Raw genomic sequence first — 71,267 nt, 5'->3', positions numbered from 1 at the left:
TTTATAAAGATGTGGGTCATCCCAGAAGTAATGTCTTAAATCATAGAAAAACTTTTTCTTTTGTTGATATGTGAAACTAGGTGGTATAAATTTAGCAACAATGTAATTAGCATAATCAGCATACCATGGAGCAGTACGAGAAGCATATATGACAGCTAACTGTTCATCAGGAAAGCTATCATCAATAGGTAGTGGGTCATCAACAACATTCTCTAACCTAGACAAGTTATCTGCAACGGAGTTCTCAACTCCTTTTCTATCAATAATATGCTAATCAAATTCTTGTAGCAAGAGAACCCATCTAATAAGTCTAGGTTTAGCATCTTTCTTTTCCATAAGATATTTAATAGCAGCATGATCGGTGTGAATAGTTACTTTAGAATCAACAATATAAGGTCTGAACTTATCACAAGCAAATACAACTGCTAAAAATTCTTTTTCAGTAGTAGCATAATTTCTCTGGGCACCGTCTAGAATTTTACTAACATATTGAATAACATTTAATTTCTTATCAACTCTTTGCCCTAGAACAGCACCTACAGCATAATCGCTAGCATCACACATGATTTCAAAGGGTAAATTCCAATCAGGTGGCCGATGTCTACTACGCAACCTTCTTCTTGCAGACATTGTTGGGCCTCCAAGTGCAGAGGTTTGTAGGACAGTAGCAAATTTCCCTCAAGTGGATGACCTAAGGTTTATCAATCCGTGGGAGGCGTAGGATGAAGATGGTATCTCTCAAGCAACCCTGCAACCAAATAACAAAGAGTCTCTTGTGTCCCCAACACGCCCAATACAATGGTAAATTGTATAGGTGCACTAGTTCGGCGAAGAGATGGTGATACAAGTGCAATATGGATGGTAGATATAGGTTTTTGTAATCTGAAAATATAAAAACAGCAAGGTAACAAGTAATAAAAGTGAGCGTAAACGGTATTGCAATGCTAGGAAACAAGGCCTAGGGTTCATACTTTCACTAGTGCAAGTTCTCTCAACAATAATAACATAATTAGATCATATAACTATCCCTCAACATGCAACAAAGAGTCACTCCAAAGTCACTAATAGCGGAGAACAAACGAAGAGATTATTGTAGGGTACGAAACCACCTCAAAGTTATTCTTTCGGATCAATCTATCATAGAGTTCGTACTAGAATAACACCTTAAGACACAAATCAACCAAAACCCTAATGTCACCTAGATACTCCAATGTCACCTCAAGTATCCGTGGGTATGATTATACGATATGCATCAAACAATCTCAGATTCATCTATTCAACCAACACATAAAACTTCAAAGAGTGCCCCAAAGTTTCTACCGGAGAACCAAGACGAAAACATGTGCCAACCCCTATGCATAGGTTCATGGGCGGAACCCGCAAGTTGATCACCAAAACATACATCAAGTGGATCACGTGATATCCCATTGTCACCATAGATAAGCACGGCAAGACATACATCAAGTGTTCTCAAATCCTTAAAGACTCAATCCGATAAGATTACTTCAAAGGGAAAAACTCAATCCATTACAAGAGAGTAGAGGGGGAGAAACATCATAAGATCCAACTATAATAGCAAAGCTCGCGATACATCAAGATCGTACCACCTCAAGAACACGAGAGAGAGAGAGAGAGAGAGAGAGAGATCAAACACATAGCTACTGGTACATACCTCAGCCCCGAGGGTGAACTACTCACTCCTCATCATGGAGAGTGCCGGGATGATGAAGATGGCCACCGGTGAGGGTTCCCCCCTCCGGCAGGGTGCCGGAACAGGGTCCCGATTGGTTTTTGGTGGCTACAAAGGCTTGCGACGGCGGAACTCCCAATCTATTATGTTCCCCGATGGTTTTAGGGTATATTGGTATATATAGGAGGAAGAAATACGTCAGGGGAGCCACGAGAGGCCCACGAGGGTGGAGGGCGCGCCCAGGGGGTGGGCGCGCCCCCTGCCTCGTGCCTTCCTTATTGCTTCCCTTACGTACACCCCAAGTCTTCTCGATTGCTTCCATTCCAAAAATAACTCTCCCGAAGGTATCATTCCGGTTGGACTCCGTTTGATATTCCTTTTCTGCGAAACACTGAAACAAGGGAAAAACAGAAACTGGCACTGGGCTCTGGGTTAATAGGTTAGTCCCACATATAATATAAATGTGTTTAATAAAGCCCATAAACAACCAAAACAGATAATATAATAGCATGGAACAATCAAAAATTATAGATACGTTGGAGACGTATCAGTGGCTGAACAATAGGTGCATAAATCAAAGCTTTCTTAAGTATTTCAAATGCTTCTACACAATCATCATCAAAGACAAAAGGAATATCTTTTTGTAAGAGGTTAGTCAGAGGCCTAGAAATTTTTGAGAAGTCATTAATGAACCTCCTCTAAAAACCGGCATGACCAAGGAAACTTCTTATACCTTTGATGTCCTTGGGACACGACATCTTTTCAATAGCATCAACTTTAGCTTTATCAACTTCAATACCTCTTTCAAAAATTTTATGCCCCAAGACAATACCTTCATTAACCATAAAGTGGCACTTCTCCCAATTCAAGACAAGATTAGTTTCTTCACATCTCTGCAAAACTCGATCAAGGTTGCTCAAGCAATCATCAAAAGAAGTTCCATAAACGGAGAAATCATCCATGAAAACCTCAACAATCTTTTCACAAAAATCAGAGAATATAGCCATCATGCATCTTTGAAAGGTAGCAGGTGCATTGCATAAACCAAAAGGCATGCGTCTATAAGCAAAGGTACCGAAAGGGCAAGTAAAAGTGGTCTTTTCTTGATCCTCTTTTGACACAGGTATTTGAGAGAAACCAGAATAACCATCTAGAAAGCAAAAATGTGTATGTTTGGATAATCTTTCTGGCATTTGATCAATAAAAGGTAAAGGGTAATGATCCTTTTTAGTAGTTTTATTTAATTTGCGGAAATCAATTACCATCCTATAACCTGTAACAATTCTTTGTGGGATCAATTCATCTTTATCATTAGGAACAACGGTAATACCTCCCTTCTTAGGGACACAATGGACAGGACTTACCCACTGACTATCAGCAACGGGATAGATTATACCTGCCTCCAGAAGCTTTAGTATTTCTTTTCTTACCACTTCTTTCATCTTAGGATTTAACCATCGTTGGTGATCAACAACCGGTTTAGCATCTTTCTCCAATTTTATTTTGTGCTGGCATAGAGTGGGACTAATGCCCTTAAGATCATCAAGAGTATATCCAATAGCAGCACGGTGCTTCTTCAGAGTTTTCAATAATTGCTCTTCTTCCTTCTCTGAAAGGTTAGCACTAATAATAACAGGATATATCTTCTTTTCATCAAGATAAGCATATTTAAGAGTATCAGGTAATGGTTTAAGCTCAAACACGGGATCACCCTTGGGTGGAGGAGGATCCTCTAGGATTTCAACAGGCAAGTTGTGTTTCAAAATGGGTCCCTGTTTAAAGAATACTTCATCTATTTCCCTTCTTTCATTCATAAACATATCATTTTCATGGTCTAGCAAATATTTCTCTAAAGGATCATTAGGAGGCACGGCAATAGAAGCAAGACCAATAATTTCATCTTTACTAGGCAATTCCTCATCATGGGGTTGTCTACGAAATTTAGCAAAATTAAATTCATGAGACATATCATCCAAACCAATAGTAACAACATCCTTTTCGCAGTCTATCCGAGCATTAACAGTATTCAAGAAGGGTCTACCAAATATAATGGGACAAAAGTTATCTTGTGGGGAACCAAGAACAAGAAAATCAGCAGGATATTTAACTTTCCCACACAAGACTTCAACATCTCTAACAATCCCAACTGGTGAAATAGTATCTCTATTGGCAAGCTTAATTGTAACATCAATTTCTTCTATCTCAGCAGGTGCAATATCATGCATAATTTCTTTGTATAAGGAATGAAGTATTGCACTTGCACTAGAACCCATATCACATAAGCCATGATAGCAATGATCTCCAATTTTAACAGAAATAATGGGCATGCCTACAACAGGTCTATGTTTATTTTTAGTATCAGGTCTAGCAATTCTAGCAGCTTCATCACAGAAGTAAATAACATGCCCATCAATATTATCAGCCAAGAGATCTTTAACCATAGCAATACTAGGTTCAACTTTAATTTTCTCAGAGAGTTTGGGTGTCTTAGTATTACTTTTGTTGACCATAGTTGAAGCTTTAGCATGATCCTTTATTCTAACAGGGAAAGGTGGTTTCTCAATATAAGCAGTAGGAACAATAGGATCATTATAAGTGATTGGTTTTTCTTCAACTTTAATAGGTGCAACTACTTTTACTTCAATGGGAGGATTATATTTAAACCACTTCTCCTTAGGGAGATCAACATGAGTAAGATTCACAGAAAGAAGCTACTATCTCAGAGTCAAGTCCATATTTAGTGCTAAATTCACGGAAAACATCGGTATCCATAAAATATTTAACACAATCAAACATAGGTGTTATACCTGACTCCTTACCTCCGTCGAGATCCCAATAATCAGAGTTGCGTTTAATTCTTTCCAATAAATACCATTTGAATTCAATAGTCTTCATCATGAAAGATCCAGTACAAGAAGTATCGAGCATGGAGCGATTATTGAGAGAAAGCCGAGCATAAAAATTTTGAATAATAATTTCTCTTGAGAGCTCATGATTGGGGCATGAATATAACATTGACTTAAGCCTCCCCCAAGCTTGAGCGATGCTTTCTCCTTCACAAGGCCAAAAATTATATATGAAATTACGATCAGGATGAACAAGATGCATAGGGTAAAACTTCTGATGAAATTCCAATTTCAATCGGTTGTAGTTCCATGATCCCATATCATCACATAGCCAAAACCATGTCAATGCCTTTCCCTTCAAAGATAAAGGGAAGACCTTCTTCTTGATAACATCCTCAGGCATACCTGCAAGCTTAAATAATCCACAAACTTCATCCACATAGATTAGGTGCAAATCGGGATGTAATGTTCCATCACCTGTGAAAGGATTAACTAGTAGTTTCTCTATCATACCCGAAGGAATTTCAAAGTAAACATTTTCAGTAGGTTCAGCAGGTTGAGGAGCAACTCTTTGCTCTACTGTTCGGGATGAAGATACCCCGAACAAGCCCCTCAAAGGATTACTTTCCATAGTAACAAGTGACAGTAAATTTCAGCACACTATATAAATTTTTCCTTGCCAACTTCCACTTACCAAAGGCGCTTCACTCCCCGGCAACAGCGCCAGAAAAGAGTCTTGATGACCCACAAGTATAGGGGATCTATCGTAGTCCTTTCGATAAGTAAGAGTGTCGAACCCAACGAGGAGCAGAAGGAAATGACAAGCGGTTTTCAGTAAGGCATTCTCTACAAGCACTGAAATTATCGGTAACATATAGTTTTGTGATAAGGTAATTTGTAACAGGTAACAAGTAACAAAAGTAAATAAGGTGCAGCAAGATGGCCCAATCCTTTTTGTAGCAAAGGACAAGCCTGGACAAACTCTTATATGAAGGAAAACGCTCCCGAGGACACATGGGAATTATCGTCAAGCTAGTTTTCATCACGCTCATATGATTCGCGTTCGTTACTTTGATAATTTGGTATGTGGGTGGACCGGTGCTTGGGTGCTGCCCTTTATTGGACAAGAAACCCACTTATGATTAACCCCTATTGCAAGCATCCGCAACTACAAAAGAAGTATTAAGGTAAACCTAACCATAGCATGAAACATATGGATCCAAATCAGCCCCTTACGAAGCAACGCATAAACTAGGGTTTAAGCTTCTGTCACTCTAGCAACCCATCATCTACTTATTACTTCCCAATGCCTTCCTCTAGGCCCAAACAATGGTGAAGTGTCATGTAGTCGACGTTCACATAACACCACTAGAGGAAAGACAACATACATCTCATCAAAATATCGAACGATTACCAAATTCACATGACTACTTATAGCAAGACTTCTCCCATGTCCTCAGGAACAAACGTAACTACTCACAAATCATATTCATGTTCATAATCAGAGGGGTATTAATATGCATAAAGGATCTGAACATATGATCTTCCACCAAATAAACCAACTAGCATCAACTACAAGGAGTAATCAACACTACTAGCAACCCACGGGTACCAATCTGAGGTTTTGATACAAAGATTGGATACAAGAGATGAACTAGGGTTTGAGAGGAGATGGTGCTGGTGAAGATGTTGATGAAGATTGACCCCCTCCCAATGAGAGGATCGTTGGTGATGATGATGGTGATGATTTCCCCCTCCCGGAGGGATGTTTCCCCGGCAGAACAGCTCCGCCGGAGCCGTAGATTGGTTCCACCAAGGTTCCGCCTCGTGGCGGTGGTGTTTCTTCCCGAAAGCTTGCTTATGATTTTTTTCCAGGGTAAAAGACTTCATATAGCAGAAGATGGACACAGGAGGCCTACCAGGGGGCCCACGAGGCAGGGGGCGTGCCCAGGGGGTAGGGCGGGCCCCCCACCCTCGTGGATGGTGGGTGGCCCCCCTCTGGTACTTTCTCCGCTCAGTATTTTTTGTTAATTTCAACAATAACTTCCGTGGAGTTTCAGGACTTTTGGAGTTGTGCAGAATAGGTCTCTAATATTTGCTCCTTCTCCAGCCCAGAATTCCAGCTGCCGGCATTCTCCCTCTTCGTGTAAACTTTGTAAAATAAGAGAGAATAGGCATAAGTATTGTGACATAATGTGTAATAACAGCCCATAATGCAATAAATGATGCAAAATGGACGTATCAGTGCAACCGGTCTCATGTACGTGGACATGTAAGGTTGGTCTGGGCTGCTTCATCTTACAATACCACCGAATCAAAATAAGACGTTGGTGGTAAGCAATATGACTATCACCGCCCACAACTCTTTGTGTTCTACTCGTGCATATCATCTACGCATAGACCTAGCTCGGATGCCACTGTTGGGAAACGTTGCATCGAAAACAAAAAATTTCTACGCACACGCAATGATCTATCCATGGAGATGCATAGCAACAAGGGGGAGAGTGTGTCTACGTACCCTCGTAGACCGTAAGCGGAAGCGTTTCACAACGCGGTTGATGTAATCAAACTTTCTTCGCGCTCCACCGATCGAGTACCGAACGTACGGCACCTCCGAGTTCTGCACACGTTCAGCTCATTGACGTCCCTCTCCTTCTTGATCCAGCAAGGTGTCGAGGTAGTAGATGACTTCCGTCAGCACGACGGTGCTACCTCTTGAGCACTGCGTTGGTTTTCCCTTGAAGAGGAAAGGGTGATGCGGCAAAGTAGCGTAAGTATTTCCCTCAGTTTTTGAGAACCAAGGTATCAATCCAGTAGGAGGCCACGCACGAGTCCCTCGCACCTACAGAAACAAATAAATCCTCGCAACCAACGCGATAAGGGGTTGTCAATCCCTACACGGTCACTTACGAGAGTGAGATCTGATAAGATAATATCTTTGGTATTTTATGATAAAGATGCAAAGTAAAGAAAACAAAATAAAAACGGCGCTAGAAATAGCTTGTTGTCGGGAGATTAATATGATGGAAAATAGACCCGGGGGCCATAGGTTTCACTAGTGGCTTCTCTCAAGAGCATAAGTATTTACGGTGGGTGAACAAATTACTGTTGAGCAATTGACAGAATTGAGCATAGTTATGAGAATATCTAGGTATGATCATGTATATAGGCATCACATCCGAGACAAGTAGACCGACTCCTGCCTGCATCTACTACTATTACTCCACACTGCCGGTGTCAAAACCGGCGGATCTCGGGTAGGGGGTCCCGAACTGTGCGTCTAAGGCGGATGGTAATAGGAGGCGGGGGAGACAATGTTTACCCAGGTTTGGGCCCTCTCGATGGAGGTAATACCCTACTTCCTGCTTGATTGATCTTGATGATATGAGTATTACAAGAGTTGATCTACCACGAGATCGTAGAGGCTAAACCCTAGAAGCTAGCCTATGGTATGATTGTTGTATATGATGTATCGACTAGCCTGGCCTCGATTTATATAATGCACCAGAGGCCTAGGATAACAAGGGTCCTAGCGGAATACGCCGGTGGGAGGAGTCCTTGTCTTGATCACCAAGTTTTGTGGAATCTTCCTTGTATGCGGCAGCTGTCCGAACTGGCCCATGAGTATACGGCCATGGGGGTCCTCGGCCCAATCCAACTGATCGGGAGACGACATGATGAGTACCCCCTAGTCTAGGACACCGTCAGTAGCCCCCTGAACCGGTCTTCAAGTTGGGGACGCTCCTCGATTCTTCCGAACTGTTCTTCATCTTCGGTTGTCGGTCTTGAAAACTGGTTCAACAAATCACCTCATCTTCGATCTTGAGGATCACCGAAATGCATTCGACGAGTTTACATGTTGGGTATTCGAGGAGCCCCTTTAAGTTTCCGGCCTTTATCAATGCCTTGTTATTTTTATGCCACACCTCGGGTTTGAAGTTGTTCCCGGGCGGCAGTGTCCTCTTGCGTCCAAGCCCCAACGACGGACTGTATTCAAGGTATATTTTGCAGCCGAGCACCAACACCGGGTTGTATCCAAGCCCCAACGCCGGACTATATCCAAGCTCCAACGCCGGACTGTATCCGAGGTGTCATAGACCACCTTGGTTCTAAAAAGTTGAAGGAGTTTAGCCATGCCTAATGCCGGAAATGCCCTCTATGGAGCCAGCCACTAGCGCCCAAGCTTTATGCCGGACTGCTTCCAAGGTGGTGCACCACCCCGACCGCGGGCTGATTTTTTGCGAATATTTTTGATTGGTGCAATTTATTCTCTGCCAAGATATATAGCTAGTATATGTATATCCAGTAGCCCTCAAGGTGTGTATCGGTCTAAAACCCGATATGCACCTGAAGGAAAACATAAAACTGTTGATCCTAGTAGCCCCTGAGACTCAGGTCGATTTGCGAAATCGGCCTGAGGATCAACTCCTAGCTCGGCAGCATACGCAGGAATAGAAACGCAGTGTAATATATAATAAAGATCAGCGGACGGGCCCCTGAGAGAGGGTCGTGAGAAGTCGCCGTGATATATTAGCTTGATGCCAGATAGGTCCAGATGGTACTTATTGTTGTCCGAAGACGCGCTTTCCCATAGTTCGATCAAGCCGAACACTGAGCCCTTTGGATTTTCTGCATTGAATAGGCAATGCAGTAGCCCCCGAGACACTGGTCGGGTGGCAACACCAGATCAGGGGATCGATGTCCCCCTTTAATATTTATAAATAATGGGCACGAAGCCCAGTAGCCCTCGAGCCTTAATGTGGGCACGGGTGGCCGAATTAAGGATCGATATCCAGAGTAAAATCATAGATTATGTGTAATGATTCTATGTATCCAAGTACTTTACATCATTATTTTGACTCCATTGCGACCGTTTATCAGTTGAAAGTGGCCCATCGTCGGCTTCTACCCCTTGGTAGATACTACGCAAGGTGTTTCCGCACTTAACAAAACAACCCTTAGCCGACGTCTCGGTGCCCGGAGGCGGTTGTGTTAGCAGAAATGAGGCAATCAGATATGCGGGCTTTATAACTTTCACTTAGTTATAGGAGCTTAAAGTTGGAAGGCCAGTTACTAGCCTCCGGTTAGTGTTCGGCGACAGTCGAGGTCAAGCCGTAAACACTTCGGCCAATATTATGAACGGCCCGTCATTTAACATAGTCATCGGATCGCTGACCAGTTTACGCTTATTATGACAGTCAGTTTTCGGCTTTCTCCACTGAGGCGCTTAACCATGCTAGCTGGAAGCACAATCGCAGTGGTTCTCCCGTTGCGCACCTAGCCGAACAAAGCGGAACGTAGGAGGCAAGCACAGGAGCCGAGCAACCCAACTATTGACCAAAGACGCAATTCGAAACCGGTGCATATACAGCAATGTCCGAGAATGTTTTTGCCGAATCCCTAAAGGTGTCTGGCACCGCACTACGAGACTAATGCTGGAAACACACAAATAGTTTAAAAGTGCCATAGGCTTGGAAAACCGAAAACTTCAGTAAAAACTGGACGCCCGAACTAGATCAAGTGTTCGGTGCCAAATCGAAAATTGGTCTTGGAAAAAAAAGGTGCTTCTGTCGTGCTTTATCATGACACATCTTATCTCAAGACCTCAAGCGGGTCAGCCTACGGCTTCAACCTCCTATCCTGAAGGCGGAGGACTTCTCGTTAGGCCAGCTTAGCAAACTAAACTCTAGCGGCTTTGAGAGAGAAATTAGGCTCCCCGGCTAGTGACCACACACTCGTGTCGAAAAAAGGAGTGATAAATAATAATAAAAACTTTGCAACGACTAAGAAGAAGAACACTTATTATAAAACGGCTCATATAAATTTAAGAGCCCCCAAGTGACTTGGGTAAAAGAATTTGTGTGTCACAAACAAAGTTATGACAAGGAATTTTTTCACAAACAACTTTTTGTCAAAAAAGTATAATGCTTGGTCGAACCGAACACAAGTTAAAAATTGTAAAACTTTGAGCATGAAAGCGACTTAGCTGGTTAATGTGTTCGGCATTGATGACGCGGTCCGAGCTTGATGCGGGACAAGATTCCATCCCCCAAGCCGGTCCCGAGGTGGCGGAGCGAAGAGCTCGGCACTCCGAAGTGGTGACATAGCGCGACCAATGCAGACCGCCGAAGTCCCCGGCGTGGGTTAATGAGGTGTTGACGAAGCCCCCCGTCCAGCCGAGGTGGCGTGGTATGTCAGTACGCCGAGGTGATAACACTGCCCGACCCGAATCATTTACATGTGCACAAAAAATAGTGCAAACCGGAGATAATAATAATGATAAATTAAAAAATGCATAATAAATAATTTATGCAAAGTGAGTAATAAAAGAAATATGGCCTGGCGCCGAAGTCAATGTCGATGCAGGGCGTCGGCGTGATGCGGTAAAGGTGTGGCAAAGCCTAAATTCACAGGTCGGTCCGAGTTCCGGATGCGGCGTTCGCCGGACTATGTACGGAAACTGACCAAACCACCACGCGACCGTCGTTAATGCGGCCATCATTTGACAGACCTGTGTACAGATGATGGACAAACCAGAGTAATAATTCCTTGGGAAAAATAAACCCAAAAAGTAAAAAATACTAGGATTAATAGCACCTGGTTTATTTGTTGTAGCAATCCAAAGAAAATTGACTCCCAAAATTGGGACTCGATCTGCATTCTCATTGCCTGATGGGCGGTGAAGCGACGGCATGGCGCTGCTGGTAAAGGTTGGCTCGCCGAGGCAAAGCCCCCGGTCCAGCTAACGTGACGAAGCCGGCTGACTGGTGACACCGAAGTCTCCGGGGTAGGTTGATGAAGAGATGGCGAAGCCCCCGGTCCAGCCGAGGTGTTGAAGCCTCGATGTCAGCCGATGAGTCGAAGTAGGTCGGCGTGATGGACATCGGCTTTAAAAAGCAACAGTGCGGCCCTGCCGATGCAGGTCGTGACTCGTGACGTGGTCAATGCCGGCTTGAGGAAGTGACCGTGCGGCGATGCCGGCGTGCCCGCTCCGTGTAATCCATGTTGGAAATATGCCCTAGAGGCAATAATAAATAGGTTATTATTATATTTCCTTGTTCATGATAATCGTTTATTATCCATGCTAGAATTGTATTGATAGGAAACTCAGATACATGTGTGGATACATAGACAACACCATGTCCCTAGTAAGCCTCTAGGAGACTAGCTCGTTGATCAAAAGATGGTTACGGTTTCCTGACCATGGACATTGGATGTCGTTGATAACGGGATCACATCATTAGGAGAATGATTTGATGGACAAGACCCAATCCTAAGCCTAGCACAAGATCGTGTAGTTCGTTTGCTCAGAGCTTTTCTAATGTCAAGTATCACTTCCTTAGACCATGAGATTGTGCAACTCCCGGATACCGTAGGAATGCTTTGGGTGTACCAAACGTCACAACGTAACTGGGTGGCTATAAAGGTGCACTACGGGTATCTCCGAAAGTGTCTGTTGGGTTGGCACGAATCGAGACTGGGATTTGTCACTCCGTGTAAACGGAGAGGTATCTCTGGGCCCACTCGGTAGGACATCATCATAATGTGCACAGTGTGACCAAGGAGTTGATCACGGGATGATGTGAGTTACGGAACGAGTAAAGAGACTTGCCGGTAACGAGATTGAACAAGGTATAGGGATACCGACGATCGAATCTCGGGCAAGTAACATACCGTTAGACAAAGGGAATTGAATACGGGATTGATTGAATCCCCGACATCGTGGTTCATCCGATGAGATCATCGTGGAACATGTGGGAGCCAACATGGGTATCCAGATCCCGCTGTTGGTTATTGACCGGAGAACGTCTCGGTCATGTCTGCATGGTTCCCGAACCCGTAGGGTCTACACGCTTAAGGTTCGATGACGCTAGGGTTATAGGGAAAGCATGTACGTGGTTACCGAATGTTGTTCGGAGTCCCGGATGAGATCCCGGACGTCACGAGGAGTTCCGGAATGGTCCGGAGGTAAAGATTTATATATGGGAAGTCCTGTTTTGGTCACCGGAAAAGTTTCGGGTGAAATCGGTAATGTACCGGGACCATCGGGAGGGTCCCGGGGGTCCACCAAGTGGGGCCACCAGCCCCAGAAGGCTGCGTGGGCCAAGTGTGGGAGGGGACCAGCCCCAGGTGGGCTGGTGCGCCCCCCCACCAAGGCCCAAGGCGCATGGGAGAGTGGGAGGGGGCAAACCCTAGGTCCAGATGGGCCTTAGGGCCCATCTAGTGGGGCGCCTCCCCCTCTCCTCCCCTTGGCCGCCCCCTTGATGGGATCTAGGGCTGGCCGCCTCCTCTTGGGGGTGGAAACCCTAAGGGGGGCGCAGCCCTCTTCCCCCCTATATATACTTGAGGTTTGGGCTGCCATACAGACACGAGAAAGTCTCCTTTTGGTGCTGCCCTACCCCTCTCCCTCCTCCTCCTCTCCCACGGTGCTTGGCGAAGCCCTGCGGGATTGCCACGCTCCTCCACCACCACCATGCCGTCGTGTTGCTGCTGGATGGAGTCTTCCCCAACCTCTCCCTCTCTCCTTGCTGGATCAAGGCGTGGGAGACGTCACCGGGCTGCACGTGTGTTGAACGCGGAGGCACCGTTCTTTCGGTGCTTAGATCGGAATCAACCGCGATCTGAATCGCTACGAGTACGACTCCCTCATCCGCGTTCTTGCAACGCTTCCGCATCGCGATCTACAAGGGTATGTAGATTCACTCCCCTTCCCCTCGTTGCTAGATTACTCCATAGATTGATCTTGGTGATGCGTAGAAAATTTTGAATTTCTGCTACGTTCCCCAACAGTGGCATCATGAGCTAGGTCTATGCGTAGTTTCTATGCACGAGTAGAACACAAAGTAGTTGTGGGCGTCGATGTTGTCAATTCTTCTTGCCGCTACTAGTCTTATCTTGTTTCGGCGGCATTGTGGGATGAAGCGGCCCGGACCGACCTTACACGTACACTTACGTGAGACAGGTTCCACCGACTGACATGCACAAGTTGCATAAGGTGGCTAGCGGGTGTCTGTCTCTCCTACTTTAGTCGGAACAGATTCGATGAAAAGGGTCCTTATGAAGGGTAAATAGAAATTGGCAAATCACGTTGTGGTCATACGTAGGTAAGAAAACGTTCTTGCTAGAAACCTACAAACCACGTAAAAACTTGCAACAACAATTAGAGGACGTCTAACTTGTTTTTGCAGCAAGTGCTATGTGATGTGATATGGCCAGAAGATGTGATGAATGATATATGTGATGTATGAGATTGATCATATTCTTGTAATAGGAATCACGACTTGCATGTCGATGAGAATGACAACCGGCAGGAGCCATAGGAGTTGTCTTTATTTTTTGTATGACCTGCGTGTCATTGAATAACGCCATGTAAGTTACTTTACTTTATTGCTAAGCGCGTTAGCCATAGAAGTAGAAGTAACCGTTGGCGTGACAACTTCAATAAGACACAATGATGGAGATCATGATGATGGAGATCATGGTGTCATGCCGGTGACAAAGATGATCATGGTGCCCCGAAGATGGAGATCAAAGGAGCAAAATGATATTGGCCATATCATGTCACTATTTGATTGCATGTGATGTTTATCATGTTATGCATCTTATTTGCTTAGAACGACGGTAGTAAGTAAGATGATCCCTCACTAAAATTTCAAGAAAGTGTTCACCCTAACTGTGCACCGTTGCGAAGGTTCGTCGTTTCGAAGCACCACGTGATGATCGGGTGTGATAGATTCTTACGTTCGAATACAATGGGTGTTGACGAGCCTAGCATGTACAGACATGGCCTCGGCACACACGCAATACACTTAGGTTGACTTGACGAGCCTAGCATGTACAGACATGGCCTCGGCACACACGCAATACACTTAGGTTGACTTGACGAGCCTAGCATGTACAGACATGGCCTCGGAACACAAGAGACCGAAAGGTCGAACATGAGTCGTATAGCAGATACGATCAACATGGAGATGTTCACCGATGATGACTAGTCCGTCTCACGTGATGATCGGACACGGCCTAGTTTGACTCGGATCATGTATCACTTAGATGACTAGAGGGATGTCTATCTGAGTGGGAGTTCATTAATCAGACGAACTTCATTATCATGAACATAGTCAAAAGGTCTTTGCGAATTATGTCTTGCGCTTTAAGTTCTACTGGTTTAGATATGTTCCTAGAGAAAATTTAGTTGAAAGTTGGTAGTAGCAATTATGCGGACTGGGTCCGTAAACTGAGGATTGTCCTCATTACTACACAGAAGGCTTATGTCCTTAATGCACCGCTCGGTGTGCTGAACCTCAGCGTCGTCTGTAGATGTTGCGAAACATCTGACATACACGTTTTGATAACTACGTGATAGTTCAGTGCGGTTTAGAATTGTGGCACCCAAGACGTTTTTTGAAACGTCGCAGAACATGTGAGATGTTCCAAAGACTGAAATTGGGATTTCAGACTAGTGCCCACGTCAAGAGGTATGAGACCTCTGACAAGTTTCTTAAGCCTGCAAACTAAGGGAGAAAATCTCAATCGTTGAGCGTGTGCTCAGATTGTCTGAATGCCACAATCGCTTGAATCGAGTGGGAGTTAATCTCCCAGGTGAGATAGCGATAGTTCTCCATAGTCACTGCCACCAAGCTAGTAGAGCTTCGTGATGAACTATAACATATCAAGGATAGTTATGATGATCCTTGAGCTATTCGCGATGTTTGACACCGCGAGAGTAGAAATCAAGAAGGAGCATCAATTGTTGATGGTTATTAGAACCACTAGTTTAAGAAGGGCAAGGGCAAAAGGGATACTTCATGAAACAGCAAGTCGTTTGCTGCTCTAGTGAAGAATCCCAAGGTTGAACCCAAACCCGAGACTAAGTGCTTCTGTAATAAGAGGAACGGTCACTGAAGCAGTACTACCCTAGATACTTGGTAGATGAGAAGACAGGCAAGGTCGACAGAAGTATATTGGATATACGTCATATGAATGTGTACTTTACTAGTACTCCCAGCAGCACCAGGGTATTAGATACCGGTTCGGTTGCTAAGTGTTAGTAACTCGAAATAAAAGCTGCGGAATAAACGGAGACTAGCTAAAGGTGAGATGACGATATGTGTTGGAAGTGTTTCCAAGGTTGATGTGATCAAGCATCGCATGCTCCCTCTACTATCGAGATTTGGTGTTTGCGTTGAGCATGATTGGATTATGTTTATCGCAATACGGTTATTCATTTAAGGAGAATAATGGTTACTCTGTTTATTTGAATAATACCTTCAATGGTCTTGCACCTAAAATGAATCTCGATCGTAGTGATACACATGTTCATGCCAAAAAGGATATATGATAGTAATGATAGTTCCACATACTTGTGGCACTGCCATTTGAGTCATATTGGTATAGAACGCATGAAGAAGCTCCATGTGGATGGATCTTTGGACTCACTCATTTTTGAAAAGATTAAGACATGCGAACCATGTCTATTGGTATATATGCATGAAGAAACTCCATACAGATGGATCGTTCAGACTCACTTGATTATGAATCACTTGAGACATGCAAATCATACCACATGGGCAAGATGACTGAAAGTCCTCGTTTTCAATAAGATGGAACAAGAGAGCAACTTATTGGAAGTAATACATTTTGATGTACGCAGTCCAATGAGTGCTGAGGCATGCAGTGGATATCGTTATGTTCTTACTTCACAGATGATTTGAGTAGATGCTGAGTGTATTTACTTGATGAAACACTAGTCTGAATTATTGAAAGGTTCAAGTAATTTCAGAGTGAATTTGAAGATCGTCGTAACAAGAGGATAAAATGTCTGTGATATGATCATAGAGATGAGTATCTGAGATACGAGTTTGGCACACAATTGAGACATTGTGGAAAGTGTTTCACAATTAATACCGCCTGGAACACCATAGTGTGATGGTGTGTCCGAACATCATAACTGCACCCTATTAGATATGGTGCATACCATGATGTTTCTTATCAAATTACCACTATCGTTTATGGGTTAGGCATTAGAGACACCCGCATTCACTTTAAAAGGGGCACCACGCAATTCCGTTGAGACGACACCGTTTAGAGACACCTAAGTTGTCGTTTCTTAAAAGTTTGGGGCTGCGATGCTTATGAGAAAAAGTTTCAGGCTGATAAGCTCGAACCCAAAGCGGATAAATGCATCTTCATAGAAAACCCAAAACAGTTGGGTATACCTCCTATTTCAGATCTGGAAGCAAAAGTAATTGCTTCTAGAAACGAGTCCTTTCTCGAGGAAAAGTTTCTCTCGAAAGAATTGAGTGGGAGGATGGTGGAGACTTGATAAGGTTATTGAACCGTCACTTCAACTAGTGTGTAGCAGGGCACAGGAAGTTGTTCCTGTGGCACCTACACCAGTTGAAGTGGAAGCTTATGATAGTGATCATGAAACTTCGGATCAAGTCACCACCAAACCTCGTAGGACGACGAGGATGCGTGCTACTTCAGAGTGGTACGTGATCCTGTCTGAGATATCATGTTGTTGGACAATACTGAACCTACGAGCTATGGAGAAGCGATGGTGGGCCCATATTCCGACAAATGGTTAGAAGCCATAAAATCCGAGAGGATCCATGTATGAAAACAAAGTATAGACTTTGAGAGCACTACTTGATGGTCGTAAGGCTGTTGAGGTAAATGGATCTTTAAGAAGAATACGGACATGGACGGTAATGTTGCCGTCTATGAAGCTCAACTTGTGGCAAAGAGTATTTCCACAAGTTCAAGGAGTTGACTACGATGAGATTTTCTCATCCGTAGCGGTGCTTAAGTCCGTCGGAATCATGTTAGCATTATCTGCATTTGTGAAATCTAGCAGATGGATGTCAAAACAAGTTTCCTTACCAGTTTTCGTAAGGAAAGGTTGTATGTGATACAATCAGAAAGGTTTTGTCGATCCTAAGGATGCTAAAAGGTATGCTAGCTCCAGCGATCCTTCTAAGGACTGGAGTAAGCATCTCGGAGTTGGAATGTACACTTTGATGAGATGATCAAAGATTTTGGATTTATACAAAGTTTATTAGAAACTTGTATTTACAATAAAGTGAGTGGGAGCGCTACAACATTTCTGATAAGTATATGTGAATGACATATTGTTGATCCGAAATGATGTAAAATTTCTGGAAAGCATAAAGGGTTGTTTGAAAGGAGTTTTTCAAAGGAAGACCTGGATAAAGCTGCTTACACATTGGGCATCAAGATCTATAGAGATAGATCAAGACGCTTGATGATACTTTCAAAGAACGCACACCTTGACATGATTTTGAAAGAGTTCAAATAGATCAGCAAAGAAGGAGTTCTTGGCTGTGTTACAAGGTGTGAGTATTGAGTAGGACTCAAGACCTGACCACAGCAGAAGAAAGAGAAAGGACGAAGGTCGTCCCCTATGCTTCAGACGTAGGCTCTACAGTATGCTATGCTGTGTACCGCACATGAAGTGTGCCTTGCCATGAGTTGGTCAAGGGGTACAATAGTGATCCGGGAATGGATCACATGACAGCGGTCGAACATATCCTTAGTACCTAGTGGACTAAGGAATTTTCTCGATTATGGAGGTGAAAAGGAGTTCGTCGTAAAGGGTTACGTCGATGCGAACTTTGACACTAATCCGGATGACTCTAAGTAGTAAACCGGATTCGTATAGTAGAGCAATTACTTGAAATGGCTCCAAATAGCGCGTGGTAGCATCCACAAGATGACATAGATATTCGTAAAGCACACACGGATCTGAAAGGTTCAGACCCGTTGACTAAATAACCTCTCTCACAAGCATAACATGATCAAACCAGAACTCATTGAGTGTTAATCACATAGAGATGTGAACTAGATTGTTGACTCTAGTAAACTCTTGGGTGTTGGTCACATGGTGATGTGACCTGTCAGTGTTAATCACATGGTGATGTGAACTAGATTATTGACTCTAGTGCAAGTGGGAGACTGTTGGAAATATGCCCTAGAGGCAATAATAAATAGGTTATTATTATATTTCCTTGTTCATGATAATCGTTTATTATCCATGCTAGAATTGTATTGATAGGAAACTCAGATACATGTGTGGATACATAGACAACACCATGTCCCTAGTAAGCCTCTAGGAGACTAGCTCGTTGATCAAAAGATGGTTACGGTTTCCTGACCATGGACATTGGATGTCGTTGATAACGGGATCACATCATTAGGAGAATGATTTGATGGACAAGACCCAATCCTAAGCCTAGCACAAGATCGTGTAGTTCGTTTGCTCAGAGCTTTTCTAATGTCAAGTATCACTTCCTTAGACCATGAGATTGTGCAACTCCCGGATACCGTAGGAATGCTTTGGGTGTACCAAACGTCACAACGTAACTGGGTGGCTATAAAGGTGCACTACGGGTATCTCCGAAAGTGTCTGTTGGGTTGGCACGAATCGAGACTGGGATTTGTCACTCCGTGTAAACGGAGAGGTATCTCTGGGCCCACTCGGTAGGACATCATCATAATGTGCACAGTGTGACCAAGGAGTTGATCACGGGATGATGTGAGTTACGGAACGAGTAAAGAGACTTGCCGGTAACGAGATTGAACAAGGTATAGGGATACCGACGATCGAATCTCGGGCAAGTAACATACCGTTAGACAAAGGGAATTGAATACGGGATTGATTGAATCCCCGACATCGTGGTTCATCCGATGAGATCATCGTGGAACATGTGGGAGCCAACATGGGTATCCAGATCCCGCTGTTGGTTATTGACCGGAGAACGTCTCGGTCATGTCTGCATGGTTCCCGAACCCGTAGGGTCTACACGCTTAAGGTTCGATGACGCTAGGGTTATAGGGAAAGCATGTACGTGGTTACCGAATGTTGTTCGGAGTCCCGGATGAGATCCCGGACGTCACGAGGAGTTCCGGAATGGTCCGGAGGTAAAGATTTATATATGGGAAGTCCTGTTTTGGTCACCGGAAAAGTTTCGGGTGAAATCGGTAATGTACCGGGACCACCGGGAGGGTCCCGGGGGTCCACCAAGTGGGGCCACCAGCCCCAGAAGGCTGCGTGGGCCAAGTGTGGGAGGGGACCAGCCCCAGGTGGGCTGGTGCGCCCCCCCACCAAGGCCCAAGGCGCATGGGAGAGTGGGAGGGGGCAAACCCTAGGTCCAGATGGGCCTTAGGGCCCATCTAGTGGGGCGCCTCCCCCTCTCCTCCCCTTGGCCGCCCCCTTGATGGGATCTAGGGCTGGCCGCCTCCTCTTGGGGGTGGAAACCCTAAGGGGGGCGCAGCCCTCTTCCCCCCTATATATACTTGAGGTTTGGGCTGCCATACAGACACGAGAAAGTCTCCTTTTGGTGCTGCCCTACCCCTCTCCCTCCTCCTCCTCTCCCACGGTGCTTGGCGAAGCCCTGCGGGATTGCCACGCTCCTCCACCACCACCATGCCGTCGTGTTGCTGCTGGATGGAGTCTTCCCCAACCTCTCCCTCTCTCCTTGCTGGATCAAGGCGTGGGAGACGTCACCGGGCTGCACGTGTGTTGAACGCGGAGGCACCGTTCTTTCGGTGCTTAGATCGGAATCAACCGCGATCTGAATCGCTACGAGTACGACTCCCTCATCCGCGTTCTTGCAACGCTTCCGCATCGCGATCTACAAGGGTATGTAGATTCACTCCCCTTCCCCTCGTTGCTAGATTACTCCATAGATTGATCTTGGTGATGCGTAGAAAATTTTGAATTTCTGCTACGTTCCCCAACAATCCATGGGGCAGCGATGTTGGTGATGATTTATCCTTCGCGATGCCGAACTCCTGTTCGGCTTGCCGAGATGATGATCCGAGGAAGTTGAGCTCGGCTCAACAAAGTGACGGCGTGTCTAGCGCAGGTCGGTAGCCGTGGAGCAATATTGCCGGACTGGTTTGACACCAGCATGATGGTGAAGATCATGTTCAAAAGATTTTAAAGTTAGTGGGATGTGTTCGGGAACAAAACACAATACCCCATACAAAACTTCCTTCAAAAAGGATGTCCGAAATCCCGTTCATAAAAAGGACGAACTCGGGTCGGATTCGCTTTCGTGCAGAAAACAGATCTGAAAAGTGATGCACTAATCGGAATGTTACCGAAGTTTGGATGGTCGGATCGAGCTGAAATTTTGAGGGGTGGTAGATATAGGAATTCCGCAGCCGATCAACAGTTGGATCTTCCAAAGGATGTCCGAGCTAGAAGCTGGACACCACGCCCTAAACCCGTCCAGATTTCCGTCCAGATTTGACAGGGCTCCGGTATATCGTGGATTGCCAGAGATTCCTCCATCAGAACTCGACGAAATTTTCCAGGGTTGTTGTAGACTCAATTCCGCACAATTCCATGGAAGCAATCGTTAAAACGACACTTGAGGAGGCGGTGGCGGCGGATACAAGTTCGCTGTCCAGTAAAACAGCGGTCGCCCGAGGGCAATGTTGATGTTGAGCCCCCGGGCTCCCTGGATGATTCCTCCATGATCCTGATAGAGATCAGAGTTGATGTTGATGAAGGCCCTCATCCGAACATGACTATCGGAGGTAGGGCGCAGTCCTCGGTCCAGCCAAGGTGACTAGCCGAGCCGGTGACAAAGAAGCCGACGTCGCAGTTGATCTGCAGTCGAGCCATTGATCCTTTTGTCGATCACACAGCGAAACTCTCAATGAAAGCACCAATGTCGGTGTCAAAACCGGCGGATCTCGGGTAGGGGGTCCCGAACTATGCGTCTAAGGCGGATGGTAACAGGAGGCGGGGGAGACAATGTTTACCCAGGTTCGGGCCCTCTTGATGGAGGTAATACCTTACTTCCTGCTTGATTGATCTTGATCATATGAGTATTACAAGAGTTGATCTACCACGAGATCGTAGAGGCTAAACCATAGAAGCTAGCCTATGGTATGATTGTTGTATATGATCTATCGACTAGCCTGGCCTCGGTTTATATAATGCACCAGAGGCCTAGGATAACAAGAGTCCTAGCCGAATACGCCGGTGGGAGGAATCCTTGTCTTGATCACCAAGTCTTGTGGAATCTTCCTTGTATATGGCAGCTGTCCGAACTGGCCCATGAGTATACGGCCATGGGGGTCCTCGGCCCAATCCAACTGATCGGGAGACGACGTGATGAGTACCCCCTAGTCTAGGACACCGTCACACACATCGACCGCTATCCAGCATGCATCTAGAGTATTAAGTTCATAAGAACAGAGTAATGCTTTAAGCAAGATGACATGATGTAGAGGGATAAACTCATGCAATATGATATAAACCCCATCTTGTTATCCTCGATGGCAACAATACAATACGTGCCTTGCTGCCCCTACTGTCACTGGGAAAGGACACCGCAAGATTGAACCCGAAGCTAAGCACTTCTCCCATTGCAAGAAAGATCAATCTAGTAGGCCAAACCAAACTGATAATTCGAAGAGACTTGCAAAGATAACCAATCATACATAAAAGAATTCAGAAGATTCAAATATTGTTCATAGATAAACTTGATCATAAACCCACAATTCATCGGTCTCAACAAACACACCGCAAAAGAAGATTACATCGAATAGATCTCCACAAGAGAGGGGGGGAACATTGTATTGAGATCCAAAAAGAGAGAAGAAGCCATCTAGCTAATAACTATGGACCTGAAGGTCTGAGGTAAACTACTCACACATCATCGGAGAGGCTATGGTGTTGATGTAGAAGCCCTCCGTGATCGATGCCCCCTCCGGCGGAGCTCCGGAACAGGCCCCAAGATAGGATCTCACGGGTACAGAAGGTTGCGGCGGTGGAATTAGGTTTTTTGGCTCCGTATCTGGTAGTTTGGGGGTACGTAGGTATATATAGGAGGAAGGAGTACATCGGTGCAGCAACAGGGGGCCCACGAGGGTGGAGGGCGCGCCTGGGGGGGTAGGCGCGCCCCCCTACCTCGTGGCCTCCGGTTTGATGTCTTGACGTAGGGTCCAAGTCCTCTGGATCACGTTCGTTCCGAAAATCACGTTCCCGAAGGTTTCATTCCGTTTGGACTCCGTTTGATATTCTTTTTCTGCGAAACTCTGAAATAGGCAAAAAAACAGCAATTCTGGGCTGGGCCTCCGGTTAATAGGTTAGTCCCAAAAATAATATAAAAGTGTATAATAAATCCCAATAATGTCCAAAACAGAAGATAATATAGCATGGAGCAATCACAAATTATAGATATGTTGGAGACGTATCAGACGGCGTGGTGACCGTGATGGTGAAGTGATCCATGTAGGGCTTCGCCTAAGCACCACGAGAATATGACCGGGTGTGCTGTGGAGTGGGGCACCGCACACGGCTAACAATTGATGTGGTGTGTTCAAGGCGCCCCCTTCCCCACATATATATGGGTGGGAGGGGGAGGGTGTCAGTGTCAAAACCGGCGGATCTCGGGTAGGGGGTCCTGAACTGTGCGTCTAAGGTCGATGGTAATAGGAGACGGGGGACACGATGTTTACCCAGGTTCGGGCCCTCTTTATGGAGGTAATACCCTACTTCCTGCTTGATTGATCTTGATGAATATGAGTATTACAAGAGTTGATCTACCACGAGATCGAGATGGCTAAACCCTAAAGGCCTTGCTTGTATGACTATGCTAATGAGTATCTGCCCCTTCTGGACTAAGTCCTCCGGTTTATATAGACACCGGGAGGATCTAGGGTTACACAAGGTCGGTTACAAAGAAAGGAATCTACATATTCGGTCGCCAAGCTTGCCTTCCACGCCAAGGAGAGTCCCATCCGGACACGGGTGCAGTCTTCGGTCTTCGTATCTCCACAGCCCATCAGTCCGGCCCACGGCTAGCAGGCTGGACGCCCGAGGACCCCTTAGTCCAGGACTCCCTTAGTAGCCCCTGAACCTGTCTTCAATGACGAGGAGTCCGGCGCACAGATTTGTCTTCGGCATTGCAGGGCGGGTTCCCTTCTTTCCGGATACTTCACAATGGTCTTCGGACGATCGAGTTCGGCTCAGCAGCACGAGCAGCATATACTTCCACAGAGGGCATAATAATTTATAACTCCAATCCTCTAGCAACTTTTTACAACATGACATCATGTCAGTCCGGTCATTATTTCGAACCGTTTTTCGTCTACCGCTCCATGTTTCGAGACATGGTTGTCATTGACACGTCTTGTCAAAGCAGAGATCGTGCCCCCTTATTGCGGGATTCTCATTAATACGGGCGTGGGTAACCCAACCGTGCCATTTACACAGCCCTTGGGAATAGGCGAGTTTTAAGGAGAGTGGGGAAGTGCTTGACATTCATGGCTTTTATAAGGGGATAAGGATTCGTCCTCATTCACCCACGCCTTCTCCTCGTCCACCCATCCATTCTCGAGCTCCAGCACCCAAGCTCTAGCTTTCCCCGCCCAAGAAAGTACTCCAACCATGTCCGGATCCGGAGCTGGAGGCAAGTGGATGGCCTCCTCCATTAAGAAGAAGGATATCAAGGAGCTCCGAGCGGCCGGATACCTGGCCAAGGAGATCGTTCACCGACTCCCGGCCAAGGGACAGATCGTCCCTACCCCAGAGCCCTATGAGCGGGTTGTGTTTCTCGCGCATTTCGTCCGCGGGCTGGGATTCCCTCTCCACCCGTTTGTCCGCGGACTGATGTTTTACTACGGGCTGGACTTCCATGATCTAGCCCCCAACTTTATCCTCAACATCTCGGCATTTATAGTTGTGTGCGAGGCCTTTCTCCGCATCCCACCCCACTTCGGCCTATGGCTGAAGACCTTCAATGTGAAGCCGAAGGTGGTGAGCGGCCAACAAGCAGAGTGCGGAGGTGCCATGGTGGGCAATATGCCCAATGTCACCTGGCTCGAAGGCTCCTTTGTGGAGACGGTGAAGGGGTGGCAGTCGGGTTGGTTCTACATCACCGAGCCGCGCGACACCAACTAGGCGGCGGCCCCTGAATTCCGATCCAGAGTTCCGATGCGGCTCACCTCCTGGCAAGAGAATGGCCTAACCTGGGGTTCTTCGAACGAGCTGACTGGGCTCCAGACGTGCGTCCAGAATATGATAACCAAGAAAATCAAACTTGTCAACGTGATCCAGGTTATGCTCATTCGCCGGATCCTTCCGTGGTAACGCCGGACTTGCTATTTGTGGGAGTTCGATCCGGCCAAGCACCAGACGCTGCTAGAGCTCTTCGGCACGACGCACGAAGACATCTGGAAAGTGCTCTTCAAGGCCGGCGAGACACCACCGCCTACGACCGAGGATCGCGGGCTTAGCTTAAAACGCCAAGCTAATTCGGTAAGTTCTTTCATGTTTTCAAGGTATAGCCTTTACTGGCATATTTTGAGGAAGGAGTCTAAGCCTTCTTATTAATTTTTTAGGCCTGGATCGGCATAGCGGGGCGGATTAACTGTCCGGCCCCGTTACCCGAAGACGAAGAAACCCCACTCCTGATGAAGATGTTGTTTCCGGCGCCTTATGATGTGCCGGAGAAGAAGGTCAAGAAAACAGCCAAAGGGACCAGGAGTGGCCTTCGCCGAAGAGGTGCTTCGGACATGTCGTCTGAAGACGAGACTCACTCTTCGGCCGCCGAAGACGACGACAAGGAGGAGGAAGAAAGCGACTCCCCCCTGAGGGGGGAAGGAAGAAAAGAGGGGCCTCCACAAATCTGGAGGCGAAGGCGCCCAAGAGGGGGAAGGGCTCCCTTGCGGATAACTCCGCGTGGGATGTCGATAGCAGTCCAGAGCGAATGCCCCGGACCAAGCCTCGGGCCGCCTCATAAGTACCAAAAACCTTATGCACGTCCAAATGCCTGGCCTTTCCACTTTGTGATATTAATATGTTTTAAATTATGCCATTGCAGTCTGGCCCGCGACAGCTCCCCGCGATCCTCGACAGAGGGTTCGCTAGATTCAAAGGAGATGGCTAGCATGTCACGGCCACCCGCTCACTCTGTCTCGGTCAAGGGTGATGACGAGGTGGTGTCCCAAAGGACCTTCCCAGACCGGGGGGGTTCCGGAGACCGTCGGGGTGGCGCCCAAGGATGACTCCTCGGCCGCCGGACACATGGGGGAAAAAGCCCCCATGGGGACTGGTGATGGGGGCCAAATTCCATTCGGCCCCTAGCCGGATACCATTCCGGAGACCTACATGGCCCCGGAGTCCAGCGAACGGCCTTCCCCGAAAGGAGGAGGTGTGCCTGTTCCACCGGTGACCTCTGTCCAACCAGAGGCACCGGATAATCTGCTGGAAACGCTGCGAGGCGCTTCCATTGTGGATGAACACCGTGTCCTTATGGGTACGGTGATCGAGAAGGTTCAGTCCACCAAAAGCATACTGACCGAAGCCTGCACTAGCCTTTTAACAGGCTTTGAGGTAAGTAATGTAATTGTAGAAAGAATATCACAGTGTAGACAGTAGCCCCTGATGCTCTGTTCGGTGTTCGGAAAGAAAAAGCCGAACAGAGGATCAAAATAATATTCACAGGAGTCTAACATAAGATGTCTATGTGAATAAGCAGACATCGCTGCTGGCTGCCGCCGCTCATACTGCGGAGGTCTCCAGCCTGAAGCAGAGCCTGGAGCGGGCCAAAGAAGAGCTCAGCCTCATGAAGAAGCAGCTGGAGGACAGCCAAGTTATGCAGTGACCTGCGCGTATATTTAGGAAGGATGGATGTTTCGTGCTGACTAAAGTGTCATGAACTTTATTAGGGGCCACGACCGAGGTGGCGGCCCTCAAGAAGGCGTTAACCGAGGCCGAGGACAAAGCGGTCAAGGAGCACGCTGCGTGTGAGAAGCACGAGGCCCGGGTCAGCGAGGTCCAGCAAGAGCTCCAGGACGCCGTCAAGAAGTACGAGTCCTTGGAGCGTGATTCTAAGACGCAAGCGTCCGAACTTGCGAAGGCCCGCCAGAGCACACGAGAGGCTCAAGCCGAGGCCCAGAGCGCCCTTCAGGAAATCCAGGCGGCCAAGAAGATCGCAGCGGGTAAGGCTTTCATTATGCAAAGCAAGTCTGTGAAGGAAACGTTCCTTTTACTTACCCGAATTTGGAGCTCTCCAGGGGCGTTTACGGATTCGCCACGCAGCGTATCAGATGTTGCCGAGTTCTATCGAGCCGAAGAAGGGGGTTCTACGGAGAAGCTGTTCTGGTCTCAATATCTTGGACCAGAACATACGGTACCCTTCAGCGACCAGCTGAAACAGCTGGTCGAGCTGCACAAGGCGGCCGAGCTAGCCATGAAGGACCTGATAGTCCGACTATGGCCTGCCATGCCGATACCCAGCAGCTACTTCGGACTTGTGAAGCGGCTTGTTAGTGCTTACCCCCGGCTTGAGGTCATAAAGCGATCGGTCTGTATTGAAGGTGCACGGATGGCCTTTGCCCGCGTCAAGATGCACTGGGCGAAGATGGATGCCAAGAAGCTGATGACCGAGGGGCCGCTTGAGGGCAAGGAGCACCGCCGACCCAAGTTATATTTTGATGGTGTCCTGGAGGTGTCCCACCTTCTGGCGGAGCAATGTGCGAAGGATGTTATATTCCCATGAAAACATTCGTTTTATCCTGTCCTTTAATATGAAACAATGACGTTATGTAATATAATGCTTGTGACTTTAAAATTTTACCTCCTGTGCGGCCGTTTATGAAATCTGAGGGTTGACCGGTCGTCGGCTTCTGCCCCCACGTAGATAGTACAGGGGTGTTCGGGATAAATCTAAACACTCTTTACTCCACATTCTGGTCCTTAAAGGAGGTGTTTAGCGCAACGAACGAGGCAATCGGACTATACGGCCTTTATCGCCCTCACTTAGCCATAGGAGTTTGACAATGAGAATTTTGGCGAAGCCCCTGGTATTCAGAAGGCCGAACTTGGGGCGTTATACGCACCTGGTCAGATAAAAATCCGATTCCTCGCATAAAGCAGAAAAAATCTCTAAGGATTTGAAACCTCTCGAACAGCTGACCAGCTCTCGCTGCATCATGACAGTCAGTTTTCGGCTTTCTCTACTGAGGTGCTCGTCCGGAAGAACCGGGACACAATCGCAGTAGTTCTCCCTTTACTACCCTAGCCGATATAGCGGAACGTAAGGTAGTAAGCACAGGAGCCGGGCAACCCAACTATTGACCAAAGACATGATTCGGAGCCGATGCATATAATGATATAAGTTCGGGGTGCCGAACTGCACTGAAAAAGGTGTTCGGACTTTATTGTCGTACTGCGGGGCGCGAAAGCCCCTGGTGAAGTAAAACATACCAGAGTATACGGGTGCAATGAGTAATAAATAAAAAGGTAGGAAAAAAGAAAAATCAAGTAATAAGTTGATGCTACCATTTATTTTCCATTGTAATGTGATTAATACGTCGAGGCGTACTTGTACAAGTAATGCGATAAGCAAGTAAGGCTATTTAACATGCCATGACCAAGAGCGAGCTGCGTGCGGGTATGTAAAACAGGTATAACCATCGTTAGCAGAGACCACCTGGGGATTCCCTTGTACGTCAAAGCTCCTTGCCTCCTTGGTGTGTCCGTGCCGTGATCGGTCCGATGATCGGGTTATCTGAAAAGGCCTCGAGAAGAGAAAAAACCCAAAATGAAAAGGAAAAGTGAAGGTGTGTGAATCCAGGGTCGGTCGAGCCGCACTGTGGATCACGAGCTAGCTATGCCTCCGTCGATGCCCATGGGATTTTGAGTGCGTAGTTATGTACGCGCGGTACAAATGCCGCTGTTTGATCGGGACTGGGACGGAGGCCAAATTGCTAATTAAGCTCTTGACGAGCCGGGCTATCTTGCTGCAGAATAGTCCGGACTCCTTTAATGGTGTCCGGGGGCTTGGCCGCCGAACTAAGGTTCTGCTGGAAAAGGTCGCGCTGTATTTCTGCTGCTAAGGCCGTGGTATGCTCCTCAATACGGAGGGAGTGTTCCGTATTTCCATTGATTGTTATGATGCCACGTGGTCCGGGCATCTTGAGCTTGACATAAGCGTAGTGAGGTACCGCATTGAATCGAGCAAATGTGGTTCGTCCGAGCAGTGCGTGATAGCGGCTGAGAAAGGGGACGATATCGAAGATTAACTCCTCGCTTCGGAAGTTGTCCGGAGATCCGAAGACGACCTCTAGTGTGATTGAGCCCGTACAGCGGGCCTCTACGCCTGGTATGACTCCTTTAAAGGTAGTCCTTGTGGGTTTGATCCGTGATGGGTTAATGCCCATTTTGCGTACTGTGTCTTGATAGAGCAGATTGAGGCTGCTACCATCGTCCATGAGGACTCGTGTCAGGTGAAATCCATGAATGATTGGGTCGAGGACCAGTGCAGCTGAACCGCCGTGACGGATACTAGTCGGATGATCCCGACTATCAAAGATGATCGGGAATGACGACCATGCATTGAATTTTGGGGCGACTGGCTCTATCGCATAAACGTCCCTGAGTGCGCGCTTGCGCTCCCTTTTGGGGATGTGTGTAGCATATATCATGTTCACCGTTTTGACTTGAGGGGGAAACTTCTTCTGTCCCCCTGTAGTTGGCTGCAGGGGCTCCTCGTCATCGTCCTCGCTCTGCGATCCCTTTTCCTTGTTCTCGGCGTTTAACTTGCCGGCTTGCTTAAACACCCAGCAATCTCTGTTGGTATGATTGGCTGGTTTGTGTGGGGTGCCATGGATTTGGCACGGACGGTCGATGGTCCCTGATTGTTTCTTTGATACGGCTTTTTCCGCTGACCGGACTTGGAGCCGCTGAATCCGGCGTTTACAGCAGTGTCATCGGTGTTATCGCCATTGCTTCGGCGTTTGTGCCTGCTGCGTCGGAGCTTGTTGTTGCTATTTTTGGCCTCGGAGGGACCTGCCTCGCTGGCCGTATTTTTACTACGAGCCAGCCAGCTGTCCTCACCCGCACAAAAGCGGGTCATGAGTGCCGTGAGGGCTGCCATAGATTTCGGCTTTTCTTGGCCGAGGTGGCGGGCGAGCCATTCGTCGCGGATGCTATGTTTAAAGGCCACTAGGGCTTCGGCATCCGGACAATCGACGATCTGGTTCTTTTTGGTTAGGAACCTAGTCCAGAATTTCCTGGCTGACTCTCCAGGTTGTTGGACTATGTGTCTTAAGTCATCGGCGTCTGGTGGCCGGACATATGTACCCTGGAAGTTATCGAGGAAGGCTTCTTCCAAGTCCTCCCAGCTGCCGATAGAGTTTTCAGGCAGGCTGTTTAACCAGTGCCGAGCTGGCCCTTTAAGTTTTAGTGGGAGGTATTTGATGGCGTGAAGATCATCCCCGCGGGCCATGTGTATGTGGAGAATGAAATCCTCGATCCATACCGCGGGATCGGTTGTTCCGTCGTATGATCCAATGTTAACGGGTTTGAACCCTTCGGGGAATTCATGATCCATTACTTCATCAGTGAAGCAAAGAGGGTGCGCGGCGCCTCTATATCGGGCCGCGTCGCGACGTAGCTCCGATGGAGTCCGTCTACGGTTATCGGCCCGGGCATGACTAAGTTTGTCACGTCCGAATAGGTAGCCATCGTCACGCGTTGAGGAACGTCCTCGTGATCCGTAGATCGATTTTGTATGTCCTGCTCTACTGTTCAGGTCTTGACGAAGGTCATATGTATAGCCCCGGGCTGTCTTATCCCTGCCTTTACGGCGAGGTGGGACAGTCTGGTTTTCGGCTCGGGTTGCCGTTTTATCCCGACCGCGCGGTGGCCGGTCAACCGCATTGCGTGATGCCGGTGCGGGTTCTGGCGCCTCATCATCGAACTGAGGTAGCAATTTGCGCTTCGGGTAACTTTTGGCTGGTCGTTTAAGGCTATATTCTTCGGCTGCCAGGACATCGGTCCATCTGTCATTGAGCAGGTCTTGATCAGCTTGGAGCTGCTGCTGCTTCTTTTTCAGGCTCCTCGCAGTGGCTATTAGCTGAAGCTTAAAGCGCTCCTGCTCGAGAGATTCCTCAGGCACGATGAAGTCTTCGTTGCCGAGGCTCACCTCCTCCTCGGAGAGCGGATGGTAACTACCGTCCTCCGAGTCTTCTTCCATGGCCTGTTCGTCAGGGCTGAATTGCCCATCTGCCCGATGGTCTTGTTCGGCAGTTTGTTCATTGGGCTCCTCTATGTCTTCGGCACCATCCAGAGTGTTGTCGTTTCCTGTGCCGGTATTGTTATCTCTACTGCAGCGCGATTTAGAGCGGCGCCGTTGACGCCAGCGCTTTGGTTGTGTCTTAGGAGGGTCCTCCTTCGCTGGGTTTTCCTTGTCATCGCCGCTATTATTTTTGGGCGTATCTACCATGTATACGTCATATGAGGAAGTGGTCGTCCAACGTCCAGTGAATGGAGGGTCTTGGCCTTGCTCCCCGTCGGCATCGTCGTCCATACCGTCGATGTCTTCGGAGTCGTAATCAAGCATGTCGGTTAAGTCCTCGACTGTGGCTATGGAGTGGGTGGCGGGTGGGAAGCAAAATTCTCGATCATCAGCCCCTAGTTCGAACCAGACATAGTTCGGCTGTGAGTCCCCCGCCAAGGACAGGCTCTTTAATGAGTTTAGCACATCGCCCAAAGGCGAGTGCTGGAAGATGTCTGCGGCACTGAATTCAAAGATCGATAAACAATCAAGTTCGGCGTCCGCGGGCTCACATGGTTTGGAACTTATAACTAGAGACGAGTCCGAAATTCCGGTGACACGAGTATTGTGTGAGGTTAAGTCCATGTGCGGCTCCAACGCCGGGGAATCTGTGGCCTCCGTGGTGGGGTTGAGCCTCCAATCCTTCGATGCCGCAGTGTGTTCTGGATCTAAGGCCAGAGTGGTTACAGGAGCTATCTCCTGGATGCAGTCTGACGACAGATTTAGGTCATGTTCGTCAAAGTGACCAGGAGCGATCGTCGCGGTCTCGAATCCGGCAAAGATCAAATCTCCATGGATGTCCGCAACGTAATTCAAGCTCTCAAATCTGACCTGATGGCCAGGGGCGTAGCTATCGATCTGCTCCAGGTGGCCAAACGAGTTGGCCCGCAGCACGAAGCCGCCGAACACGAAGATCTGTCCGGGGAGGAAGGTTTCTCCTTGGACAGCATCATTGTCGACGATTGAAGGGGCCATCGAACCTTTTGGGGACGGCACAGTGGAACTCTCAATGAAAGCACCAATGTCGGTGTCAAAACCGACGGATCTCGGGTAGGGGGTCCCGAACTGTGCGTCTAAGGTCGATAGTAACAGGAGACGGGGGACACGATGTTTACCTAGGTTAGGACCCTCTCTATGGAGGTAATACCCTACTTCCTGCTTGATTGATCTTGATGAATATGAGTATTACAAGAGTTGATCTACCACGAGATCGAGATGGCTAAACCCTAAAGGCCTTGCTTGTATGACTATGGTAATGAGTATCTGCCCCTCCGGACTAAGTCCTCCGGTTTATATAGACACCGGGAGGATCTAGGGTTACACAAGGTCAGTTACAAAGAAAGGAATCTACATAATCGGTCGCCAAGCTTGCCTTCCATGCCAAGGAGAGTCCCATCCGGACATGGGTGCAGTCTTCGGTCTTCGTATCTCCACAGCCCATCAGTCCGGCCCACGGCTAACAGGCCGGACGCCCGAGGACCCCTTAGTCCAGGACTCCCTCAGAGGGGAGAGGCCAGGAGGCGCCCAAGGGCTGGCCGCCGGCCCCCTTGGGGCTTCCTTGCCCTGCGCCCCCCCCCCCCCCCCCTGCCATATTTGATGGAGGGGGAAGGAAAGAGGGTGAAAGAGAAGGAAGTGGGAATCCTAATCCACACTTGCCTTTCTCCCTTCCCCTTTCCTTCTCCATCCCTGGCCGGCCCATATGTGGGGCGCACCAGCCCCTTGTGGCTGGTGTGTTCCCCTCTTGGCCCATAAGGCCCATATCATTTGTCGGGGGTGCCCGAAACCCCTTCCGGTGACCCGATAAGTACCCGGTACCCCCCGAAACACTTCCGGTGTCCGAATACTATCGTCATATATATCAATCTTTACCTCTCGACCATTTCGAGACTCCTCGTCATGTCCGTGATCTCATCCGGGACTCCGAACAACATTCGGTCACCAAATCACATAACTCATATAATACAATATCGTCATCGAACGTTAAGCGTGCGGACCCTACGGGTTCGAGAACTATGTATACATGACCTAGACACCTCTCCGGTCAATAAACAATAGCGGAACCTGGATGCTCATATTGGCTCCTACATATTCTACGTAGATCTTTATCGGTCGAACCGATTATGACAACATACGTTATTCCCTTTGTCTATCGGTATGTTACTTGCTCGAGATTCGATCGCCGGTATATTCATACCTAGTTCAATCTCATTACCGGCACGTCTCTTCACTTGTTCCGTAATACATCATACTGCAATTAACTCATTAGTCACTTTGCTTGCAAGGCTTCTTATGACGTGTATTACCGAGAGGGCCCAGAGATACCTCTCCGATACTCGGAGTGATAAATTCTAATCTCGATGTATGCCAACTCAACAAACACCTTTGGAGATATTTGTAGAGCATCTTTATAATCACCCAGTTACGTTGTGACGTTTGATAGCACACAAGGCATTCCTCTGGTATCCGGGAGTTCCATAATCTCATAGTCGAAGGAATATGTATTTGACATGAAGAAAGCAATAGCAATAAAACTGAACGGTCAATATGCTAAGCTAATGGATGGGTCTTGTCCATCACATCATTCTCCTAATGATGTGATCCCGATATCAAATGACAACTCATATCCATGGTTAGGAAATCTTAACCATCTTTGATCAACGAGCTACTCAAGTAAAGGCTCACTAGGGACACAGTGTTTGTCTATGTATTCACACATGTATTTAGGTTTCCGATCAATACAAAACATTTATCATAAATAAGAAAATATAAAAATAACAACTTTATTATTGCCTCTAGGGCATATTTCCTTCACATGGCACCGTCAAGGGGAGGTGGAGAGAACGATGAGGGATAGAGCCAAGTGAAGTAACCTCGCGGGCGAGGGAGAGAGTTGAGCGAGGGATCTCTTATCTTCATATTATCTATAGGCTACTAGCAATATTTTCTTAGAAGAGTTAGGGTTTGAGGACGAAGAACAACAGTCGGTGCAGGAAATCCCTCGTCTTTGGTTGCCATCTTGGAGCTGAGCGAGGGAGGGGGGCCTCGGATACTTAAGTGTTCCGTGGTCCGCGGAGGAGTCTTTCTGGTGAGATGGTCTCATAGTGCTTTTGTCAATAAAATTATTCCAATTATTTCTCATGAAGCCAGAAAAGACTCGGAGCAGATTATTCAGATCATATGAGTTTATGTTATTGTGTCATGTTACTTTTATTAGTTTTATTCTTTGTGGAGTTGAAATGTTCCCTCGCTACTATGGTGAAAGATCTTGTGGTTCGACTGTTGGTGGATCATCCCCAGCCCAAGTTCCTACATTGCTCACGACTTGTCATCTTTTTAGATGAACGGCTTAAGGGGCTAACAGAAAGCATGAACTTGTCAAATTACAGCCTCTTTACTTGGCAGTACGTATTTCATCTTGCAAAGATTGATACCACTAGGAAGATGTCTCCGAGAGATTTCATCGTAATTCCTAGTCATACGAGTTAGTTTGTAGCATGGTTGAAAACAAAACAATTTCAGACGTCACCAAAATATGCAAAATTTTGAAGCAGATTTCAGATTACTTTGGGGTTGTGAGTTTCCAGTATTCACTAAATTTTGATAAAGTTAATAAACCTTAAAAAAATAAGAGTACTTGTAAACTGGCTCAAAATTTCGGGGTTCCAAATATTTGAGACCCACCAAAATATGAAATTTCAGCCCCCAAAGGCATTGTTGTACATGTAACAGTTGTGATTATGAATAACGTTATGGATGTTTTCTATTAAAAAAATGTATTTTCTGTGTCCTCAGTTTGAGAGAGACGGACGAGACAAGAATAGTAGTAGCAGGTGGCAGGCCGGCGTGGATGGACCAAAAAATGGCATTCCTGCATCCGTCTTTCCTGGCTGCCTGCCTGACTGACTGCCTTCCTTCCTCAACAAACCACAATCTCTACCGATTAATTAAGATCCTGGTAATTAATTACATGCATTCGTTAATTCCCTCTCCTCTCCTGTAATCGATCGATTCATTCATTCAGTCTTCCTTGTTAATTTCATTCATTTAATTCTGATTATGCATGATGCGTGCGTTGCCTCGTAGCAGCGCGCTAGGATTGGAGTTGGAGATCATTTCATTCATTCCTGATTATTCTTCTTCTGCTGTTATTGTCTTGATGATGATGCATGCAGATCCACCGTGTTCATGTTGTGAGCTCATCGGGTGCGCCGGCGGTCGACCTGCGGTGGTGCCGGTGCCATGGACGAGGAGGAGGAGATTGAGGGGGTGCCGGCCTTCTTCCACCGCCACCCTCTCCTCCTCTGCTTCCTCCTCTTCCTCGCCTTCACCTACGCCTTCGTCTACCCCGTCTTCGCCTTCATCCTCGTCGCCGCCCCGGTCCTCGTCCTCACCGCCCTCCTCCTCGGCCTCGTCCTCCACAGCGTGCCCCAGGATCATGACCCGCATGTCTACAACAAGATCAGCCACCGCCCACCACAATGCCAACCAAGCACCAGACATCACCACCGACCCTCCGACGAATCCAGCGACGACTCCTCATCCTCCGTCGACGAAAATGACCACCACCCACCCACCATGTCCACCGCCACCTCGCACGCCTCCTTCCCCGACACCGCCGCCAACACCGAATCAGAATCAACCGACTCTGACCACGAAGGAAAGCAGCACAACCACCAGCGGTCCGAGAAAAAGGACGCGGTGCGGGCGGTCGCGTGGACGGCCGATGACGCCAAGAGCATCGAGAACATCGGCTCGCTTGAGCTCGAGATGAACGCCACCGTCGAGAAGCTCATGTCCAGGCGTCGCGCCCGCGGCCACCAGCGACCTCTCCACCACCACCACCAGCACGTCATGGAGCTCGACGACCCGTCCAAGCTCAGCATCGCCACCAGGAAGAGGAACCCCTTCGACCTCGACGGGCCCTACGACGAGGACGACAACTTCCCCGACTCCGCACCCTCCATGCTCGGCCTACGCCCCTCGCGCAACCCCTTCTTCGATGATGTGGACGACGGTCTCCGTCTCCAAGCACCACCGCAGCCGTCGTCCATCCCGGAGGCGGGGGCGGCGGCGCAGAAGAACGCCATGCTGTTCCGACGGCATGAGAGCTTCACCGTGGGTGCGCCGTACGTGAGCGACTTCCGGCCATCCCGCTTCAGGCCCTACTTCGTCACCGAGAAGATGCAGGGCCAGCCGGTGACAGTTCCCGAGGCCAGCCGCAAGAGCAGCTCCTCGTCCACGTCTTCCTCCTCTGCGGGTGCCACTGCCTATGCCTATGCCTATGCCTACGCCTCCGCCAACAAAGAAGAAGAGGCAGCAGCAGAACAAGAAGAAGCTTTGGCAGCAGCAGAAGCAATGTCGGAGGAGGTGAAGCCTGGCGTTGAGTACAGCAGCAGGTCTCATGAGGTGGCGGCGGTGGACGTGGAGCTCATCAGCGACTCTTCCGACGATGACATGACACTGCCTGGTGGCCATGCCCATAAAGGGCAGCATGTACAGGCACAGCAGCAGCAGCAGCAGGAGGTGGCTGAGCAAGAGCAGCAAATGAAGATGGAGCAGGAGCAGCAGATGAAGCAGCAGCAGGAGGAGCAGATGAAGATGAAGGTGCAGCAGGAGCAGCGAATGAAGCAGCAGTTGGCTGAGCAGGAGCAGCGAATGAAGCAGGCGGCTGAGCAAGAGCAGCAAATGAAGATGCAAATGCAGCAGCAGCAGCAGCTGGCGTTATCAGACGACGACGAGGGGGATTCGTTTGAGGTGGAGAGCATCACGAAACAAGTGGCAGCGGCGGCGGCGGGCAAAACCAAACAGCTTGAGACAGATCCTGCATACGACTATAGCCCGTCAAAGACGGAGAAGGCAGCATTTGCCCAGTTACCTCCTCCGGCGCCGCCAAATAAGCTGCAGACGATGCGGAGAGTGTTCTCAGAAGAAGACGCGGATGAGCCATGGGCAGCGCCGAGTGAACTGGAGGAGACAGCTGAGAATGAGGGCAGGGAGCAAGACCCTCCTCTTTCTGCTCCTGCTGCTGGTGCTGCCCCTCCTCTTTCTGCGGCCGCCAAGAAAGCTATCGGCAAGTCCACCAAGGCGTACAAGCCGCCATCCAAGAAGGCAGTCTTAGGCTTCTTCCGCAAGTGACACACAACACAACCAAACTCTTCTCTTCTCTTCTCTTCTCTTCTGTAGTCTCAGGACCTCAATGTAAAAAACCCAAGGAAGAAAGCAAATACCCTTTTACTGACTGGCATGATTATTGCCTGACCTGGCTCTGTACATTATTATGTAGCTAGGAAGATATTCCTTACTTCATCATATCGTAACGAATCTTTATGCTTTAGCAATGCACCACGCTAATTATTCCATCTCAAATGTACTCACTCGGATTCCTTGTCTGACCACCAAGCAACCGAAAAATGCCCACCAACGCTATATCCCACCTCATACCCCTATGCCTTGGCCATCTTTCTGCATTCATCAAACACCATGAATGCTGCCCTCACACTTGTCTCCTTCCAGTCTCCCTCTCTCAACCCAAAACAGCGCCTGTTGTCCCGGCGACACAAGATAAGCGCCAAGTGGGGGAAGAGCCAACAATGTTCGCCAAAGCCCATACGATAAATACCAGGGCCAAAAGCAACCAGGGGCCTCAACAAAGCTTTCCATGGAGATGGAGATAATGCCTTGACAGATGCGATTCAGGAGTTCTACTCCTCCCTCAATGACAAGGACATCGCACGGCTCATGGAGCTGATTGACCCTGACTGCACCGTCGAGCACGCTTCATATTACAAACCACTCAACTTCAAGGTTTTACCCGCACCTCATTCTCTCATCTGCTCCAATATCTCTGCATATCTGACCATCAAGGCAATAAATAAATAAATAAATAAATTAGAACCAAGTTCTCATACTCACAACAATAAAAACAACTTTGCTGCTGCATGCAGAAGACGATGAGCTACTTCGCAAGGCTCATGGGATCCATGGGGGAGAATGCCAAATTTGCTATCGATGAGGTTTGTCAAGGAGTAGAACCCACTATTGCTGTAGTAATGTGGCACCTTGGTAAGATCCTGCAGCGTGGAAATTTTTTGCATTATAAGTGGCAGGCAGCCTGGTAGTACGTACATGCTAATGATATATCACCTTGTTGCAGAGTGGAAGGGTAAGATCATCCCGTTTACCCAAGGCCTTAGTTTCTACACGTGTTCGCCAAACGGAGAAGAGCTTCTTATCAGGTAGCAGAGATTCTCAAGAAAACATATTCTCAAAATTTCCATATTTATAATATTAATACCGTGTTTCTATATTTCCATCCATCTCTTGAAGATTATATTTCTTTTAGATGTACTCCCTCTGTAAAGAAATATAAGAGCCTTCTAAACGCTCTTATATTTCTTTACGGAGGGAGTAATAAATAAATGTTTTCACCCACGCCACACTGCAGGAAAGTTGATATCTTCAACGAGTCACCTGTGAAACAAGGAAACCGGGCATTGGTAGGCATAAATAATTCTGCTGCTGCATCCAACTATATACTTATATTTCTTAGTCTGACTACCTCTAGCTAATTGCCTTTCATGAAATATTCCAATCTCTACAGGACATACTTCATTCCGTTGCCTATTCATTCGACAAAAATCCAGAATCAGCTGAAAGTATGTGCTTCCTAAATTCAACATTTTAGTACAGTGATAAACTAGAACCACTTAAAACCCAGCTAAGCATGGAAGTACACATGCAGAAATTCTACAGGACACAGAAGGACTTGGGTCCTTTGTCAAGCTTTACGAACTCTGCGTGGAGCTTATCGCGCGTCTTTTCAAATTTGTGGCGGGTGGATTGATTACGGGACTCCTCATTTTGTATAGCATATGCAAGGAGTTGATGTAAGGAGGCAATACCACAGCCCACAGGAAATCAGAAGAATAGCAATTCTCAAAGATACCCTGTGATGCTGGTTTGTTTCATCCTATTCTTGCTTTCCTGCATGTGTAACAAAAAAGGGCGTCATCTCACTCTTAAAAGAAAATGACTGTCGGTGTTTGTAGGGATGTGTATTGTTGTAAGAAGACAGAAAGTACTGTCACATTCTAATATTACTATTGTGCCTATGTGTTATTCCATGGTTGTGCGTGGGAGTGGGATGGTGAATTCCTTGGTCAACTAACTATAAGTGGATACCATCATACCATAACTCTGCATTGACTCTACAAGAGTATGGTTTCAGTACGTCAACAAGTCAGACTGGATGGGCATGGCCTCCGCCTCTGTACTGGCTCATTTGTGATTGCAGCAGCAAGAGCAGGAGCAGGAGGCATTGGAACAATTACCTATGGCGCAACCAAGTAAGCTGGCGTCCATGCGGAAAGTATTCAAAGAAAGAAGTTGGGAAGTCGAGCAAGCACAAGCCACCCTCCAAGAAGGCAGTCTTAGGCTTATCCTTCTTCTTCTTCTTCTTCTTCTTCAGGGAAACTCAATGTAAAGCATATATAGCAAAAGGAAAACCAAGGAACAAAGCAGCAATACCTTTTCACAGATTGGCATGCATGATTCTTACCTTGCCTGCCTCTATATATTATAGTGGAAGTGATTCCTTACTTGATATGGTAACCAACAAATGTTTATGCTTTAACAGTGCACCACGCAAATTCCATTTGATGCCAGGAAGCTTCTTCCCCTATAGGCTATATATATATATATACTCTCAGATTCATTCTCTAACCAGCAAGCAACTAGAAATGCCCACAAACTCTATATCATACCTCATTCCACTATGCCTTCACCTCTTTCTGCATGCAAACACCCAAACACCATGAATTCTGCCCTCACACATATCTCCTTCCAGTCTCCCTCTTTCAACCTAATACAGCGCCCGCAGTCCCGCCACCAGCAGATCAGCATCAAGTGGAGGAAGAGGCAACAATGTTCAGCAAAGCCCATACGAGCCATACCAGGGCCGAATGCAACCGGTGCTTACGGTGGAGGTAATGCCTTACCATCTTCACCCCTGACAGATGTGATTCAGGAGTTCTACTCCTCCCTCAATGATAAGGACATCACACGACTCGAGAAGCTGATTTCCCTTGATTGCGTCATCGAGGACACTGCATATTATAAACCGCTGGACGTCAAGGTTTTACCCGCATGCATCTCACTTTCTCATCTGCTCCAATATCTCTGCATATTTAACCATCAGGCTATTATTAATTTAAAGCCAGGTTCCCATACTCGGAATTCACAGAAACAACTTTGATGCATGCAGAATGCCCGTACCTACTTCACAAGGCTTATCAAAGTTATGGGGAAGAATGCCAAATTTGCTATCGATGAGGTTTGTCAAGGAGTAGAACCCACTGTTGCAGTAATGTGGCACCTTGGTAAGATCCTCCTGCACCATGGAATTGGAATTATAAGTGTCAGCCAAAGGCAATACTGGTTGCTAGAGGATAAGGATTTTTTTTATTTATTTTTTGCTAATATTGAGGGCAAGGATAATACAGTAGTATCATCATGCTGCTTGTTGCAGAGTGGCGCGGAGAGATCATCCCATTTGCCAAGGGCTGCAGTTTCTTCATGTGTTCAGCAAATGGATCAGCCCTTCTTATTAGGTATATGAGATTAAAAGCTACTCTAGAGAGCATATGATACAGTGTTTCAGAGTTTCCATCCATGTCAGGCAAGCTGTTGGAACTATAATGCTTTAGTGGTTATATTCCGTATGCTTTTTTTGTTTGGAAACTAGGGTTTGGCCTCTAGATAGATAATTTTCTCTTGGAGGTAATGCTCCCCTTGACCTGACATAGAAATGTTTTCACCCACCCTGCAGGAAAGTTCATATCTTCGACGAGTCACCCATGAAACCAGGAAAGCTGGCATTGGTACGCGTACTAACGAGCTCCTTTTTTTCCTGCGGCACCCAACTAAAATATTAGTTCCATTTAAAATCTTAATGAAATATTCCAATGCTTACAGGAAATACTTAATTTTGTGACCAACGTGTTCGACACATTCCCATATATAGCTAAAGGTATGCTCTTCATCAAATCATCTGTTTAGTATAAACTATTATTGGTTAAAATCCAGCTAAGCATGGAATTACACGTGCAGGTTTCCTAAAGAATAAAGAAGCACTAGCTCGGTTCTTCGCGAGGTTTTATAAATTCTGCGGGCCTTTTATCGTCCCTCTTGTTGCATATTATACCGACGTCCCTATTCTTGCATATTATACCCGCTTCTGGTCATATGTGGCACAAGGATTGACTATGCTGCTCAACATGTTGTATAACATATTCAAGCGGTTCCTGTAATGAACTACTATCACTGAGAATTCTACATTCAGAAGAATAGCAATTCTCGAAGGTACCCTGTGTGGTTGCAATCAATTACCGGTAACATCACGGGTGAAGGATCAGCGAAGGACCTACAACAACCAGCTGCAGTTTGGGGATTGTCAATGGCTCAGAATATTCCACATGATGTTGGTTTGTTTCCCAGGGGCTTCCTGCTTTGCTCCTGTGAAACGGAAATGGACATCATTTTACTCTTAAAAGGAAATGGCCGTTAGCGTAGGGATGTATATAACCACAGGATAATGTTGTAAGAAGAACTGACCAATACCATTGTTACATTCTAATATTACTAATTTGCAGCATCGAATAAAATGCCTAGCCCTGGCAGCAACGTAAAGATATTTGTTTCCGTCTGTAGCATTAGATATTCCATTTGAAGCTTGAAATTGATTCCATGTTCCAGATTATTTTCCCTTTTTCTGGGAGTAAAATATAGAGGTAAAGAATGCTTCAGTCCAATGCAAGACAAAATAATTATCACTTAGAGTTGGACATAATGCTTACCAGAACTCAAATCATTGACGTTGTATGAGAGGCTTCTTCCGGAAGTGACAGCAACAAAACTCAGTGGCTACTTCCTCTTCCTCTTCCCCTTCCCCTTTCCCTTCCTCCTTCCCTTTCCTTTCCCAAGATATACATACATACAGTCTTCTCTTTCTCTTCCTCTTTCTTCCTTCCTTGACAAGTCCCTCCTTTATCTTCTTTTCTGTAGACAACCAAGGAACTCAATGTAAAGTAAATCAGAGCATAAAGAAAACCAAGGAACAAAGTTATACTACCCTTTTACAGATTGGCATGATACTTGCCTGGCCTGACTCCATAAATTATGTAGCAAGACATTCCTTACTTCATATCGTAACAAATCTTTATGCTTTAGCAATGCACCACGCTAATTATTCCATGCCAGGAAGCCTCCCTGCTATACTCAGATCCATTCTCTAATAGCCAAGCAACCAAATGTGCCCAGCAACACTATATCACACCTCATTCCTCTATGCCTTCACATCTTTCTGCATTCAAACACCCAAACGCCATGAACTCTGCCCTCACGCTTGTCTCTTTCCAGTCTCCCTCTTTCAACCTAAAACAACGCCCACTGTCCCAGCGCCAGCAGATAAGCGTCGAGTGGGGGAAGAGGCAACAATATTCGCCAAAGCCCAGACGAGCGATACCAGGGCCAAATGCAACGGGGGGACTCAACAATGCTGACCGCGGAGGTAATACCTTACCATCTTCACCCATGACAAATGTGATCCAGGAGTTCTACTCTTCCCTCAATGACAAGGACATCACACGGCTCACGGAGCTGATTGACCCTGATTGCACCGTCAAGCACACTTCATATTATAAACCACTGGACATCAAGGTTTTACCCGCACCTCATTCTCTCATATGCTCCAAGAACTCATGGTTGAGTCCTCTGCATATTTGACCATCAAGCTATTAATTTAAAACAAGGTTCCCATACTCACAACAACTACTTTGCTGCCTGCAGAATACGATTACCTACTTCGCAAGGCTTATGGAAGCTATGAGAAAGAATGTCAAATTTGCTATTGATGAGGTTTGTCAAGGGGTAGAACCCACTGTAGCTGCAGCAATGTGGCACCTTGGTAAGTTCCTGTAGCATGGAATTCAAACAAGCAAGTGGCGGGCAATCTGGTAAGCGATAATGACATCATCTTGTTGCAGAGTGGAATGGTAAGATCATACCATTTACCAAAGGCTGCAGTTTCCACATGTGTTCAGCAAAAGGAGAAGCGCTTCTTATTAGGTAGCTGAAATTGAAATTGATACCCACTCGTGATAGCATATTCTCTAACTACACAAGATTGTGCTCTCACCTTGGTATTCTCTTTCTTTCTAATGTCGCATGTTCTCTAATTGACACCGCAGGAAAGTCCACATCTTCAACGAGTCACCAGTGAAACCAGTAAATCTGGCATTGGTAGGCATACTATTACTAATAGCTTATTTTTGCTGCTGCATCCAACTATATTAGTCTGATTGACGAATACCTCTAGCTAATTGCCCTCCATGAATGTTTCCAATTCTTACAGGACATACTTCTATTTGTTACCTTTTTGTTCGACCTACTTCCAAAACAAGCTGAAGGTATGTATATATGTGCCTTTTCAAATCAACTCTTCAGTAGTATAAACCATAATACTACCTGAAATCCAGCTAAGCATGAAAGAATATATACATGCAGATTTTCTACAGAATCCAGAAGCACTAGTCCAGTCCTGCGTGAAGTTTTACAAATTCCTCCTGGAGCCTGTTATCGTGTACCTTCTTGCATATTCTATCCGCTTCTGGTCATTTGTTGTGAAGCTTTACAAATTATACGTGGAGCCTATTATCGTGCATCTTCTTGCATATAATTTCCGCTTCTGGTCATTTGTGGCACGAAGATTGGATACGGTGCTCGACGTTTTGTATAACATATTCAAGCAATTCATGTAAGGAACTAATATCACAGAAAATTCTACATTCAGAAGAATAGTCACCATGTGGTTGCAATCAATTACCGCCAACATCACGAGTGAAGGATCAGAGAAGGACCTATAAGAACCAGCCACACTTCGGCAAATGTCGATGGATCAGAATCTTCCACATGATGTTTATTTGTTTCCCAACACTTATCCTATCCTTGCCCCTGTGAAGAAGAAATGAACATCATTTCGCTCTTATAAAATTGCTGTTAGTGCAGGGATGTATAAATATAACCACAAGATATTGCTGTAACAAGTAGCCAGAAATACTACTGTCACATTCTTATATTTTCCTGACAGCATACATAAAATTGTCCCCTAGAAATTCTGCCCACGTATTCTTCTGTATAAACTGTTGTGTCATTCTACAATCTATGCATGTTCGCGGTTTTTCTAATTTTCTTCGAGAGGCTACCCCACAATCTGTATACTACACAAATTATCTATTTACGTATGTGGCATTAGATATTCTATCTGAAGCTATTTAGAGTTTAGACCAAGCATTCTGCCTGTCTTAGCACATGACGCTTACCAGAACTCAAATCATTGACATTGTATACTGACTAAGTGGATACCACATACCATACTCTGCAGTGACTCTCAAAGAGCTTGATTCAGAATGGGGTGGAACATAATCTATTTTGTTTTTATAGAATGTCTCATGTGATTTCAATGCAGAGGAATTTCTACAAAAATCCTTGAAGAGGAAAAGGACCACTGACAAAATCCTGCGTTGCTCTTGTCGTAAGCCCATGCTCGATGTTGAAAGAAATAGCCTGAGGAATAATCCTTGTGGCTCTTATTTTTTGGTGGGAAGCCTTGTGGCCCTTGGGAAATCCATATAGGAAGCATCCAAGAACCTGGCAGAGAAACAGATCTTAGCTCGCATCGGTTAGGCTTGAGCTTGAATATCTGCATCGCTCTTCATCCTGTGGGCATGTACACCACACTCATGTTTCCAAGGAGCACCACTGATGCCTGAAAGCATATTCTGAAATACTGTGTCCGATGGGTATAACTCCAGTGCCTTCCTTGTGATATTTTCTGCGACAGACAGATCATTATGGAGCTCGCAAAATGCTAACAGATTCTTGTACATGGACACGTCAGGCCGGATGGGCATGGCCTCAATGGTGCATGCCGCCTCCGTAAGACGACCCGCTCGTCCTAACATATCCAGAAAGAGCGTGTAGTGGCTCCTTTCTGGGGAAACACCAAACGAATTCCTCATAGAGTTGAAATGGTTGATGCCAATGTCAACCAAGGCACCGTGAGTGCAGGCATAAAGGACAGCAGAGAAAGTGATGCTATCAGGCTGTGCCCCAGCCAATGTCATGTCTTCGAAAACCGACAGCGCTTCATAATAGCACCCATTATTGTATGCCAGCCCAGATATTAGTGTGTTCCACGACACAACACTTGGCTCCCTGATTGAGTGGAAAACACTCTTAGCATCCTCCACACACTTATGCTTGCTGTACATGTTGATAAGGCTGTTGGAAACTGAGACCTGACTGCTCAATCCCAATTTCAGCGAGCAGCAGTGCAAGTGCTTCCCAGGCTCTATGGATGGCAAGGTCGCAGCAGCAGAGAGGAAGCAGGCGAGACTGAAACCGTCGATACGAACCTCCTCACGAAACATGTGGACTACCATCTCAAGGGCCTTGCTTGGAAGGCCGATCTGATTCAGCCCCTTTGCAAGGCTTGTGTATGTGAGGTTGTCCCTTGCACAGGCCATTGTTGTCGCAACTGCCCACGCGTCATCCATTCTTGCAAACCTGGAATAAAGATGGACCAGCGAGTTCCCGACAGACACATCCAAAGATCCAAGGCTGGTCTTGAGCACGTAAGCATGGATTTTTGTAGCATGTAGGAAAGAGTCTGATTCTGAGGAGGAGCTGCAGCCCTTGAGAAGGGTGGAGACGGTGAATGAGTTGGGTTGCACCTCGCTGGCCCGCATCTCTGCGAACGCCGCAAATGCATCCTTGTCTCTGCCATGGCGTGCAAGTCCAGCGATCAAGGCGGTCCAGGACACCACATTCGGGCGGTCTGTGGCACTGAACGCATGGAGCAGGTCGAGCAAACGGGCGGATGACTTGCTGTAGAAGTCGACGAGCGCGTTGCAGACAGAGATGTCGCGCTCCAGAGCAAACTTGAAGACGCGGGCATGGAGCTGCCGTCCAGTCTCAATCTGTGACGCCTGGGGCTGGGCAGAGGAAGAAGAAGCACAGGCGGTGATGATCCCGGAGAAGGTGAAGGCACTGGGCAGCACGCCAGCCTGCTCCATGTGACGGAACATGCGCAGAGCGGCCTGGAGGTCTCCTGCCCGCGAGTAGCCGGCAATCATGGCCGTCCAGAGCACGACGTCCGTGTCGGGCGTGGAGCAGAGCACGGCGTGCGCGTGGTCCATGAAGCCACAGCTGGAGTACATGTGGAGGAGCGCGGTCTTGAGCACCAGGTTGAGGTCGGCCCCCCAACGGAGGAGCTGCGCGTGGAGCTGCCTCCCGTGGCAGCACAGCTGCCTGGAGGCGCAGAGTGCCAGCAGGTTGGCGAAGGTGTGCTCGGTGGGCGGGGCGGCGCCGGCGGCAAGCATGCGAGGGTAGAGCGCGAGGGCCTGTGCCCAGTCCCCGGCGCGGACGAAAGCCGACATCATGGCGGTGTAGGCGACGGCGTCCCTGCGCGGCATTTCGTCGAACAGGCTGGCGGCGGCCGGGAGGTCGGAGCGGGCGGCGGAGTAGAAGGCGAGCAGGGAGCAGGCGAGGACGGGGTTGGAGGCGGCGAGGCCCCGGCGGCACGCCTGCGCGTGTATCTGGTAAGCCAGGCGGGCGTCGCGGCAGCGGAGGAGCGCCGAGTAGGCGAGCTCGTCGACCGCGGCGGCCGGGTGGGCGGCGAGGACGCGGCGGAAGACGGTGAGCGCGGCGGCGTGGCGGCCGGCGAGCGCGTGGTCGGCTACGGCCGCGGCCCACGAAGCCGCCGCGCGCCTCTGGCTCTGGCATGGCGCTGGCAGCCGCAGCCGGAGCGGCATATTCTTCTTCTTTCTGGCTGGCGCTCAGTCAGAGTCAGAGTCAGCTACAGCTGCATAAAAATCCATTCTTTCTTCTTGTGAATCTATTCACTTTCTTTCCATTCAGTTTTCAAAAATACTATTACCTCTGTTCCTAAATATAAGTCGTTGGGGGAGTTCCCTCAACGACTTATATTTGGGAACGGAGGGAGTAGTAGAAGACTGAATTTATCTACTCCAGATATAATCCAATTCATTCATTCATTCTCCCAAATCCAAATGTATTCATTCATCCAGATAGACTGAATCTATTTATTTGTTATCTACAACTAATAGATGCTTTGGTAGTAATCTTTTTCATTCATTTTTCCAAATCCAAATGGACTCAAGATGTTGACATGATCTCATTCATTCATTTTTAGGTTGCTCAACAAGAGATGCATTTTCTCTAACTATCACCAATAATAAAAGATAACAACAATAAAAGTGAAGTGGCATTCTTAGATTGATCTGATTATAAGTCAAGTGAGCTTGATTGGATTGGATTGGATTGGATGCATCTCATTGTGCTGTCTTCTCTTCTGTTACACAATCAAAATGTAAAAAAACAAAATTCTCACAGCACCACAAAAGGACAGCCACTCTTATATATGTAACTATCACATGTTTCTTTTGTGCAGAAAATCAAATCAAATCAAATAAGACCCTCCTCCCTTGAGCTCCTTCCTTCCTTCCTTCCTTCCTTCTAAGGAAGATCATCCTCCTCCTCCCCTTCCGATTCGTCCGCTACGACCACGAGCCGCAACGGACCGCCAAACAGTCTACTCAACAGCGTTTGGTTCAGACCTCCTATCCCTCGCGCCGTGCCAGAATGCCAGATCCTTGACGCCAGGCCCTGCCACCTGCTGCGCCCATCGTCCCGTGACGGTTCACGGCGGGGAACGCCGCATGTACGGGGATCCAGATAGTAGTTCAGGACCAGGCCGTTCCCGCGAGGAACGACCCCCAGGTCTCGGGACAGTGCCTTCCCCACTATTTGGACATGAGATATGCTGGAAAGGAAGCACAATGAGGTAAGTACATCTGTGCGATGGGGGAAAAAAACGAATTATCTACCTCCACACAGTTGCACGGAAACTCACCATATGTAGTAGAGGCCATCGATTGCCTGTTTCTGAACTCTCCCAAGAAGCTCAACCTTCACCACCCCGCCAATACACAGAACCGGCCGTGGTAACTTGAAGGATTGCAAAACATTTTCCTGGAATATTTATCACACATAATAATGTTACTCACTCAGCAGTTTTACATACTAGAGCACAAGGCGACTGCAAACATCTACCCCCTCCGTACCAAAATATAAGATCTTCTGCAAAAACGTCTTATATATTTTGGTACAGCGGGAGTAGATATTATTAAACAAAAAAATCCAAGTGACCTTTGTAATAAAAACTTTAAGAACACTGCTAGAGATAGGTCGATCAAATGCGCTTTCTTCATGCTCAGCCTTTTAAGAATGTTCCTGCTCTATGTCAGTTGTTCGACTTTTTTCTATATGAGATCCTTATGTTGAGAGGGTAAAAACGATGTATAGGCCTGGGAATATCAATCGTCTATTAAGCTGACCTGAGAAAACATTATTTTTCAAAAGCAACAAACCTGCAGCATTGGGAATTCTGGAGATGTGTAGGTCCAGACGTAGTTTCTATCATCAATCAACTGGCCTTCATTTTCATCACAGACAAGTGCTTCAGGGCGTAGCGGTGACCTTGGATAGCCCATCTGGATGCGGATGCTCTTTGGCGAATATATGGGATCGCCATGCTGGAAAAACGCTGCAACGACGCATGGTGGGAAGTATTTGTTATTATTTAACACACACACACACACACACACACACACACATGAGGCCTTTTAATTTGTTTTGAACCAGCCATATATACAGAAACCACCAAACCTTTGAATGGCTGCAGCTTGATCTCTTGGATGAGGCAGAGATCGGCCTGGAGGCGATATATGAGGCACTCGGGCACGGCGGGGTCCCTCTGGCCGCCGCTGGACCAGTAGGAGGGCCTGTTGGACTCGAGGTGGTCGACGGGCTCGAGGGTGTTCTCGATGGTCTCGTCAGGGAAGTTGTCGGTGCTGGAGGCGCCGATGCAGTGGATGATGCAGTCCCTGGGCTTGTAGGGCGAGAGGAGGCCGTGGCCAAGGTGCGTGTACACCCTGTGGTCCCGGTGGAGCTTCTCGTCCTCGGCGCTCGGCCCGGTGGTGGTGTCCTGGTCCCGGCGTGCCGGGGTTCTGGAGCCGGAGGTGGTGGTGATGTTGACTTGGGTGAAGGTGGAGACCTCCGGGCAGGCCCGCAGGCACTGCAGCTTGCTGAACTGGTTGTCGATAACTATAGACACAAGACAAGAAAGAGAGATTGAGATTGAGTTACTGAGAATTGGTACTCATGTAGTACTATGTAGGTGTGACTGACTGAAAGAAGTTATCTTTCTATAAGAGAAGAGAAAAAACATGTTAGATAAGTATTGTGATTTAGGGTGGAATTGAATGGATCGGAAAGGAAATCACTAGTGCTTCCTTCCTCCCTAAGCAGAATCTATAATCTAGATATGTAGATAAATACTCCGTACGTACATGGATGAATCGAATAGCGAGGCCAGATCCATCCGAGCAGAGAGAGGTGGAAAGGTACCGAATTGTCGCCAGGATCGGGAGACGGCGGATGCGCGTGCGAGGTCGGCGGGGTGGTGGAGCATGGTGAAGACGGTGACGGAGGTGTCGGGACCCAGGTAGTCGACCAAGTCCGCCGCCGCCGCCGGCGAGGAGGAGGAATCCTCCATGTCCATGGCTCTGGTCGTCCCAATGAAGGAAGGAGAAGGAACCCTAGCTCGCCCGTCCTCTCTTCTGCAATCAATCAATCATTCATTCTCTGCTCTGCTCTGCTCTGATCTCATCTCATCTGAGGGAGAAGCGCGACCGACAAAGAGAAGAAGAAGAGAGATTGGATTGGATTGGATTGGATTGGATTTGGGGGAGGGGAACCGAATCCACCAAAATCCCCCGCTTTGGGTTGGGACCCGTAGGTAGGTAGGTAGGGGAGGGGTGGAGGGGATGCCAGAGTGGACTACTCTTACCAACGGAAATAAAGAAAGAGAGAAAGGGTAAATTCCCTCCTACCCAATTGTCCATGCCACCGCGTCAAAAAAAAATTTATCCATGCCACCAACGGTCAACGCTAGGTTATGATAGAACGACAGTCCGACGGGCGTCTCCGCCGGTTAGCATCCGACATATTCATAACGCCAACCCGGCGCACCGTCCGATGACTACATCCAGTTATTTTAAGTCGCACGGTGAGGTAACCTTAGCCATTTCCTCATTCTCATCTTCTGTATCCCGTCTGCACAGTCACTGCTGCTCCATACTCTCTCTCTCTCTCTCTCTCTCTCTCTCTCTCTCTCTCTCTTCCACTTCCAATTCAAGCTTGTCGTCCGGTCGTCGCCATCGTCCGCACCAAGGTGACATACTACAAGTTGTTCACCCTGGAGCATCGGGCGGAAAATGCGAACCACGGAGGAGCGCCACGCACTGCGGCTAGCCTGCCTCCCGAGTAGGAAGGTTTGACCGAGGAGGAATTGGAAGAGATGGGGCAAGAGGAGATTCAACATGGAGGCCGCGCTGGCAGAGTTTGAGCTCACCCAAACGGAGGACGCGGAGTAGCAGGACATCAGCGAGTCTATCTGGTCTGAGGCGGAGGTGGCGGAAAACCGCCGCTTCATCCACCAGGAGGGACATGGTGCATGATTAGCTCTTCGTGGACAAGGAGGAGGAGCATTCGTTTCACCCGGGATGACCACGAGGCCGGTGACTCCAACAACGAGGTCATCAACGTATCCGATGATGAGTAGTTTAGTTTGCTAGTTTGGGGTGAGGGCGAGGTGATGGTGTCCTCGATTAGGGGTCACTCACTCACCACATCGTCTCTCGGTCAGGTGGGCCGGCAAAGGAGCTCCATGACGGTTCACTAAGGGGCCATCTCAAGGAGGCCCATGCCGCATAGAAGGCATGTTTTCTGGAGACTTGTATACTCCAAGGCTTACAGGTCGTTGCTTGCTCCCGCAAGAGTGGTTGGGATCCCCAGGTGTAATGGTGATGTAGCCTAGAAGCAAGTATTTTTCTCAGTCAGGGAACCAAGGTTATCAATCCAGTACGAGTTTCTCCCAACGAACAAAGTAAGCAGTAAACGTGCACGCATCACAAACATGCTTGTCCCCAACACGACAAGAGGATTATCAATCCCCTTGTTCCCCTTGTCTTGCTAGTTACAACATTAAACGCAAATGATATAGATAATTGGTAACAAAAAATAAAACAGGGCAACAAGGTAAATAATTGTTTTCAGTAAATGAGAATATACCCATGGAGTATAAGTTCATTAGTGACATATTGTAGGATCGAAAGTATGTCTAGAGGGGGGTGATTAGACTACTTGACCAAATAAAAATCTAGCCTTTTCCCAATTTTAAGTCTTGGCAGATTTTAGCAACTTAGCACTAGTCAAGCAATCAACCTACACATGCAAGTCTAAGAGTATAGCAGCGGAATGTAAAACATTGCATATGAAGGTAAGGGAGGAGTTTGGAGGGAGCAAACGCAATGTATACACGGAGATTTTTGGCGTGGTTCCGATAGGTGGTGCTATCGTACATCCACGTTAATGGAGACTTCAACCCACGAAGGGTAACGGTTGCGCGAGTCCACATAGGGCTCCACCCACGAAGGGTCCACGAAGAAGCAACCTTGTCTATCCCACCATGGCCATCGCCCACGAAGGACTTGCCTCACTAGGGTAGATCTTCACGAAGTAGGCGATCTCCTTGCCCGTACAAACTCCTTGGTTCAACTCCACAATCTTGACGGAGGCTCCCAAGTGACACCTAACCAATCTAGGAGACACCACTCTCCAAAAGGTAATGGATGGTGTGTTGATGATGAACTCCTTGCTCTTGTGCTTCAAATGATAGTCTCCCCAACACTCAACTCTCTCTCACAGATTTGGATTTGGTGGAAAGATGATTTGAGTGGAAAGCAACTTGGAGAAGGCTAGAGATCAAGATTCATATGGTTGGAATGGAATATCTTGACCTCAACACATGAGTAGGTGGTTCTCTCTCGGAAAATGTATGATGGAAGTGTAGGCATGTTCTGATGACTCTCTCCATGAATGAAGAGTGGGTGGAGGGGTATATATAGCCTCCACACAAAATCTAACCGTTACACACAAATCACCAAACTCGGTGGGACCGAATAATGAAACTCGGTCAGACCGATTTAGTTCAAAATGTGAACGTTAGGCTTTTCGGTGGGACCGACATGTCAACTCGGTGGGACCGATTTCATTAGGGACGTAATCTCGGTGAGACCGATTACACAAACTCGGTGAGACCGATTTTGGTAATAAGCTAACCAGAGAGTTGGTCAGGCAAACTCGGTGGGACCGATTCGTTCATCTCGATGAGACCGAAACGTTACAAAGGGGAAACAGAGAGTTTGCATTGCGAACTCGGTGGGACCGTTCGCTCATCTCGATTGGACCGAAATGTTACGAAGGGAAACAGAGAGTTTGCAATCCCATCTCGGTGAGACCGAGATCCCTATCGGTGAGACCGAAGTGACTAGGGTTTGTGGCAGTGGCTATGTCAAATGAACTCGGTGGCACCGGATAGAAAGTTTCGGTGGGGCTGAGTTTGACTTTTGGTTTGGGACATATGTGGATATGAGAAAGTGGTTGAGGGTTTTTGGAGCATATCACTAAGCATTTTGAGCAAGCAACCCATTAGGCAACACCACATCCCCTTTTAATAGTACTGGCTTTTCCTATGGACTCAATGTGATCTTGGATCACTAAAAGTAAAATGTAGAGTCTTGAGCTTTAGAGCTTGAGCCAATATTTTATCCTTAGCATTTTGAGGGGTCCACATTTCTAATCCATGCCATGCCAATCATTGAGCTTTCCTGAAATATTTATCTTGAAATAGCATTAGCTCAATGAGCTATATGTTGTTAGGAATTACCAAAACCCCCCAGGGATAGTTGCACTTTCAATCTCCCCCTTTTTGGTAATTGATGACAACATATAGATCAAAGCTTCGACAAATGATCATAAGATTGAAATACATCGTCACTTTGAGAAGTATGTGATAAGCAAGAGCTCCCCCCAAATTTGTGCATTATTTAAAATTTGCTTTTGCATGCAAATGCACAATCGATTAGGATCATGGGTTACTCTTCCATGTCACATACATCTTGGTGGAGCGCTCAAAATGATGGAAATTAAAAGCATGCACTCATCACCAAGCAAAGTGAATGATCATATCATCCAAGCAAGCATTAAAGTAGCATATGATCAAACACATGATCAAACAAGTATCTCACACAGACATAGAGTATCAACCAAGCACACAAAAAGTTCAACCAAAAGCAAGAGAGACAAAGAATCAAAACACACTCTCTCGAAGCCTATGATCTATACATTTCTCCCCCTTTGGCAACAAGTTACCAAAAAGTTTGAAAATGCATAGTGCTATGCGTCTCTCAGGCTTGGTCTTCGGGAGGTGGTGTAGAGAGAACTCCAAGGACGAAGGCATCTGTTGATGTAGTTGGAGCTGGTGGAGTGGCTTCTGGAGGTGGCACTGAAGCTGTAGCTGCTGGTGCTGACGATGTAACTCTAGAATCTGGTACTGGCACTACAGCAGACCTCTGACTCCTTGGCACTCACTGAAAAGCATCTGTAGTTGCCTTCCCTTTCCTCTCTTCTGCTTCCTCCTGGAGCTGCTCAACTGCTGTCTGTATCTCAGTGACCTTCAGATCAAGATCATAAAACTTTGTTTCTATGATATTCTCCAAGCTCTCCTGATTCTGAGTCAGGGTGGCCAAGCCCTTCTCAATCCTCAAAGTAGATTGGATCAGATATGCAAGCTGATCTTGCTTGCTCTTCAGGAACACTTGAGATGCTTCCTCAACACTTGGCATTTTGGCAGCTTTCTCTGCCTTTGCTTTAGCTCTCTTCTCTTGTGCTTGTGCTGATGAAGGTTCATCCTCATTCATCACAACTTTGTTGTCTTCAAATTCAGGATACAAAGGTAGATGCTCCTTGTCCAACAAGTAAGTGCCTGTGCACATCTTGGAGTTGATGAGCACCTGAATGTGTGGAGCATACCCACAAGATCTCTTCTGGTCAGCAGCTGTCCTCTTGATTGTCTCTACAATCAGACTCATGACTTTGAATTTTTGAGGCACATCAAATATTTGCAGCAAGTTGATGGAATGTCCTCTAATCATCTTGTGATCTCCAGACTTGGGTAGCAAGGTATGCCTTAAGATGGTGTTGATAGTGGGCAGACCAGACAACAAATAGTGCACAGATCCAAACTTGTGTGTCTCCAAAGCTTTATCAGGGATCTCTTTGTACATGTTTGCCATAGAGTTGTGGTCTTTCTTCTTCTTGGCATACACATCCAAGTCATCCTCATGTTCCTCTGGGGCATTGATCAGCTTGGCCCATTCTTCAACAGTTGATTGATACCTTGTACCTTCAGACATCCATACTATCCTCCCATCTGGATAGAAATGAGCAGTGGAGTCAAACTGCATGATTAGCTCATCATTCCATTTTGTGAGCTTCTGCCCAACAAACTTATCAACTCCACATGCTTTGAAGCTGTCATGTACTCCTGGGAAGTGATCTTCTTTCTCCTTGATGTATTCCCAATCAACCCATCTCATGTCACACACAATTGGCTTCTTGTCAAGCAGAATAGTCTCATAGAAGTATTGTTGTTCTTTAGTATGAAACCTGTAGTCAACTGCAGTCCTCCTCCTCACAGCATAAGGATCGGACTGTCTCCACAATCTCAGTCCTGCATCTTTCCTGATGTGCATGTCCTCAGCTACTGGATGAGCATCATTGTGGTCTGGAATCTTGGGTTTCAGTTTTCTCAATAGATGGGATTCATCATCTTCTTCTTCAGCTTCAGGCACTGGGCCTTGTTCTTTTCTTCAGCAGGAATGTTTCTAGTGCTTCTCTTTGGCTTATTGGGCTTCTGAGCTTGAGTTGTTGCTTTGGGAGCAGTTTTGGGCTTTGATGTTGCAGCCCCTGACTTGATAGCATCTCCCATAAGCTTCTGAGTTTTGGGTGCTGGTGCAGCATCCTCTTCCTCTTCTTCATCAGAAGAATGCTTCTCAAATTTAGCCATGGGGTCTACCTTTTTGCACCATCTTCCCCTCTTTCTCTCCTTCTTTTTCTTATCCTCAGCAGCATCCTCTCCTCCAGTTGACTTGGAGGGTTCCTGAGTGGAAGCCCTGGCCTTAGACATTGGGATTCTCCTGGCAGGTGCCTTCTTGTGCAACCCTGGCTTAGTTGCAGCAGTTGTGCCATACTCTTTCTTCAGCACTTTCTTCCTTGAGGTGGCCTCATCCTCAACAGCCACATAGTCCTCATCCTCAGAGTCTGAGGTTCTCTTCTTCCTTGTTCTAGTGGCTGCCTTGGGAAAGTTACTTGGTGTGCTCCCGCTGCCCTCATCATAGCTGCTTGAGGGACTAGAACCCTCACTCAAATGCACTTGTTCTTCATATCTATTCTGGCTGTCCCTCTGGTCAGACATCCTGGCAATCTCACTGACAGTAAACCCTATGAATAGATGTAGATGAGGTAGAATGGATGAGCATCACATAGTGCAGAGTTTTTGCAAAACAGATGACTCAAAAACTTAGTTTTAGTTCTCCACAGAAAGCATTTCGGAGCTACTGATTTGTTAAACTCGGTGATACCGAAGCAATTTTGGAACCTAAACTAGTGAACTCGGTCAGACCGAGTCACAGTTCGGTGGCACCGAGATTGCTAGGGTTTCACAGAGAGTGGAACTCGGTCGCACCGATTTGCAGTTTTCGGTCAGACCGAAAACGCATGTGCAATGGCCTAAGCCAAATCGGTGAGACCGATTTCTACAACTCGGTCGGTCCGAGATGACTTCGGCGGAGACCTAACCCTAAATTTTCGAATCAAATCTAACCTAAAGGATGTTTTCTGTGGATAGATTGTTTTCATGCATGGTAAAGATCATGGCAAAGCAATGTGCTATGAATCAGAGTAAGGGAATAACACAAAGAGTCGAACCCATACCCTAGTTCGGCAGGAGTTCGCTACGGCGACAACGGTGGAGCAGAATTCCGTTGACGGCGACGGAAACCAGCAGCGGGAGGTCGCTGGCGGCAAGGGAACGATCCGGAGACCCGAGGAGGCAGAGCAAGACACGCGCGGGCTGAGGAGTTTGAAGAAATTTCCAAAATCTCACCCGTGGGTTTATATATCCCGACCCTGTCGGTGTGACTGAGTGGAACAACTCGGTGGCACCGAGATGCAGAATCGCAAGCAGTTACTGCAACTCGGTGGCACCGAGATGCAGAATCGCAAGCGGTTACTGCAACTCGGTGTGACCGGAAAGTTCAAATCGGTTGCACCAAGATGGAAAACCTAGATCAACTTGGTGAACTCGATGTGACCGAAGTGGATGACTCGGTCATGCCGAAATGGACAAAGATGTTTTGGAAGTTTAAGTCTATGACGAATCAGGGACTCCGAGTGCTCCTCACACAGAGTGGTTCGAATCTGACTTGATCAAACTTTGTGATGTGGCATGAATAGAGTTTGAGACGAGAAAAGCATAGATAGCTAGAGGGTGTTCTTAGGCATTCTTGTCCATCCATTTGGCAAAAGAGAAAAATCCAAACAATCAAAGCAACAAATGGATATCCTCGAATGAGTAAAATATGCAATCAACATGCTCACACATAAAATGGCAAATGAAAATATGCGACAAAGCATGCACAAACACTCTAGCATCTATCAAGCAATTTGGCGATGACTAGGTCATCTATATATGAGTATATTGACTTAGGAGTCAAATGAGAACATTTGATCATAGGTCATACTCATCGTTTAAGCACAAGTGGGGTTACCACCTTTACATAAAGCATTGTTGTGTTCACATCATTAGAGTTGCTTTAGCTCAATTTATTAGAGTAAAGCTCCCCCTAAATGTGATATCCCCCCTAAGAGGGATGAACTAACCTTGGGTTTTGTCGATGATGACTTCATGTAGGTGTTGAAGATGTGGATGCTCAATGTTGATGTATATCATTTGGAGCAATCCATTTGAGTGAGTTGCACTTTCAATACCTACATGGGTTAGTCCCACAAGGAACAAACAAGGATATCCATAGACATAGAGTGATGTACACACAAGATGATGTCCATGAAAGCATTAGGTTACCTTGTCCCTTGTCTTACCAACAAGAGGTTTTGTGACTCCTCGAACTAGTGCAAGATGTGGAGGTTGTTTGCACATGTCCTTGCAAAAAGATATGAGTGAAGTATGTTGGCGGAGTCACCCTCAAGAACTCTCTAGTTCTTCTTCTTCGGGATCCACATCATCTTGATGGGAACCCTTGGAGTTGTAGTCGTACTTGATGTAGTCTTCAGAACTGATACGTCTCCATCGTATCTATAATTTTTGATTGTTCCATGCCAATATTATACAACTTCCATATACTTTTGGCAACTTTTTATACTATTTTTGGGACTAACATATTGATCCAGTGCCCAGTGCCCAGTGCCAGTTCCTGGTTGTTGCATGTTTTTTGTTTCACAGAAACCCCATACCAAACGGAGTCCAAACGGGATAAAAATGGACGGAGAATATTTTTGGAATATTTGGAGAATATGGGAAGAAGAATCAACGCGAGACGGTGCCCGAGGTGGCCACGAGGCAGGGGGCGCGCCTGCCCCCCTGGGCGCGCCCCTGACCCTCGTGGGCCCCTCGTAAGGCGGTTGCTGCTCTTCTTTGGCCGCAAGAAAGCTAATTTTCGGAGAAAAATCTGGGCGAAGTTTTCAATCCAATCGGAGTTACGGATCTCCGGATATATAAGAAATGGTGAAAGGGCAGAATAAGAGAATGGAGAAACAAAGAGAGACAGAGAGACAGATCCAATCTCGGAGGGGCTCTCGCCCCTCCCATGCCATGGAGGCCAAGGACCAGAGGGGAAACCCTTCTCCCGTCTAGGGAGGAGGTCAAGGAAGAAGAAGAGAAGGGGGCCCCTCTCCCTCTCTCTTCCGGTGGCGCCGGAACGCTGCCGTGGCCACCATCATCATCACCGCGATCTTCGCCAACACCTCTGCCATCTTCACCAACATCTCCATCACCTTCCCCCATCTATCTATAGCGGTCCACTCTCCCGCAACCCGTTGTACCCTCTACTTGAACATGGTGCTTTATGCTTCATATTATTATCCAATGATGTGTTGCCATCCTATGATGTTTGAGTAGATTTTCGTTGTCCTATCGGTAATGGGTGAATTGCTATGATTGGTTTAATTTGCTTGTGGTTATGTTGCTGTCCTTTGGTGCCCATCATAAGCGCGCGCGTGGATCACACCATAGGGTTAGTTGTATGTTGATAGGACTATGTATTGGAGGGCAAGAGTGACAGAAGCTTCTACCTAGCATAGAAATTGATGCATACGGGATTGAAGGGGGACCAATATATCTTAATGCTATGGGTGGGTTTTACCTTAATGAACGTTAGTAGTTGCGGACGCTTGCTAATAGTTCCAATCATAAGTGCATAGAATTCCAAGTCAGGGATGACATGCTAGCAGTGGCCCCTCCCACATAAAACTTGCTATCGGTCTAGTAAAGTAGTCAATTGCTTAGGGACAATTTCACAACTCCTATCACCACTTTTCCACACTCGCTATATTTACTTTATTGTGTCTTTATCTAAACAGCCCCTACTTTTTATTTACGCGCTCTTTATTATCTTGCAAACCTATCCAACAACACCTACAAAGTACTTCTAGTTTCATAATTGTTCTAGGTAAAGCGAACGTCAAGCGTGCGTAGAGTTGTATTGGTGGTCGATAGAACTTGAGGGAATATTTGTTCTACCTTTAGCTCCTCGTTGGGTTCGACACTCTTACTTATCGAAAGAGGCTACAATTGATCCCCTATACTTGTGGGTTATCAAGACCTTTTTCTGGCGCCGTTGCCGGGGAGTTATAGCGTGGGGTGAATATTCTCATGTGTGCTTGTTTGCTTTATCACTAAGTAATTTTTATTTTCTGTTCTTAGTTGTTCTCTATCTTTAGTTATGGATATGGAACACGAAATACCAAAAAAATAGGTTTACTTGCTACTCATGGAGATGGGGAACCTCCTAAAACCCTCGATGCTCATTATGTGAAGGATATTATGTACTACTTTGATAATCCCGAGAAAACCCCATTCAATTTTGTAATGGGAGACACATTGGATCAATGTGAATACTTTAGGGATTATCGCTTGACTCAAAAAGGGAAACTATTATGGGATCAAATTTATATGTTGAAGTGGTATGCTAGGCAACTATGCTTGAGATATGATTATACTTGTTGCTCTCGGATGAAGGATACACACCTTCCCTTTTCATGCAAATTTAATGATAATTAAACCTTGGCTTCTTATGCTAGAGGTATATATGATTACTATGATATGGAACGAATAGAAGAATTTGTTGCTTTTAAGGGTGCATGTGAAATTGAATCTTTGTTTAAAGAGATTGAAGATTTTCATGATTCAGTTTATAGACCTGAAAATTTAGCTATCCTTAAATATTGCTATGAGAATTATGAATACAATGCCGATATTGATGCGTTTATTGAGAAAGTCTCCGCTGTCCAAGAAGAGACTAATATTTTGCAGGAGTCTATGGAAGAAGGAATTAATGACATTGTGAGCTCATTGGATGAAAAAGATGAGGAGGAGAGCGAAGAACAAAAGGAGGAAGAGCGGATTAGCTACCCGTGCCCACCTTCTAATGAGAGTAACTCTTCAACTCATACATTGTTTAATTTCCCTTCATGCTTACCGAAGGATGATTGCTATGATGACTGTTATGATCCCGTTGATTCTTTTGAAATATCCCTTTTTGATAATGCTTGCTATGCTTGTGGCCAAGATGCCAATATGAATTATGCTTATGGAGATGAACTTGCTATAGTTCCTTATGTTAAACATGAAATTGTTGCTATTGCACCCATGCATGATAGTCCTATTATCTTTTTGAATTCTCCCGACTACACTATATCGGAGAAGTTTGCCCTTATTAAGGATTATATTGATGGGTTGAGTTTTAATATTACACATGATGATTTTGATAGATATAATATGCATGTGCTTGCTGCTCCTACTTGCAATTATTATGAGAGAGGAACTATATCTCCACCTCTCTATGTTTCCCACACGATAAAATTGCAAGAAACTGCTTATGTTATGTATTGGCCTTTACTTGATGTGCATGAATTGTTTTTGTATGACATGCCGATGCATAGGAAGAGAGTTAGACTTCGTCATTACATGATATATGTTACTTTGTGCTCACCACTAAATTACAAATCATTGTTAATTAAAATTGGCTTTGATATACCTTGGGATCCGGGTGGATCCATTACTTGAGCACTATATGCCTAGCTTAATGGCTTTAAAGAAAGCGCTGCCAAGGAGACAACCCGGAAGTTTTAGAGAGTCATTTATTTCTGTTGAGTGCTTTTATAAAGTTTAAAAAAAAGAGGGGAACCTAAAACCTTTTCAAAAAGGAAAGTGAAAGTGAAAGAGACAAGCATTGTTGAAGTGGGGGAGCTCCTTGAACTTTGTTCATGCTCACGAAAACTTTGTGAATCTTGATTACATAAACTTTTCAACAAAAATAATTATACCCTTGTACAATTCCTTTGTATTATAAAAATAATGTGCTAAGGTTTGCCTTTAGGATGTTTACAATGCTTGTTGGTTTGTGCGGCGCAGGACAGAAACTTTAGCTGTAGTGCGCGATTTTACATTTTTTTACTGGAACGTCAAACGGTTCTGAAACTTTTTGCACTGTCTTTATATACAAATTTTTTATTTTTCCTAATTTTGGCAGAATTTTTCAAGTACCAGAGGTATGGTGAATGTTCAGATTGTTACAGACTGTTCTGTTTTAGACAGATTCTGTTTTTGATGCATAGTTTGCTTGTTTTGATGAAACTATCGATTTATATCAGTGGATTAAGCCATGAAAAAGTTGTATTATAGTAGCTACAATGCCAAAACAAAATATGAATTGGTTTGCAACAGTACTTAGAGTAGTGATTTGCTTTATTATACTAACGGATCTTACCGAGATTTCTGTTGAAGTTTTGTGTGGATGAAGTGTTCGATGATTGAGAAGGTCTCGATGTGAGAAGAAGGAAGAGAGGCAAGAGCTCAAGCTTGGGGATGCCCGAGGCACCCCAAGTAAATATTCAAGGAGACTCAAGTGTCTAAGCTTGGGGATGCCCCGGAAGGCATCCCATCTTTCTTCAACAAGTATCGGTATGTTTTCGGATTCGTTTCGTTCATGCGATATGTGCAAATCTTGGAGCGTCTTTTGCATTTAGTTTTCACTTTTCTTTTATGCACCATGCTGGTATGAGATAGTCCTTGGTTGATTTATAGAATGCTCATTGCACTTCACTTATATCTTTTGAGTATGGCTTTATAGAATGCTTCATGTGCTTCGCTTATATCATTTGAAGTTTGGATTGCCTGTTTCTCTTCACATAGAAAATCGCCATTTGTAGAATGTTCTTTTGCTTCACTTATATTTGTTAGAGCGTGGGCATATCTTTTGTAGAAAGAATTAAACTCTCTTGCTTCACTTATATCTATTTAGAGAGTTGACAGGAATTGCTCATTCACATGGTTAGTCATAAAATCCTACATAAAACTTGTAGATCACTGAATATGATATGTTTGATTCCTTGCAATAGTTTTGCGATATAAAGGTGGTGATATTAGAGTCGTGCTACTTGAGTAATTGTGAAATTGAGAAATACTTGTGTTGAGGTTTGCAAGTCCCGTAGCATGCACGTATGGTGAACCGTTATGTAACGAAGTTGGAGCATGAGGTGTTCTTTGATTGCTTTCCTTATGAGTGGCGGTCGGGGACGAGCGATGGTCTTTTCCTACCAATCTATCCCCCTAGGGGCATGCGTAGTAGTACTTTTCTTCGAGGGCTAATAAACTTTTGCAATAAGTATATGAGTTCTTTATGACTAATGTGAGTCCATGGATTATACGCACTCTCACCCTTCCATCATTGCTAGCCTCTTCGGTGCCGTGCATTGCCCTTTCTCACCTCGAGAGTTGGTGCAAACTTCGCTGGTGCATCCAAACCCCGTGATACGATACACTCTATCACACATAAACCTCATTATATCTTCCTCAAAACAGCCACCATACCTACCTATCATGGCATTTCCAAAGCCATTCCGAGATATATTGCCATGCAACTTCCATCATCATCATATACATGACTTGAGCATTTATTGCCATATTGCTTTGCATGATCATAAGATAGCTAGCATGATGTTTTCATGGCTTGTCCGTTTTTCGATGTCATTCCTACGCTAGATCATTGCACATCCCGGTACACCGCCGGAGGCATTCATATTATACTACTTCCATATACTTTTGGCAACTTTTTATACTATTTTTGGGACTAACATATTGATCCAGTGCCCAGTGCCAGTTCCTGTTTGTTGTATGTTTTTTGTTTCGCAGAAACCCCATATCAAACGGAGTCCAAACAGGATAAAAACGGACGGAGAATATTTTCGGAATATTTGGAGAATATGGGAAGAAGAATCAACGCGAGACGGTGCCCAAGGTGGCCACGAGGCAGGGGGCGCACCCCTGACCCTCGTGGGCCCCTCTTAAGGCGGTTGCAGCTCTTCTTTGGCCGCAAGAAAGCTAATTTTCGAAGAAAAATCTGGGCGAAGGTTTCAATCCAATCGGAGATACGGATCTCCGGATATATAAAAAACGGTGAAAGGGCAGAATAAGAGAACGGAGAAACAGAGAGAGACAGATCCAATCTCGGAGGGGCTCTCGCCCCCTCCCATGCCATAGAGGCCAAGGACCAGAGGGGAAACCCTTCTCCCGTCTAGGGAGGAGGTCAAGGAAGAAGAAGAAGAAGGGGGCCCCTCTCCCCCTCTCTTCCGGTGGCGCCGGAACGCTGCCGTGGCCACCATCATCACCACCGCGATCTTCACCAACACCTCCGCCGTCTTCACCAACATCTCAATCACCTTCCCCCATCTATCTATAGCGGTCCACTCTCCCGCAACCCGCTGTACCCTCTACTTGAACATGGTGCTTTATGCTTCATATTATTATCCAATGATGTTTGCCATCCTATGATGTCTGGGTAGATTTTCGTTGTCCTATCGGTAATTGGTGAATTGCTATGATTGGTTTAATTTGCTTGTGGTTATGTTGCTGTCCTTTGGTTCCCATCATATGAGCGCGCGCGTGGATCACACCATAGGGTTAGTTGTATGTTGATAGGACTATGTATTGGAGGGCAGGAGTGACAGAAGCTTCTACCTAGCATAGAAATTGATGTATACGGGATTGAAGGGGGACCAATATATCTTAATGCTATGGTTGGGTTTTACCTTAATGAACGTTAGTAGTTGCGGACGCTTGCTAATAGTTCCAATCATAAGTGCATAGAATTCCAAGTCAGGGATGACATGCTAGCAGTGGCCCCTCCCACATAAAACTTGCTATTGGTCTAGTAAAGTAGTCAATTGCTTAGGGACAATTTCGCAACTCCTATCACCACTTTTCCACACTCGCTATATTTACTTTATTGTGTCTTTATCTAAACAGCCCCTACTTTTTATTTACGCGCTCTTTATTATCTTGCAAACCTATCCAACAACACCTACAAAGTACTTCTAGTTTCATACTTGTTCTAGGTAAAGCAAACGTCAAGCATGCATAGAGTTGTATCAGTGGTCGATAGAACTTGGGGGAATATTTGTTCTACCTTTAGCTCCTCGTTGGGTTCGACACTCTTACTTATCGAAAGAGGCTACAATTGATCCCCTATACTTGTGGGTTATCAGGAACCCACTTAACCAAGGCCTTGGGAGCTTCTTCAAATGCATCAATCTCCTCTTGAAGCTTGTCCTTGCCTTTTTGCTTGTGGTCTTGTGGTGGAAGATCATCTTGAGCTTGTGTCCCATGGAAATAAGTAGGATCATACTTCTCTTGTTGAGGAACAATTTCGTCTTGGGGTATTGATCTTCTTCTCACTCAACTCCATTGGCATTGAACTTTCATTCAAAACCAACACCTTGATTCTTCCGGTGCCTTCCTTGCTTGCGTACAATTTCCTCAAATGGCTTACTTCCGGCAAGGCTCTTGTAAACACCTTTCTCTATAATTCCCTTCAATAAGCTATTTTCTTGCTCAAGTGTAACTTGGCTAAGAGAATCATTAGTGGAATCAAGAGAACTACTAGAAGCAACAACATTGGATTTAGCATGATTATTATTACTACTAGATGAAGAATCTTTCTTACCCTTGTTGCTAGATTTTACTTGTGGCATGTAAGTAGACAAGAGTAAACGCTTGGCAATGTAAGAAGAACTTTTCTTGCGAAGATCATCATTGATTGCTTTTAAGAACTCATGCTCTTGCTCAAGGTTGAGCTTTTCAAAGCGTAGCTTCTCATGAGTCTTTAAAAGTTCTCGATGATCTTCCAAGGTAGTTTCATGAACTAACTTCAGAGTGTTTAGTTCTTTAGTTAGATGCTCAATCCCCTTCTTATCATCGTCATTCGTTTTATCTTGATTAGCATGATTAATAGCAAGTTCATCATAGTTTTCATAACTAGAGTTGTCAACAAGTAAATCATCATCTCCTAGCAAACCATCTTCATCACTATTGAAATCAACATACTCGGGGTGTGATACCTTTGGGCCTTTAGCCATGAAGCATCTTCCAATTCCTTCATTTGGTGAGTCAAATATGTCATAGGAGTTGGTTGACACAAGTGCTAGACCGGCAACACCTTCATCTTGAGTATATTCGGAGTCAGAGTGATAACTTCTTTCAGAGTGATGGTCGGAGTCGGAGCCAGATACCCATTCACCAACATGAGCTTGATGTCTTCGTTTTGTGTAGCTCTATGATGATTTGTCCTTCCTTTCCGAATCCTTGCTTCTCCGAGAGGTTCTACATTCATAACAATCATCTCTACTCCTTCTCTCTCTTGGTGGTGATTCTTCTCTTCTACTTCTTCTTTTGGGAGAATCTTCTCTTCTTTTGTAGGGAGTCGTACACTCATTGGAGTAGTATCCGGGTCTTCCACAATTGTAGCAATTTCGTTCACGACTTGAAGATCTTTTGTCATTGTAGGATCTTGACTTGGAATTTCTTTCCTTGCTTCTGCTCTTGTAGAACTTGTTGAAATTCTTCACCATTAGACTCAATTATTCATTGAAGGTTTGTTTCTCACTTGATGATGTGGGAGCATCACATGAGGCTTTGTAAGCACCACTTAACTTGTTGCCTTATCCTTAAGTGACATCTCATGAGCAACAATTCTTCCAATGACTTCCGTTGGCTTGAGATCTTTGTAATTGGGCATCATTTGGATCAATGTGCACATGGTATCATATTTTCCATCCAAGGCTCTTAGGATCTTCTTGATGATGAATCTATCGGTCATCTCTTCACTTCCTAAGCCGGAAATCTCATTTGTGATGAGAGCAAGCCTAGAGTACATTTCAGCGACACCTTCACCATCCTTCATTTTGAACTTGTCAAGTTGACTTTGAAGCACATCCAATTTGGATTCCTTGACGGAGTCGGTACCCTCGTGCATATCAAACAAAGTATCCCAAATTTCCTTTGCATTCTCAAGACGGCTAATTTTGTTGAATTCTTCGGGCACAATCCGTTGAAGAGAATATCACAAGCTTGAGCATTGTATTGCAGCATCTTCAACTCTTCCGCGGTAGCTTCATGGTTTGGTTCTCTCCCATCAAAGAATTCACCTTGCAAGCCAATACACACAATAGCCCAAACGGCGGGGTTATGTCCAAGAATATGCATTTTCATCTTGTGCTTCCAACTAGCAAAATTAGTACCATCAAAGTAAGGACCTCTACGGTGGTAATTTCCCTCGCTAGATGCCATACTCTCCTAGGTTGTGAAACCAAGGCTATGATCACCAAAAGCTATGGAAATCAAGGAAAATGGAGACCGTAGCTCTGATACCACTTGTAGGATCGAAAGTATGTCTAGAGGGGGGTGATTAGACTACTTGACCAAATAAAAATCTAACCTTTTCCCAATTTTAAGTCTTGGCAGATTTTAGCAGCTTAGCACTAGGCAAGCAATCAACCTACACATGCAAGTCTAAGAGTATAGCAGCGGAATGTAAAACGTTGCATATGAAGTTAAGGGAGGAGTTTGGAGGGAGCAAACGCAATGTAGACACGGAGATTTTTGGCGTGGTTCCGATAGGTGGTGCTATCGTACATCCACGTTGATGAAGACTTCAACCCATGAAGGGTAATGGTTGCGCGAGTCCACGGAGGGCTCCACCCACAAAGGGTCCACGAAGAAGCAACCTTGTCTATCCCACCATGGCCATCGCCCACGAAGGACTTGCCTCACTAGGGTAGATCTTCATGAAGTAGGCGATCTCCTTGCCCGTACAAACTCCTTGGTTCAACTCCACAATCTTGACGGAGGCTCCCAAGTGACACCTAACCAATCTAGGAGACACCACTCTCCAAAAGGTAATAGATGGTGTGTTGATGATGAACTCCTTGCTCTTGTGCTTCAAATGATAGTCTCCTCAACACTCAACTCTCTCTCACATATTTGGATTTGGTGGAAAGATGATTTGAGTGGAAAGCAACTTGGAGAAGGCTAGAGATCAAGATTCATATGGTTGGAATGGAATATCTTGACCTCAACACATGAGTAGGTGGTTCTCTCTCAGAAAATGTATGCTGGAAGTGTAGGCATGTTCTGATGGCTCTCTCCACGAATGAAGAGTGGGTGGAGGGGTATATATAGCCTCCACACAAAATCTAACCGTTACACACAAATCACCAAACTCGTCAGACCGATTTAGTTCAAAATGTGAACGTTAGGCTTTTCGGTGGGACCGACATGTGAACTCGGTGGGACCGATTTCATTAGGGTTAGGGCATAACGTATTCTGGTGAGACCGATTACACAAACTCGGTGAGACCGATTTTGGTAATAAGCTAACCAGAGAGTTGGTCAGGCAAACTCGGTGGGACTGATTCGCTCATCTCGGTGAGACCGAAACGTTGCGAAGGGGAAAGAGAGAGTTTGCATTGCGAACTCGGTGGGACCGATCGCTCATCTGGTTGGACCGAAACTTTACAAAGGGAAACAGAGAGTTTGCAATCCCATCTCGGTGAGACCGAGATCCCTATCGATGAGACCGAAGTGACTAGGGTTTGTGGCAGTGGCTATGTCAAATGAACTCGGTGGCGCCGGATAGAAAGTTTCGGTGGGGCCGAGTTTGACTTTTGGTTTGGGACATATGTGGATATGAGAAAGTGGTTGAGGGTTTTTGGAGCATATCACTAAGCATTTTGAGCAAGCAACCCATTAAGCAACACCTCATCCCCTTTTAATAGTATTGGCTTTTCCTATGGACTCAATGTGATCTTGGATCACTAAAAGTAAAATGTAGAGTCTTGAGCTTTAGAGCTTGAGCCAATCTTTTGTCCTTAGCATTTTTAGGGGTCCACATTTCTAATCCATGTCATGCCAATCATTGAGCTTTCCTGAAATATTTATCTTGAAATAGCATTAGCTCAATGAGCTATATGTTGTTAGGTATTACCAAAACCACCCATGGATAGTTGCACTTTCACATCTCTCTTAACTACAAAGTTGTAATGAGTGTTTGATACTTTGTTTTAAAGCAAAAGTAATTGCAAAAAGGTAAATAGTAATAATGATTTCTATATTGTCTTTGCTTTGGTGTTGTTGCTCTCCCCACGACGCCTCACCTGATTCAGCGATGCGATCAGAGCTAGATCTAAAACTCGGTCTTACGTTTATTTATAACAAACGTTTTTACTTATATCAATATATGATTTTAGTTATAAAAAATTCTTATACTTAGCACAATCTGCAACATATCGATTTTGATAAAATCTACAATACAATGTTATTTGTTATAACTTTTGTCATGTATTTGCTAATAAGTTTGTGACAAATGAAATTATATTTTGTGTTAAGAGCTACATTCGCTTTTTCTTTAGGTCCTTGTCTGAAATATTGCTAAGAAAAACATTTGACTAAATTTGACCCCTTGGATCTTAAAAACATTTTTAATAGTTAATATGTATCATCAAATGTGTTATAGTGCATTCTATGTGCTCACAACTATTTTAATATCCTTAAATATCTTTGTATAAAGCTCTGGAACATACGTGTCAAGAAAATCCCTTGAATAGTAAGCCAACAACATGGTGGTGGTAGGGGCGGGTGATGGGCTAAAGTTGGAGAAGTCACTAGAACATCCATCTCTTCTATGTTGGTTAGTCTTGCCTCTCGGGAAAGAACATGACACTCTCGTCATGTGATTGAAAGTGTGATGATATAGAATAACATGTATAATGATAAAAATATAATTTTGCAACATTAAAAGCATGCTCTTCCGTGTTCTTATATATGAAATTTTGACCACTCATCCCTGTGATAGTGGTAGCATGCTTACAAAAAGTTGCATGATATAAAGTACTACCTAAGAACATGGAAGGAATCCCTAGCTAAAGGTTCACACGTTTGACTTGGCATCCAATAAAACCTTCTTTTGAAAAGAATAATGAGTATATATATCGTTTGGTTTCACTAAGACTAACATAATAACCATGAGTATTGTCGTGGATTTAACACGGCAGATGCCCTAGCAAAAGGACTTAGGTGTGGAGTCATCGCAACTAGGTTAGCTTGAAGGGGTTAAACGGGACAAAGGACACAGAGAGTTTACCCAGGTTTGGCCCCTCTCAACGAGGTAAAAGCCTACTCCTGCTTTAGGTTGTATTGCTTGGGTTTCGATTACTTGGGAGCGAATACGCTTGACCTAGTTCTCAATCAGTTGTTTCTTGAGTTAACCCGCCGCCGAGTCACCCCTTTATATACAGGTTGATGCCCGGTGGCTTACAGAGTTCGGCCGGTTCACACAAATGTGACCGGCTCGGTTTCTACCAAGCTTGCCTTACAGTACAAGTTAAACATATGGCGGCTCATCCCTTTAGGCCTTAAGTCGCCTTTGGGTCTTGGGCCTTCAATAAGCCTGCTTCATGAACCGCCATCTTCATATCTTCTTGGGCCTTGTCAGGCTTCTTCATCTTTAAGCCGCCAGCGGCATGACCCGGCCCCTCCTGGGCTGGCCATATCCAATAGTCATATCCCCAACATTAGGCCCCAGGTTGATTTGAACTTGTTCACATCAATCTTCACCTGTTGACTTAGCTGAATCTCCCTTTACCAATTCTTCACCAGTTCATTGTAACCCGCCATGACGTCATTGAAGGAAATATGCCCTAGAGGCAATAATAAAGTTATTATTTATTTCCTTATTTAATGATAAATGTTTATGATTCATGCTAGAATTGTATTAACCGGAAACTTAGTACATGTGTGAATACATAGACAAAACATAGTGTCACTAGTATGCCTCTACTTGACTAGCTCGTTGAATCAAAGATGGTTAAGTTTCCTAGCCATAGACATGAGTTGTCATTTGATTAACGGGATCACATCATTAGAGAATGATGTGATTGACTTGACCCATCCCGTTAGCTTAGCACTTGATCGTTTAGTATGTTGCTATTGCTTTCTTCATGACTTATACATGTTCCTATGACTATGAGATTATGCAACTCCCGTTTACCGGAGGAACACTTTGTGTGCTACCAAACGTCACAACGTAACTGGGTGATTATAAAGGTGCTCTACAGGTGTCTCCGAAGGTACTTGTTGAGTTGGCGTATTTCGAGATTAGGATTTGTCACTCCGATTGTCGGAGAGGTATCTCTGGGCCCTCTCGGTAATGCACATCACTATAAGCCTTGCAAGCATTGTAACTAATAAGTTAGTTGCGGGATGATGTATTACAGAACGAGTAAAGAGACTTGCCGGTAACGAGATTGAACTAGGTATTGAGATACCGACGATCGAATCTCGGGCAAGTAACATACCGATGACAAAGGGAACAACGTATGTTGTTATGCGGTTTGACCGATAAAGATCTTCGTAGAATATGTGGGAGCCAATATGAGCATCCAGGTTCCGCTATTGGTTATTGACCAGAGACGTGTCTCGGTCATGTGTACATAGTTCTCGAACCCGTAGTATCGTGGTTTTGTCACGACAGATGTCCTAGAGAAAGGACTTAGTCATGGAGCCATCGCTACGGGTTAGCTTAAAGGGGTTAAAGCAGACAAGGGACGCAAGAGAGTTTTATACTAGTTCGGCCCCTTACGATGAAGGTAAAAGCCTACGTCTAGTTGTGATGGAATTGATGGGGTTTCGATGACCAGGGAGCGAATACGCTTTGCCTGAGTCTCGAGTTGTTGTTTGTTGTCCCTGAACCGCCGCCGGGCTGTCCCCTTATATACATGGGTTGACACCCGTCGGTTTACAGACTCCGAGGCCGGCTCATAATCGTGTCCGGCTCGGTCTCTGCTACGCATATCTTACAATACAAGTTTGCATCTTAATGCCGGTTTGTGTCTACATGCCTTAAACCGGCTTTGGGCCCTGGGCCTTCATGAAGCGTCACCGTCTGTCTTCATGGGCTTTAGATATAGATGAACTACTTATGAAGTTAACCCGGCCTCTCCTGGCCGGTTTACGCCCAGTGGTAATATCCCCAACATTAGGCCCCAGATTGATTTGAACTGGTTCATGTCAATCCTCAATACTTGAGAAAATTTCTTCTTCAAAATCTTCACACAATCTTGTAAACCGCCATGACATCATCTTATAGGATCTTGGTAAACCGCCGTGACGTCACCTGTCATTAACAAGCCTTCGACAATCGAAGCGACAACATCACCTTATATCAAAAAATCCGGCTCCTCGATTTTTGCATCTGTCGTTTATCTTCTTATAAATAGGGCCAGGGGGTCTTTCCATTTTCCCCCTCGTGCCTCTTCGCTTCATCTTCATCCTCGCGACGCCCGAACCTTCGACCTCGGCCGCCGCCGTTAACCTTCGACTGCTGCACCACCCTTGGCCGCTGCATCGACCTGAACGTACCAGAGCTCCTCTGCACGCCGCCGCTTCTCAACAGCACCCGTAAGTCTCCCCTTTCTCTTACCATAGATCTGCGCTTAGGGTTTCCGTCGTTCATCGGTGTTCGTCGCTGCCCTTCTTTTCCCTTGTTTATATCCGTGGGTTAGATCCAAAAACCACATAGGTCTCGTGCGGTAGTAGTTTAAACCACATAGATCTCGTGCTTTAGCAGTTTCAGCACATGTTTGATATCCAACTCATCTCATCTTAGTGAACCTTCAGTATACTGGAATTTAGGTCAGAATATCTTTTGTTTTTCCCATGCGCGGTAGATCTGAAATTACCATAGCAAGATGTGAAACTTGTTTCTTCCTTCTCTTACACCCTTTGAATACCAATTTGGCCGGTTTAACCTCACAGAAAAAATGATGACCCGGTAGATACCATTAGTCCCCTGTTGAACCGCCAATGCATTACACTGTTCCATTGCCAGACTCCGGTTTACCAATATACTAGTATCCTCATAACGTTGTATAGTTGTCCACTGTAAATCTTAAACT

General features: G+C 46.0%; 5 protein-coding genes across 5 annotated transcripts; 3 read left to right on the top strand and 2 right to left on the bottom strand.

Moving 5' to 3' along the window:
- Positions 1–34,454: 34,454 nt before the first annotated feature.
- On the top strand, positions 34,455–36,786 carry LOC109733673 (uncharacterized). Its single transcript, XM_020292899.3, has one exon. It carries the CDS (start codon positions 34,881–34,883, stop codon positions 36,774–36,776), a length of 1,896 nt encoding a protein of 631 aa, XP_020148488.2. The 5' UTR covers positions 34,455–34,880; the 3' UTR covers positions 36,777–36,786.
- A 64-nt stretch (positions 36,787–36,850) lies between these two features.
- Positions 36,851–41,404, top strand: LOC141022220 (uncharacterized). The gene is made up of 6 exons (XM_073498545.1): positions 36,851–39,774; positions 39,904–40,018; positions 40,168–40,249; positions 40,468–40,519; positions 40,614–40,668; positions 40,749–41,404. The coding sequence occupies exons 1-6, from the start codon at positions 39,415–39,417 to the stop codon at positions 40,946–40,948; spliced, it is 864 nt and encodes a 287-aa protein (XP_073354646.1). The 5' UTR covers positions 36,851–39,414; the 3' UTR covers positions 40,949–41,404.
- Positions 41,405–41,499: 95 nt separating this feature from the next.
- On the top strand, positions 41,500–43,646 carry LOC109733671 (uncharacterized). Its single transcript, XM_020292896.4, has 6 exons — positions 41,500–42,356; positions 42,486–42,603; positions 42,683–42,764; positions 42,887–42,938; positions 43,051–43,105; positions 43,203–43,646. The coding sequence occupies exons 1-6, from the start codon at positions 41,985–41,987 to the stop codon at positions 43,454–43,456; spliced, it is 933 nt and encodes a 310-aa protein (XP_020148485.1). The 5' UTR covers positions 41,500–41,984; the 3' UTR covers positions 43,457–43,646.
- A 367-nt stretch (positions 43,647–44,013) lies between these two features.
- Positions 44,014–46,550, bottom strand: LOC109733670 (pentatricopeptide repeat-containing protein At5g52850, chloroplastic-like). The gene has a single exon (XM_040391368.3). The coding sequence runs from the start codon at positions 46,508–46,510 to the stop codon at positions 44,378–44,380; it is 2,133 nt and encodes a 710-aa protein (XP_040247302.1). The 5' UTR covers positions 46,511–46,550; the 3' UTR covers positions 44,014–44,377.
- Positions 46,551–46,970: 420 nt separating this feature from the next.
- Positions 46,971–49,674, bottom strand: LOC109733669 (F-box protein At4g00755). The gene is made up of 5 exons (XM_020292894.4): positions 49,188–49,674; positions 48,447–48,884; positions 48,149–48,324; positions 47,632–47,750; positions 46,971–47,541 (listed from the first exon to the last, which is right to left on the bottom strand). Exons 1-5 carry the CDS (start codon positions 49,339–49,341, stop codon positions 47,235–47,237), a joined length of 1,194 nt encoding a protein of 397 aa, XP_020148483.1. The 5' UTR covers positions 49,342–49,674; the 3' UTR covers positions 46,971–47,234.
- Between the last annotated feature and the right edge of the window lie 21,593 nt (positions 49,675–71,267).

This window comes from Aegilops tauschii, chromosome 5, assembly GCF_002575655.3.
Source record: "Aegilops tauschii subsp. strangulata cultivar AL8/78 chromosome 5, Aet v6.0, whole genome shotgun sequence".
NCBI lineage: Eukaryota > Viridiplantae > Streptophyta > Magnoliopsida > Poales > Poaceae > Aegilops > Aegilops tauschii.
Note: the sequence above shows the minus strand (reverse complement) of the source record. Positions and strands in the feature narration are given on the sequence as shown.

Bases quoted from the DNA above. Each gene is read 5' to 3' on its own strand.
- LOC109733670 (XM_040391368.3), bottom strand. From the start codon at position 46,510: ATGCCGCTCCGGCTGCGGCTGCCAGCGCCATGCCAGAGCCAGAGGCGC.
- LOC141022220 (XM_073498545.1), top strand. From the start codon at position 39,415: ATGCCTTCACCTCTTTCTGCATGCAAACACCCAAACACCATGAATTCT. The intron at 39,775-39,903 runs GTTTTACCCGCA...TGATGCATGCAG, and splicing joins ATAAACCGCTGGACGTCAAG to AATGCCCGTACCTACTTCAC. The intron at 40,019-40,167 runs GTAAGATCCTCC...TGCTTGTTGCAG, and splicing joins TGCAGTAATGTGGCACCTTG to AGTGGCGCGGAGAGATCATC.
- LOC109733669 (XM_020292894.4), bottom strand. From the start codon at position 49,341: ATGGACATGGAGGATTCCTCCTCCTCGCCGGCGGCGGCGGCGGACTTG. The intron at 48,325-48,446 runs GTTTGGTGGTTT...GCGTCGTTGCAG, and splicing joins CAAGCTGCAGCCATTCAAAG to CGTTTTTCCAGCATGGCGAT. The intron at 47,751-48,148 runs GTTTGTTGCTTT...TAAATATTCCAG, and splicing joins CAGAATTCCCAATGCTGCAG to GAAAATGTTTTGCAATCCTT.
- LOC109733671 (XM_020292896.4), top strand. From the start codon at position 41,985: ATGCCTTCACATCTTTCTGCATTCAAACACCCAAACGCCATGAACTCT. The intron at 42,357-42,485 runs GTTTTACCCGCA...TGCTGCCTGCAG, and splicing joins ATAAACCACTGGACATCAAG to AATACGATTACCTACTTCGC. The intron at 42,604-42,682 runs GTAAGTTCCTGT...ATCTTGTTGCAG, and splicing joins TGCAGCAATGTGGCACCTTG to AGTGGAATGGTAAGATCATA.
- LOC109733673 (XM_020292899.3), top strand. From the start codon at position 34,881: ATGGACGAGGAGGAGGAGATTGAGGGGGTGCCGGCCTTCTTCCACCGC.